The 72089-nt window shown below is 35.8% G+C and overlaps 2 protein-coding genes across 11 annotated transcripts; one reads left to right on the forward strand and one right to left on the reverse strand.

The window, feature by feature from the left end:
- Nucleotides 1-1558: 1558 nt before the first annotated feature.
- LOC107824972 (endoglucanase 12-like) lies at nt 1559-10295 on the forward strand. Its single transcript, XM_016651795.2, has 6 exons — nt 1559-1697; nt 2151-2579; nt 6719-7026; nt 7983-8580; nt 8981-9153; nt 9705-10295. The coding sequence occupies exons 2-6, from the start codon at nt 2156-2158 to the stop codon at nt 10104-10106; spliced, it is 1905 nt and encodes a 634-aa protein (XP_016507281.1). The 5' UTR covers nt 1559-1697; nt 2151-2155; the 3' UTR covers nt 10107-10295.
- Nucleotides 10296-11104: 809 nt separating this feature from the next.
- On the reverse strand, nt 11105-19261 carry LOC107824971 (beta-hexosaminidase 3-like). 10 transcript variants are annotated; one of them, XM_075224772.1, is made up of 16 exons: nt 18849-18903; nt 18262-18327; nt 17122-17453; nt 16413-16487; nt 16217-16252; nt 16007-16118; nt 15762-15832; nt 15207-15337; nt 15058-15123; nt 14852-14952; nt 14708-14767; nt 13496-13529; nt 12672-12770; nt 12539-12598; nt 12083-12333; nt 11105-11439 (listed from the first exon to the last, which is right to left on the reverse strand). In XM_075224772.1, the coding sequence occupies exons 3-16, from the start codon at nt 17449-17451 to the stop codon at nt 11273-11275; spliced, it is 1593 nt and encodes a 530-aa protein (XP_075080873.1). In that variant the 5' UTR covers nt 17452-17453; nt 18262-18327; nt 18849-18903; the 3' UTR covers nt 11105-11272. The 10 variants fall into 10 exon arrangements, with proteins under 10 accessions (XP_075080873.1, XP_016507280.1, XP_016507277.1 ...); XM_016651794.2 differs by lacking the exons at nt 18262-18327; nt 18849-18903 and adding an exon at nt 19226-19261 and having other exon boundaries at nt 17122-17460; XM_016651791.2 differs by lacking the exons at nt 18262-18327; nt 18849-18903 and adding an exon at nt 18995-19165 and having other exon boundaries at nt 17122-17460.
- Nucleotides 19262-72089: the final 52828 nt, after the last annotated feature.

The raw sequence follows: 72089 nt of genomic DNA on the forward strand, positions 1-72089 counted from the left end.
AATTTTCAAGCTGACATTTATTGACTATTTTATGCTCATTTTGATTCCAAACAAACTCTTGTTTTCTTTTTCTTTATTCAGTTCCTAAACAAACTCAAATATCCTTTAAAGGATTGCTATATTTTTTTCAACTTAAAGTATTGTTATTAAATATTCTCTCCGTTCAAGTTTACTTGTCTACTATTAACTTAGTATATCCCTTAAGAAATAATAAATAACTTGGTAAATTTACTATATCACCCATATTGGAGTATATGGGAAAAATACTCCTACTTAATAAAATGGGAAAAATAAGTATAAAATGATAAACTATTCATTAGTTTTTCAAACTGGACAAATAAAAGTGGATATCTATTTTTAGTATAATGGAAAAGTAAATTTATAGCATGTTTGGCCAAACTGCAAAAATCAGCTTAGTTTGAGAAGTGTTTTTTCTCAAAAATGCTTTTCTCAAAAGTACTTTTGGAGAGAAGCAGCTTATGTTTAACTAATTAATTTGAAAAGCACTTCTGAGCAGCAATTAGTATTTTAGAAAAGAAAATACTTTTGATCAAAAAAAAAGTTTTTGCCTCAAAAGAAGCTTGGTCAAACAGGCTATTACACAAAAAGAGTAAAAAAAAATGGTTAGGAAGCCAAATGCCTACTTAATATGCTGCACAAAACGATGAGAATATTGTCATTAATGCAAATGAATCCAATTGGTTTACAAATTCTTTCTCTTATTTAATGTTTATTGAAATTAGTTTTGAGTTTCAACTTTCAAAGAAAACTTCAAACTTCCCTAGTAAAAGCCTTCATTTTCGTGTATACTATTAGTCTACTACTCTAAATATATAAATACAATGATATATTTATATGGTAGCAGCTGGTTTTTCTTGGTTTCACTATCATATCCAGCTTTCAAAGTCATTTTCTCAAACCATCACAACTATATAATATCCAAGTAGTAATAGACAACAAAGTCAAATCATATACTATATAAATCTATTAATCGAATTCAATGACAATGTAAATAGCGCTTAATTTCTATTTTATTTTAAAACCAAATTTGTTCAAATTTTTCTTCAATTTTTAACTATCTAGATAATGGATGTTTTGTCTTATGACCTAATACCAGGTACCATCAAGTGTAGACGATTACATTCACAATCATAATTATTTTGACACGTGAAATCTACGGCTAAAGCTCAGGTAAAGGCATGCAAAGGTTATGAGGCCGAATTAGGATTTTAACTTTATGGATTATAAATTTTAGAACGATGACTTTAAATGTTAATAATTGGGTTTTAAATTTAATATATATATACATGAATTCTTAATATAAATATATTATTTAAGTAAAAGCTATTTACCGTAACTTGACTTCTAGCTTCGCCCTGCTACCACAAGTATAAAAAATAAAACTTAGATATTTATGAGGGATAAATTTGGAACCTTCCTAGATATGGACTACCCCACCCCACCCCTTTTTTATTTTATTTGTTAGTCAACTTTCTTTTCTTTCAGAACAAAAAAAAAAACTTTCTTTTTCTTGTTAAGAAAATAAATGTTTTTAAATGCTTTGGTTCTTCTTTTTTTTGGGTCATGAATAGTAGGCTTTATATTCAAACTTTGAGTAGAAGAAAGAACACGAGAGGGAAACCAAGGCTAGTGTTTCTTCTTTCAACCATTTGGCTTTGAACTCCGATTAAGCTTAGGTACATTTTCAATTTAATTAGCTTGCAAAATTTTCCAATTTTAGTCTCTTTAATCAAAATTCTCTTTTCCCACATTTATTAATTTATAAGTTCACGTAAACTCAATAATTTTTACTTTGACTATAGTATGTATTAAGCAATCCAATAAATATTTATATATTTTTAACTGTGAACTCACATATTGTTGAGATAAGAACTCATTCATCCCTGTTTTCACCAAAACTCTAAATTCATCCGTTCTCCATGCAGAAAAATTCATAATGTCTCCCCCCTTACTGAAAGAACATGAATTAGCGACGAATTTTTTATATAATTAAACAGAAAAATTCCTCACTAATCAGCTATTCAACAATGAATTAGTGATAGGCTATTAAGAAATTTTGCTAGCTAACAGCGATTTAGCCACAGATTAACCGACGAAATTCGCAGCTAATTTCAATTTTTCTCTTGTAGATACAATGCACTCAGCAAATCATTGGGGAGGATCATTAGAAATAGCGAACAACGGCGATTCAACGGCGGAGGAATACGATCGGAGTCGGAATTTGGATTGGGACAAAGCATCAATAAATCATCAACAACAACAACAGTATAATAACTACGATCAATATTCTCATCGGCATAATTTAGATGAAACGCAACAGAGTTGGTTATTAGGTCCGCCGGAGAAGAAGAAGAAGAAACACGTCGATTTAGGATGTATTGTTTGCAGCAGAAAAGCATTCAAATATACAATTTATGGAATTATTATCGCTTTTCTCGTCATCGCTCTGCCTACGATCATTGCCAAAACTTTGCCTAAGCATAAAACTCGGCCTTCTCCTCCTGATAATTACACTATTGCCCTTCACAAAGCTCTTCTCTTCTTCAACGCTCAAAAATGTACGTTTTCTCCTTCCCTTAAATTTCCCCTATTTGATTTTATGTTTTTATTTTTTGTTAATGAGAATGGAATTTTTAATGAAATTCGATTTTCTCACATGAAGTTATCCATTTAATCTTGATGGATCACAGTTCCGAGTTGCTTCAATTAATTAGGAAAAATGCCCAAATTTATGTGTTCACTATACTAAGCTAGCGTTTGGCCATAGATTCCCAAATTTGTTTTGAAAAATTTAATTGGGTGAAGTTTGGTGTGAACATGAAAATGTGTTTGGACATAGTTAACAAAACATATTTCTCAAATTTATTTTGGAAAAACATGAAACATGACTTATACACACAAGTTCTAAAAACTATCACAAATACCCAACAATACCATTATCAATAACATTCATTATATTATCACAAACCATAGTCCTGAATATAAATAAATTTGGCACAAAATTATCATTTTTATAATGAACTATATTATACACTATTAATATAGAATGTCTATATCATGCTTCCTTGTATTAGGACCTTTCCCAAAACTTGTGTAAAACTGTCATTTACTATATTAAGTATCTTAAGTTACTTTATGGTCATTCATAACTTTGTTGTTAGCAAAAGTAGGGTTTTTTTCTTGTTTTTGACTTTAATGGAGCTTCAGAATGGACTGTGTTGGATTTCACGTGTGAAAATACTTGAGGAAAAAGGTTCAGAATTTAAGTGTCTACCTTGACTATAGTTTCAAATTATCCTTCATTATACTTCGATTAGGATTCACACTAGAGCTTAGTTATGATTAAGAGTAAATACGAGACAATTTGCTAATAGTAAAAGGAATAAATAACCTAAAATATGTTGCATCTTAAATTAAAATATTCCTATAGTAAATAGGCATTTTCCTTATAGGTGATGTTTGAAAGTGATAGATATGGAAAACACAAAAAGGGTATAAAAGATGAGAAAGAAATAAAGTTAGTCGATTGGGAAAGTAATAATAAGCTAATATTGCTCCTCGCACGAAGCATGCAGCTGTTTGTTACTTGGAATCCATTGAAATATAGCAAAGGTCACGACTTTTGGTAGGCATCCAAATGGACTTGGTAAAACTTACGTTAGAAAATAGAAATACATAATTTTTTAAGTAAATTGGTCACTTATTGTGGACCAGAGGGAGTATCTATTTTATTTATGTGCTACAATCAAACCTCTTTATAACAGCCTCGTTTATTCCCATATTTTTTTGCTACGATAGTAAAGTGTTGTTATTGAAAACACATATTATACAATAATATAAAAATCGATTCCAAGAAAAATATGGCTTTTATAGTGAATGGTTGTTATATGAGGATGCTATTATAGAGAGGTCTGATTGTATCTCTATCTTCAAGAACAATTATTATTAAGAGTAAAATGGGACAAATACAATTTATTTCGTCTTGAACTTCTAAAATGATAAATAAAAAATTAATATTTTTAGAAAGCATGACAGATAATTTGAAACAAAGGGAGTATAAAATTAGTTTAATCTAATACTCCCCCGTCTCAAACTAGTTGTCTCAAATTATTTATGGTTTTAGAGGTTCATAACAATATTAATTATTTTTTCTCATTCTATCCTTAATAGTAGTAATTGTTCTTGAAGAATACTCCTCATTTATGGAGTAAAATATTCAATAAAGAGTTATTATATACTAAGACATAAATAAGAGTAAAATAATCCAAAACTCCTCACACTTATATTTTTTAAGGGGCACATAAAAGAAAAATATGACAAATAATTTGAGACGAATGAAGTATCGTCAATTAATCGTGATGTTCATTGCATTTTTAAAATTATGAAATCTGAATTTAATAACTTATGACTTTTGAATGTTTAAAATTATATATTTCGTATTAAAAATACTAGGTTAAGTTGAACTAATTTATTGTTCCAAGGTTCCATCTGAACAGGAGAAAAGTAGACACGGTTTTGAATTTGAAGTTGGAACATCTTAAGCACTTAAACAGCAAACTAAAACGTGGGTCCAGAAAAATCTAAGTTTGGTGGGGACACTTTTAATAATAGGATTTTGATTGGCTAGCAAATTTTCATTAATTAATTATTTAACAAAAGACTTCTATTCCCGTGTACGACTCGGCCTTAATGTGTCGTCACTGATGATCCTCAAACTCCAATAATAAATGTTATTTTTTCCTTTATTTCTCTCAATATTCCTTTTTTTAAATACATTTTGAAGATGCTGTAAGATTGGGAAAAAGAACAATTTAAGATAAATTAAATCAATTCTAAATAATATTTTACTATCATTTTGATTTCATACCTAATATTTTGAGGCGTTCTTCAACATGGAAAGAGATTAATTTGAGGATCAGTTCCTACCTAATGAATTATCCAACTAATTTAGGGAATGACATTTAAATTAGTATCAGTTAGTGGGGAGCCATTACTTTTGATTCTTTGAATTCGTCAATTATAGTTTATTTTGCTTTAATTACACCTGGAAAAAATGTATGTTTTGACTTTAGGAATTAGACGAACTATTTCCCCATATAACAGGAATCTTATTTCTTAATTAAATAGGCAGGTCAAATGCGATTTTTTTTTTTTTAAAAAAAAAAAAGATCGTTACCAACGTGCCAGTTTATCACACTGATTTCCTTCTTACACTTTCGTCTTCAAAGTCAATGTTTTCCGTCGAGGTTGATTGGAGATAGTTTTATTTGGATTTAACTTATATAAAATTTTATTTGGGTTTAATATATACAATTAAATTAATTTTTAGACTATCAATGTATTTTAATATATTGTAGCATATTATATGTCTTATTTTCTAGGTTACTAATCTCAATTATTTTGAACGATTATCAATAGGTATTTTCCCCCGGAAGGTTAAATTTATCTACCTAGTTTTAATCATCAATCTCTTATCACCAGTGAAAAGGAGCAACATGATCCTAGAGGATTAAAATGCGGTTTAAGATTGATGTTACAGCCCTTTCCGGTTTAGGCTTAGGGTGTGTTTGGTATGAAAGAAAATATTTTTCAATTTTTCATATTTGATTAGTTTAAATGCTTTGAAAAATATTTTCTTATGTTTGATTGGCTTAAATATTTTTCGGAAAAAGTTTTTTCCCAACCAACTAAACATGGGAAAATAAGTGACCAAACACGCCCTTAACTATCAAGAATTTTCTGCAAAGTTGTATTACACAAAAGAGAGTACTATAAGATTTGTTTCACTTCTCTTTTGATAGACCGGTTACTCTTTTTTCTCCAACTTTATCATTTCGTGCAATATATCGATTACCTATATATACTTTTTGATTTTCATGCTCTACATGTATTTGTTGCAACTATGCATGTATATTATGTATTGATTTAAGTTATATACATATACAACATCAAATATTTTACACTGTTTCCACGCAACAGTATGTGTTGCCGATGAGTAACAGTCCAACCCACTAGTAATATTGTTCGTTGTGAGTCTAGGCTCGCACGACTTTAAAACTCGTCGCTAGGGTGTAAGGCATATTTACTTATATACCCAACATCTCTCCCGTGTTTTGTCGATGTGAGATTCGGCTGGGTGTCACATCTAAGGCATGTTTACTTATATACCCAGTATCTCTCCCGTGTTTTGTTGATGTGGGATTCGTCTGGGGTGTCACATACACCCCTCTCCTCCTTAGGGACTCAACGTCCTCGTTGAGGTTTGCCCCACCACAGTTCAAAGTTGCCCGCGGAGTGGCTCTGATACCATAAATAACAGCTCAGCCCACTAGTGATATTGTTCGCTTTGGTTGTGGCTTTAAAACGCGTCACTAGGGTCTAAGGTTTGTATATTTATATACCCAGTATCTCTCTCGTATTTTGTCGATGTGGGATTCGCCTGCGGTGTCACACGTTGTGTGACCATGAGGCCACGGTCGAAACGGCCTCTTGCAAAAATGCAACATAAAACTGCATACAATAAAGCCAATGTTGTCCGACCCTTCCCGATCCCACGCATAGCGAGAGCTAGTGCATCGGGCTGCCTTTTTACCTTATAAATGACTTGACTGGTTATATATTTTTTATAGCATCAGTGCATGAAACTTACACTCGTTACATATTAATCTGAGAATTTGTTGGTCTTTGCATATTGCAGCTGGAAAATTGCCAAAAAGCAATGGGATCCCATGGAGAGGAGACTCAGGTTTAAAAGATGGATCAAAACTCACAGACGTTAAAGGAGGGCTGATTGGAGGGTACTATGATGCTGGAGATAACACAAAATTTCACTTTCCAATGTCATTTGCAATGACAATGTTGAGTTGGAGTGTCATTGAATATGAACACAAGTACAGAGCCATTGGAGAGTATGATCATGTCACAGATCTCATCAAATGGGGCACTGATTACTTGCTTCGTACTTTCAACTCCACTGCCACTAAAATTGACAAAATTTATAGCCAGGTAACTATAAATTTCGATTTTTTAAGCGTTGTGATTCTACTTTATATGCATGGAGTTCAGGAGTTGGTATGATTATTTCCTTGAAAATGTTTTCTCATGTTTGGTTGGACAAAGGAAAATATTTTTCCACAAAATAGTTTTTATTAAGGGTCGTTAATTGGCTTGGAGGGTGGTCATCCATACAGATGACCTGGGATCGATCTCCCCTCAATGCCTTCTGGGTTGAGCCAAGCCCTGTGCAATTTGCATCCCATATGTGGTTTGCAGGCTATTACACAATGGGGGTTTTACCCGGTGCGCACAGAGTGTTCACCCAAAGGGCGGAGGTTGTAGCAGCTGCGGGTTTTCCTGAAAGTTTCCAAAAAAAAAAAAAATAGTGGTTTCCCCTCAAAAGTGAGGGAAGTCATTTCCCCATATCGGTGTGGAGAAAGGGAAAGGCATAATATATAAACAAGCCCTCACACTTGGCTTCAGCTAGCAAGTATGCCCTCAAACTTTAGGTGTGCACAAGCAAGCACCTCAACTTGTATAAAGTTGAACACTAAACACAAATGCTGACATGGCATTGATGTGGCACATAAATTTTGGAGGTGTCTAAACGATTATTTTATAAGTTTAGATAATATTTTATAAGTTGGAGTGTTCAACTGACGGTGGAGCCAAGTTGAGGTGCCTACTTGTGCATACCTAAAGTTGGAGGGCGCACTTGCCAGCTGAGGCCTATTTATGTAAAATGTTCTTGCTACCACATACAAAAAAAAGTGTGTTAAGTTTTGTATTCAGTTAGATTCTATAGAGGTAACTGTAGCAGTATTCTTGAAGTCAAAAGATCATGTTATATTGAGTGGAATGACAGATAGGAAAATCAACTGAAGTGAAGTTTTAAGCTAAATGTATGACTTGGCATTACTGTTGGAACTCCATACTTAACTATGGTTCCAATGTTCCCTGATCAGGTTGGTGGTTCTCTAAATAATTCAAGAACACCAGATGATCACTACTGCTGGCAAAGGCCAGAAGACATGACTTACGAACGCCCTGTTCAAACAGCTAATTCGGGGCCTGATCTAGCCGGTGAAATGGCAGCAGCATTGGCTGCAGCCTCCATAGTATTCCGCGACAACACACAATATTCAAGAAAGCTCGTTAAAGGAGCAGAGACCCTGTTTGCTTTCGCCCGTGACTTTGGCAAACGGACTTCATATTGCCGCGGAAATCCTTACATTGAACCTTTCTACAACTCCACAAACTATTTCGACGAGTTCATGTGGGGATCAGCTTGGCTATATTATGCTACTGGCAATAAAACTTATATATCGTTGGCGACTAATCCTGGATTGTCCAAGAATTCCAAGGCGTTTTTCATGATCCCGGATTTAAGCGTGTTGAGCTGGGATAACAAATTGCCTGCAGCTATGTTGCTGTTAACTAGGATGAGGATATTCTTGAATCCAGGTTACCCTTATGAGGAAATGTTGAGTAGCTATCACAACGTCACTAGTCTTACCATGTGTTCCTACCTACAGAGGTACCAAGTCTTCAACTTCACCAAAGGTAAAATGCCTTAACTATTATCCTCTTCCAAGAACTTGTCATATATAATCCTAGTTAAGGAAAAATTGCTGCATTAGGTACAAGTTCAGCAAAAATTATTAATTGGTCCGGGATAGGCTTTTTCCTCATGCCGAGGGTCTACTAGAAACAGGCTCTCTACATTCACTGTAAGGGTAAGGTCTGCGTACTATCTACCGGGGGTAAGGTTTGCATACTATCTACCCTCCCCAGACCCCACTTGTGGGACTATACTAGGTTTGTTGTTGGTCCGGGATAGGCTTGTTCAATTATTCTACGAAGTGGTCTGACTCCTGATTTTCAGAGGCGGATCTATAATTTAAACTTGATAGGTTCAACCTTAAATGTTCTTAGCACTGAACACATCGTAACTTTTGTTTAGGTGGACTGATCCAGTTGAATCATGGCCGTGGACAATCGTTACAGTATGTGGCCAATGCAGCATTTTTGGCATCACTCTTTGTTGATTACATGAATGCCACTGGTGTTCCAGGATGGAACTGTGGCCCTACCTATATCTCCTTGGATGTTCTTCGCCGTTTTGCCACTTCCCAGGTTTGCACATCACTCGCCCTCTCAATATTCGATCAGATTCAGTAGAGCGCAAACAGTTAGAAATATACAACAAAAGCATTCATCACATGCAAAGTGGATCCAGAAGTTAAATTTTGTGGATTCAACCCTTAGAATTCTTGGAACTAAACTCATTGTAATTTTGACATTATGCTATCGAAATACTGCTTACATGGGCCATTAAAACTGCCAATGTTTTAACTTTTCGGCCACTAAAACTGCCACCATCGCAAAGGCGGATCTAGAATTTCTGGAATATGGGTGCACCACAAAAAAAAAGTAGAAAAATAGTATTAAGTGAAAATTGATCCTTATTCCTCAAGGTAAATTACTTAATATTCAACCAAGTGCACCATTCAATCTTTTTGGAGCATGGGTGCCAACGGATAGTATTAGACTAATTCTAAAAAATACATACATAAAATACATAGTTTGACGGTGAGACCATGAGTTCACGTACCCATGATTGGGGCTATAAACCCGCCCATGCCATCATGTACTAACATTTTGTCATTTTTGCTTTCATAAAACAGATGAATTATATTTTAGGTGACAATCCCTTGAAGATGAGCTATGTAGTAGGGTATGGAAACAAATTCCCAAGGCATGTACATCATAGGGGTGCATCAATACCCTCTGGTAAAACAAAGTACTCATGCACTGGAGGGTGGAAATGGAGAGACACCAGTAATCCCAATCCTCATAACATAACAGGAGCTATGGTAGGAGGACCTGATAAGTTTGATAGGTTCAAAGACGCGCGCAAAAATTTCAGCTATACAGAGCCAACACTAGCAGGAAATGCAGGACTAGTTGCTGCACTGGTTTCTTTAACCAGCAGTGGTGGCTATGGCGTTGACAAAAATACCATTTTCTCAGCTGTTCCACCTTTATATCCAATGAGCCCACCCCCACCTCCACCATGGAAACCATAAAGTGCAAATTTTGCCTTGAAAAACTGCAGCAACTTAAAATTTTCCTATTATTTGGATATCCCCATCACCATGTACAAAATTTCTGAGATTAAAGAGTTGTTGTAACTCTATTTATCTTGTGACATCAGCGGCGTAATAAAATTCTTGTATTAATTTCTTTTGTTAATTGTTTCAAGTACATGCATGGCATCATCAACTTATTTTTCAATAGAAGCGATTACATAACCATATAGAATGATTTGCTACCTATACCTAGATCACGGATAAATGGAAATTTTATTGATAAGACCTTTTCAATTGTAGCCAATATCTTATTACGAGTAATTCCAACAACTTCAGAAGAAAAGAGGCAGTTACCTATTACAAAGATGATGTGATTTGATTCTTTTTTAAAAAAAAATCATATTTATTCATTTCTCTTGGTCTTACGAGGAGAAAAACACGTGATTCGAGAATTTTTTTGAAGATATAATCTATGCGTTTTGAAGGTGAAGTTTGGAAATACAATCAGACCTCTCTATAACAGCATATGTAATAACACTTCACTATAAAAGCCAAGTTTTTCCGGAACCAATTTTCATGTTATGTTATAATATATGTCCTTCTACTATATGTCCTACTATGTATCCTCAATTAATGAAACCTCATATGCTATGTTTCGATTCTCGATTCTAGTATTAAGGGAAAGGTTAAGCCTAGAGGTTTTGTATTACGGGTCAATCCTACTCTGTCGTCCCTAGATGTAGTAGTCAATCAGCGGACCTTCATTAATTGGTTTCTGTTGGAGGGTCCTAAGACTTACCTTGTAATCTGAGGTCTGATTGAAATTAGGTTTACCTTTATCAAAATTTTCTTCTCGTTAAACTCAAATGTTACTTTTGTTAACTACTTTGAGATTACTTTTTTCTAAACTGAAAAGACCTAGGTTTAGTTTCAGTTTCATTGAAATTAGATTTGCCTTAGCATTTCTTGTGAGACAACAATTGAATGCCAGTGAATTCATAGATAAGGCGGATATTTCTTCTATATTTCTTGAAAGAATTACAACAGAGAGAGTTGCCTTACAATTGATATCGACAATTTCCAATGCATAAACACATATATGATTCTAACTTAGTATACTGGGACTGATAAATGAATGAGAGGAAGAATAACACTTCAGGTAATTATTGCTGATAGCAAGAACCTGGATCTTCTGGTGCAGCTCGCCCGCCTCCAGTTAATGGACCAGAAGCCACTCCTCTTTGATTCAATAGGCACCTAAAATGAGCCAGCCTGCGAGTAACTTGACTTGGATTCTTGGCAAGGTTGTCATAAGCAGTCCATAGCCTCTCTTTTGTGGCAGCAAGTTAACCAGCAATAACAAAGAAGAATTGTTACCACGAGAAAGACGATTGGATTTAACGTGTCAACTCAGAGACTATCCTCTTCTGGAGCAATATGTGTTAACGTGTCATAACTAATAGTCTAATACACATGAAACTATGACTACTGTTGCAAAAGTAGCAAGAAGAAGGACTAGTGAGAAAGCTTTAGTTCATCTTAAAAATCAGCACAAAATATCTGACGTGTGTGTTCCCCAACAGTGTTTGACGTATGCCATTGCTTCATATGTAGAAATTAGGAGGAGGACAAGACAGAATACACAGAAGTGGCTCCTCTGAAAAACCCAACGGCATTTGAAAGATGAAAAATACTTCTGATCAGACTAAAGGGACTTTTATGTTCTTTTTTTTTTCTGAAAACAAAAAAAATATATTTGGAGCACCCGATGAGATTCAAATTAGTATATTGAAGATTTGTTGCTCTTTGTAGAGGATGTTATTTTAGTCTAATTCAAATTCTCTAGCTTTTGGACCTTTTTTTTTTCTTGCTCCGGACCTTTTCATATCAAAGATACTTACTTTGTAAAACTAATAAAAAGGTAGAATCTAGATTTCAGGAAGACAGATTCAATAAGAGAGAGAGAAGACTACCTGCAGCTGCAGCTGCGCGAGGCCAAATGGTTGTTTCGATGTTTGATCCATCAATATGCTCACCCCACATACATACCTCACCCCCAATAACCAGCCGTTGTTGCTTGGGATTTGTAATATTAGTTAGTGGCTCATTTGAATAGAAATCCTGCCATGTGGTATCTATATGGTCCAAATACCACTTGTCCTGGTTGCTAACAATGCACCGCAATCCAGCTGCAGTTACTTGCTGAGCAACACTGCCCCCGAGCCTGCCCAGACATAATATGAGCACAAGGTTGTTAGTCCATCAATTGGTTCTAGGAGACGTTTTCCAACTGACTTGGTAATGCCTACTTCCTCACTTTCTCTATCACTTTAATTGATGGAGAAGAATAAAGGAGATGAAAAAGACAACTGAATATATATGAACTAATATGGAGCTTCCAGCTTATACAACACGACAAAAGAACGTACCAGTTGTGAACTATAGTTTTTGGGCTCAACTTATTTCCAAAGTTATTGAACGTCTCTTCCCTGCAAATTTGAAGATGAAGTTAAACCAGTTATTGTTAGAATTCCGAAAGCTCATAACAAAAGTTCTTCCTACCAGTTTATAATTTCATATCCATGAGATAAAGCTATCTTCTGCGCTCGCAAGACGAAGTATTCATAAGCAGTGGTTCCATTCAACTTGTTTTGCTTCAACCTGTCAAATAGAACATGGTCAGACAAACTTGTCAAATATAATATTGAGGAGAGAATTCTATATTATCTGAGAGTAGTGCAAAGATCATCTGGCTAAAGGCATTGGGGAAATCTCAATCATAGAATGATGAAGTAGGATAAAATACACAGAATCTAAGTGATTGAAGAAGCACAAATATGATGTTCACTATTCAGTCGGTTAGAAATTTGTGTTATTTCTACTCTATATGTAATATTCAGCCACTTAATTGAGTCTGGGTGTGCATCTTGCAATGATGTTCCGCGAAACTAATTGGCAAGTACTTCCAGTCACTGAAAGGTTTTGTAGATTAAGTAATCGATATGATTAAGAGAGTTGCAACACTTAACATGCCACCTAAATGAAAATGGCTTGATCTGAATTGTAGCTTAGAAGAGCTCATATAATGACATACCCATCGACCAGTGTTTTTGTCCACGGGAATAACAACTAAAATATAAAAAAAGAAATAATTGAATAAGAGTACTGACATAAAAAAAAAAAAGTGCAGTAAAAGGAATGAAAGCTTCAAATAATTGATTGACTTAGAAAATTTGTAAAAGATAGGCAATACTGACTGTACAACAATAAGAACAGAAAACCTAGTGAATTCCCATAAGTTGGGTCCGGGGAGGGTAGTGTGTACGCAGACGTTACCCCTATCCTGACAGTACAATATCAAAAATAAAATCGCAAAAAATATTTACCACTTTCTTATACGAGGAGTTAACGTCCAGCAACCTGCAGGAAACATTCAATTGCATGTTTCAGTTCCTTCAACTTGCTGAAAGTTAAGATCAGTAAACAGTACAAGCAAAAAAGGATTAGTACTCGACTAACAGCCTGTTTGGCCAAGCTCGAAAAATCAGCTTAGTTTGAGAAGTGTTTTTTTTTCAAAAGTGCTTTTTTCAAAAGTACTTTTGGTGAGAAGCAGTTCGTGTTTGGCTAATTAATTTGAAAAGCACTTCTAAGCAGCAATTAGTGTTTGGTCAAGCTTTTAAAAAGTGCTTCTAAGTGTATTTTTCTCAAAAGTGGCTACTTTTTTCTGCTTCTCCAAAGCTGCTTCAGCTTCTACTCGAGAGCACTTTTTTTTGTTCGAAAAGCTTGGCCAAACACTTCAACTTTGGAAGAAAAGAACTTTTTAAAAAAATTTCAGCTTGGAGAAGCTTGGCCAAACAAGCTATAAGAGAGATTGAAGACTAAAGTCAATGCCTGATACAAATACATGTGTTAGGGTAATATTTAGGTCTGAAAATTGATAAAGGGGCCTGCATACGTATTATTACTTTAATCACTTAGTAAAATTTTTGCAAGAAAAGATTCAAAGTTCCTGCGAGCGTCAGTCGAACACTAAAACCCTGTTTTCTATTGAGTATCCTTTCAAATAAAATGTTGAATGACTTATAGCCCGTTTGGCCAAGCTGCAAAAATCAGCTTATTTTGAGAAGTGCTTTTATTTAAAAGTGTTTTTCTCAAAAGTACTTTTGGTGAGAAGCAGTTTGTGTTTGGCTAATTAGTTTGAAAAGCACTTCTGAGCAGTAATTAGTGTTTGGCCAAGCTTTAAAAAACTGCTTCTAAGTGTATTTTTCTCAAAGGGCTTCTCAAAAAAGTGCTTTTGGAGAGAAGCTACTTTTTTATGCTTCTCCAAAACCGCTTCTGCTTCTCCTCAAAAGCACTTTTTTCCCTTCCGGAAGCTTGGCAAAAAAAAAGCACTTTTGGCCAAAAAAAAAGCTTGGCCAAACAGGCTATTAGACAGTAATTATTTTTGCAATAAACGATAAGCTTTTTTGAGCATTGATCAAAACTGCTTCATTCTCTATCTTGTTAATAATATTTCTTCAAACAAAAATGATAGACCATATCACGAAGAAATATGAATACAACCAAGTCAGGACAGTGGTCTGAACATGTTAACTTACTTGTATCCACTTCATCACCTCCTAGATGAACAAATCTGTACTTGAATATCTTGCTAAAATCTGAAACACAGAAAGTTTCCATATCATAAATTGTTTACTATTTTGACTCGTACAGGTCATGAAGTTATTTGCTGTGAGCATTACCTGAGAGAATTCCGTCTATTACTTTGAAAGTGAAATCATTGCTTATGTCAAGTGGCTGTTGACAATCTTTTGACGGCCATAAAGAAGGATAGCCATTACCCCTGAAATTGAACAATTGCTGGATCGATTAGATTGCAAGGGAAAAAAATTCTTGTTGAAATTTGATTCAACAACTAATCTCCAAATAGAATTTCATCACCCCATACCAAGATTGAGCATGTCCTGGAATGTCTAATTCAGCTAATACATTGATTCCACGTCTTCGTGCATATCTGCAACTCTTAAATGCTCAATGTTGTTTGCACATGAAAAGACAAGGGAAGAAGAATGAAGAAGCATGAAAGAAATATCGTGCCTCACAATCTCAGCAGCATCGGCTACAGTATACCGCTCTGAACTTGAGTAAGCACCATTCCACAGTTTCGGATATGAAGGTATCTCAAGTGGGAATGATTGTGTATCTACAATGTGCCAGTGCAGCACATTCTGTATAGAGCAAATTGTGGGGATCAGAATCTTGGTAATCAACAAGAAGTAAGATATATGCATGTCATCCCACGAACTGCTGCCAATAGGCATCGGAATGCTTCTAGTGACATCATCAAATTGTTAACATAATAAGGACTCGAATACCAACAAGAATAAGACATCACCCAAATTCTTCGCCTAAAAACCTCCCATAGTCCAACACGGAGTTAAGCAGGACACCTTATCCATATTACCGACTTTGACATCTTATCCATATTATTCACAGTTCTTGCAAGTTTCCCACGGTGAGGATGCAAAGAAATCCACTTTAAAATATAGATGTTTTCAGACAGGAAAATTTAAGTAGATTAGAAGTAAAAAATTATTAAAGAGGTCTAGAAAAGTAGTAACTGATTATTTAGTCGGAGAAATGTTACTATACCAGCTTTGCATAAGCCATCGAATCAATAACCTTCAATATCACAGGCAATGGCAGATAGTGACGGGAAGTGTCTGTAAGACGATGAAGGATATCAGCAAAGCTAAAATTCAGAAGAGAACTTGACAGAATATGACATGGTAAATTTATTACTTGGATAGTATTCGTTGTGTTAACAGTTAAACTAAAAAAGAAAGATGAAATAAGTAAAAGCAACGGTCCCTAAAATTATTAGAGAAACTTCTCACCAATTAAAAGCCCTCGATAAGAGAATCTTGGCCGATCAACTATGGTCCACGGAACTTGATGAACTTCAATTGTTCTGGTTGTAAAGTTAAAATGGCATACTTGACTAAATGTCTGTCGGGATGCCAAAACAAATATTAGAGAATCTAACTAAAGCAAAATATAATTGACTAACTACTAACAGCTGTTCAGCTTGGACAGAAGCATCAAACCTGCAAACCATGCAAAGCCCCATAAACTGTTTTTGCCTGCATTAAATAATGACTATCAGAAACTGCAGATTCTCCAGTGTGAAAAGCATAAAACAATTGGCAATACTGCTGTAGTGTTACAGGGATATGCATTTACAAAATATCTTGTAAAAGAGATGCATCATAGTATCAACAGAGAAAAGCTGATAATATATACCGTCAAATGTGCATAGGCTGGGTTTCCATGTGCTGGTATGGTCAAGTTGTAGGACTCATCAACACCATATTGTAGCTGCATCGCACAAGGTTTTATCAGTTGGTTTAGAAAATGCCATTCAAGGAAAGATGTGTAAAGATTGAATTGAGCAGAATGAAAGCACCTGAAATATTTAAAGTGTGCAGTAATTCATTTGACTGAGACAGTTTATTAGAATTCGAAGTCCTAATGTGCAATCTACCAAAAAAAATTCAGTAGTTTGCTCCAATAATAAATTAAAAAAAGTCATCATGTGTTATCCTCTGCAAAACTATTAATCCACAAGCCAGTCAAAATGTGCCACAAAATAGCGCAACTTAGAAACTTCACATATCGGAGGATTATTTTAGTGGAAAGTAAGAGTTCATAAATTTTTTAGTGAAACAACTGACATCTCAGAAGTGATGTGCATAACTATCCCATCATTTTCTTCTTCTTCTTCCTTTTCTTTTTTTGTGTGTGTGGTTTGGGGGGGGGGGGGTTGAAAAGTTGATTCAAATGGCAGAGTAACAAAGCTCATCCCACATACTACTTATTTTCCTTTGACAAAGATTCATTGAGTTGCAGAACTATTTACCATTTAAATGACCGTATAACGACAAAGTAACCAAGCTAAAAGCAAAGAACTAAAAGCTATGAGATCATTTTCTGAGCTCATCCGGGAGATTACCTCATCACTTGGAGAAAGGACAACCACTTGAATTGCCTTTAGCACCGGAGAGGGGCCAACATAAGAGAAGTTGGCATCAACGACATGAGATACCTTAACGACATCAAGTAACCTAGAAAAACCTTCCTTAAGAATTCCAGAGGCATCAGTATACTTGCTGCCTTCAGTCTTGAGCACAAAATCATTACTAAGTTGAAGAGTCCTATGTCCATAGCTAACCGATAGTGGCATCGGCCATATCCTCAAATTCTTAATATTAGCAGCTGCTGATATTACTAGAATCTGAACGATAACTGCAAATAATATGCTCTGCGCTCCTAACTTCCCCATCACTATACTCTAGCAATGGAAATCGAATGAACAAAATCAGACATTCAACTTTACAACAAAAATACATAAACTGGTAATATTAGCTCCAAGAAAAAGGAAACACATTTGAACCTGAGGCGCTTAGCTTAAAAGATAAACAAAAATTCTCATACTTTTAGAACCAGTTAGCATGAATTAAAGGTCATAGCATTGTATAAATAAACAATAAAATGCAAGAAGAAAAAATCATCAATGAATTAAAGCAAACCAACAGCACTCCCACCCCATATAAACGGAAAAAAGAAATAAACATCTATCAGGGAAATGCGATTATCAGCCCTTGTCTCATCCCCAATGGAAAAAAAAAAGTGTTAAATTGGTAAACAATCATTAAAATCTGCAGCATTAATTAGAAAGTGAAGCAAAAGAAGAAACTCATTCTTTCAAATCAAAGAAAAGAACAATCTTTACGCTTTCCCTTCACATATAATAAAAATCAAGCTGAAAATAACCCATTCTTTAAAAGAAAGAAAAGAACCAATCTTTATACTTCTTCTACTAATATACTTACAGATACTAAAATCTATCTATCATGGAAATGCAATTATCAGCCACTGTCCTACCCCAAATGGGGAAAAAAAAAAGGTGCCAAATTGGTAACAAAATCATCAAATAAAACAGCATTAATAAAAAAGTGAAGCAAAAAAATAAATAAAAGGTAACTCCATTCTTTCAAATCAAATAAAAGAACAATCTTTACACTTCCCCTTCAACAACAAACCCAGTGTAATCCCACAAGTAAGCTCTCGGGAGGGTGGTGTATACGCAGACCTTAGCTCTACTGGTGAAGGTAGAGAAGCTATTTCCGATAGACCTCGGCTCAAGAATACAATTCCCCTTCACATTTTGGTAAAAACAAAGCCTAAAATAAGTAACCAAATCTTTCAAGGCAAAGAAAAGAACCAATCTTTATACTTCTACTAACATGCTTACAGATTCTAAAACCAAACAGCGAAAAACCTATCAGAGAAATGCAATTATCAGCCCCTTGTCCCACCCCAATTGAGGGGGGGGGGGGGGGGCGGGAATGAAAAATTCTTTAAAATAATCAAAAACAGCAGCAGTAAAACAAAGGAAAGCAAGAAAAAAAACTCCATTCTTTCAAATCAAATATATATAATTAAAAAACAATCTTTACACTTCCCCTTCACATATAGTAAAAATCCAAAGAAAGTAACACATTCTTGCAAATCAAATAAAAGAACAATCTTTACACTTCCCCTTCACATATAGTAAAAAATCAACCTTAAAATAAGTAAACCATTCTTTCAGGAAAAATAAAACAACAACAACAACCCAGTATAATCCCACTTAGTGAGGTCTGGGGAGGGTAGTGTGTACGCAGACCTTACCCCTACCTAGGGTAGAGACTGTTTCCAAATAAACCCTCGGCATCCTTCCCTCCAAGAACTTCCCACCTTGCTCTACAAGAGACTGGAACTCACAAACTTGCTCAGGAAAAATAAAAGAACCAATATTTATACTTCTACTAACATATACTTACAGATAAACCAAACTCTATATCAAATGTGAATCTTCACAAAGTTTCAAAATAAAAAATCTTGGAATCCCAAGAGAGAAAAATCCTGGATTATGAATCAAATACAATCCAGGAACTAATGATGAAATATATAATTTTATTAAAGAATCAAAAGGGATAAGAAAAAGGTGACATTTATTAGTTGAACAACTTAAAGAGAACATGTGGGAAACAGATAGAGAAGGCTATTATTACCTAAGTAATCATATTCACATTCATGTCTAATCTTTCAACATTGGTTTTAAGTAATCTTGAAAAAAAAATTAATAGTAATATTATTATTATTATTATTTTTATATTATTATTAAACATGAAATTGTACCCATTGTCTTGTCAGGAAAAAGACATTGGTCCCCTTGTGATTCTCTGTTCTGCACAAGCCTTTTCTCTGTCTTTTTCTACATAAATAATTTAAATTCAATAAATTATTATTGTCGTGAAAGATAAAATAGGAAAAAAAATTATCCCGCTTTTATGAATTAACGTCTGTTCACGTGCTGGTTTATGATACAAGTATTGACGTAAAGAGTTAACGCCTTTTGGAGGAAAAAAAATGGAAAGAAACGTGCCTTGCACGTGATAATCATAATATTGGAAGATTGCCCGTTTGGCCGTAAAAAAATTTTTAATTTTTCGAAATCAGTGGGCGTTCGGATATAAGAATTGTAAAATTCCAAAAAAAAAGTGAAAATGGTATTTGAAAATTAGAGTTGTGTTTGGACATGAATATAATTTTGGGTTGTTTTTGAAATTTTGTGATTGATCTGAGTGAAAATTTTTGAAAAACGGCCTTTTAAAGTTTTTCAAATTTTGAAAAATTCCAAAATACATCTTCAAATGAAAATTGAAAATAAATAAATTTTATGAACAAACATCGATTTCGAAAACAAAGTGAAAATTTTTCCAAAAAAGGAAAAAATTTCTTATGTCCAAACGGGCTCTTAGTGTTTGGCCATAAAATTTTTAATTTTCACTTGAAATGGTCATAATTTTTTGAAAATTTGAAAAACTACAAAAGACTGTTTTTCAAAATTTTTACTTTTGATCACTCATAAAAATTCAAAAACAACCCAAAATTGTAGTCATGTCCAAACATAGCTCTAATTTTCAATTATCATTTTCACTTAAATTTTTTTTTTTTACTTTTTCGGAATTTACAATTCTTATGTCAAAACGCCCACTTAGATTCCATTTCACACAAACAAATTTGTAATTTGTGTAAGATTTTCATAATATATTGGAATTTGATGTTAAAATATATGAGGTATATTTGTGACATTATTTTTGTGTAAAATTTCTATGATTGGTGTAAGTGTTTAATTTTAAAATACATGAGGGCATATAGAATAATTAGTCTAATTAACCATTTAATCTATGTTGACGTTGTTCTTTAATTAAGTCATGCAAACTTTCAGCTTGTTTGGATGATTGTTACGTATCGTTTCATAATGTATCGTATCGTATTGTACTGTATTGTATCGTTTGACGAATACAATGTTTGGATGGATTGTGTCGTTTTGACGTCGTTTCATGGTATCACACACCAGTAATATGATGAATAAACTTGCAATATTATAAAGAAAAATTATGATACTGTATATAAAAAGGTAGGATAAATGATAAAATAAAATTATTTAATAATAATGAAGGGTGAGATTGAGAGAAAAGCACAAGAAAACGACGCGACCACACCAAATCGGTCTGCATAAAGTGGCACATTTCATCATTACGTGATGACGGTTTTAACGATACGATACAATAAAATTTAAGTAACAATCAAAACAAACATTGTATTTAAAGTAACAATACGATACGATACAATAAGTAACAACCATCCAAACAAGCTGTTACATGTAACTTGTAAGAGCAAGTTTTTACCCCAAAAAAACATGAATGAATTTGCGTAGGGATACCAAAACAAGCTCCAATTTTATAAAATATATACTCAGATTTTTTAATTTTTTTTTCCATTACAAAATAAATGAATTGAATTGATTTAGAGAAAGTTCCTTTGACCAATTGTAAGAAGAAATTATTTTGAGGAGGGGTTGTAAATTGGACATATTATGTTACAATTAATTGTTTACTGAATTCATATTTCACCAAACAAACATTAGCTCCAGGCTCTAGCAAAGATTAAACAGATTTGATTATGACCAATATTTTTTAGTTAATTTATTTTAACTACATACCAGGAATATTAGTGTTAGTCTTGTATTCTTTTATTGCTAGAGTTTTGTTGCTACATTTTTTTTTTTGCTTCGTTTTCATATTATTTTGTTGTTGTTATTGCTTGTTGCTACTGTTTTCTTTTCATCTTTCCTTGAGCCGGGGTCTATCGGAAACAACCTCTCTATCTTCTAGGTTGGGGTAAAATTTGCGTACATCTTATCCTCTCCAATCCCCACTTATGAGATTATACTGGATTTATTGCTGTTATTTTATTGTAAACCCATCCAAAAGTTGACACCTTGTAGATTTAGTAGTTGTTTAACAAAAAAATAATTTTCGTGGTCAAAGTAAATAATAGAATAATTCAGTTTCTAATAACCATCTTTGCTTCAATTTTCTTAATATAGATAGATAATAAATAATTGAAACAATATATTGTGAGAATAAGGAAGAAGAAATTTTATTGATAATCGAAACTTCCTTCCAAGAAGAGAGAACATAATTCTTCAAATATCAAAGAATAAAATATAAGTGATTGACAGTACAGTTTCGCGAATTGCTTGATGATCGTACAAAATATGGTAAGAGGGGTTTATATAAGGGTACAATATGTAACTGTTTTGCCCTACTTAATTCTCGCATGTTACTAATATTTATTACATTGATTGCATGTTACTTGGATAATTTATAACATATATGGTAATAATAGTCAATCGCGTACAATCATGGATTATGTCGATTTCTTTCCATATTCATGGCTATTAATGAGCCTTCCTTCTTCGTGTCTTTAATTATTCCTCCCACGCCTATTTCTTATTTTCCAACTCTCAGGTATAGTATCTTTGTAAGCGATCCCGTGGGGTTTTACTCATGTTTTCCCTAACCTTCATTCGTCTTTATCCCTTTGACTCCTATGCCACTTGTCAACATGCCATTAGTCCACATAGTGAGTCTATTTTTCTACCAATACAGTAATCTTTTACACACTTTGCTTATTTGACTCTTATTATTACCGGCAATATCTTTTTTGGTACTCGGTTAATTCGGTTTGTTATGGAAAATCCACTTTACAAGGTAAAACGCTCCCTATTAAAAGTGATTTTATTTTCATAGTTCAAATCATAGAAATCTATATATTCTATATATTATTAAAAGGAGAGGAAAAACCCTTATCTTTAAGTTAAGTGGTAGCCTAGAAAAAAGTCACATGTTAATAATTAGTTGTTGGTTATTATTTTTGAATTTAAATATCTATAAAATAATAAAATAAATATTTTATAATAAAAATTTTAAAAAAACTATCCATTCAAATTAGAAAGTAGTTTCAAGTTGGAGTTTTTAAATTATTTTAAACTAAAAAAGTAAAATTACAAAAAAAAATGCCAATTTAAAATATCTTTGTTTTTTTAAATAATTTTTTTCTTTTTAAAAATAAAAAGTTTATTTATTCAATAAATATTATTGAGAATAATAGAATAAAATATAAAATAAAAAAATATGTATCTTTTATTATATTATAAAAAAGAAGGTAGCATACAAAAATTTAAATAAAGTAATATGTTAATAAAAGTTTCTATTAACAATGCAATAATACTAAACATCTATCTATATATTATTAAAAGAAGAGGAAAAAACCATATCCTTACACCAAATGGCAGCCTAAAAAAGTCACGTGGCATAATTAGTTAATAATTAGTTATTTAGTTAATAATTACGTATTTGTTATTGTTTTTGAATTTAAATAACTATAAAATAATAAAATAAAATATTTTATAATAAAAAGCAAAAATTAAAAAAAATTGTCCATTCAAATTGGAAAGTAGTTTCAAGTTGGAGTTTTTAAATTATTTTAAAATAATAGGAGAGGAAAAAAGCCTCTCCTTAAGCCAACTGACAGCTTAGAAAAAAAGTCACATGGCATAAGTAGTTAATAATTAGTTATTTAATTAATAATTAGTTACTGGTTATTATTAAAAATTTAAATATCTATAAAATAATAAAATAAAATATTTTATATCCATTCAAATTGGAAAGTAGTTTCAAGTTGGAGTTTTAAATAATTTTAAAATAAAAAAGTAAAATACAAAAAATAAAAAAGTGCCAATTTAAAATTTCTTTGTTTTTTTAAATAATTTTTGTTTTCTTTTTATTTTTAAAAATAAAAAGTTCATTTTTTCAGAAAATATTATTGAGAATAATAGAATAAAATATAAAATAAAAAAAATATGTATCTTCTATTATATTATAAATACAAAGTAACATACAAAAATTTAAATAAAGTAATATGCTAATAAAAGTATCTATTGACAGTGCAACAATACTAAATATCTATATATTATTAAAAGGAGAAAAAAAATCCTCTCCTTAAGCCAAGTGGCGGCCTAGAAAAAAGCCACATGGAATAAGTAGTTAATAATTAGTTATTTAGTTAATAATAAGTTATTGATTATTGTTTTGAATTTAATATTATTAAAAGGAGAGAAAAAAGCCCTATCCTTAAGCCAAGTGGCAGCCTAGAAAAAAGTCACACGGAACAAATAGTTAATAATTAGTTATTTAGTTAATAATAAGTTATTGGTTATTGTTTTGAATTTAACATTATTAAAAAGAGAGGGAAAATCCCTCTCCTTAAGCCAAGTGAATGAAAAGAAATCTCCGATAAAGGGAAAGGCATCAAAAGCTTACAAGATGAACTTATCATGATATTTAGCTTCCCATCTACCCCTCGCCAAGTCACGCCAGCAGCGCGCGACATGGGAGGAAGTCGAAGCTAATTTTCGGACCCAGTCTTCGAGGTCGGTGACCGCATGAGGCATCCAAGAGACCGCTGCGAAATAGATGAAGGCATCATATAAAGAAGAAACGGAGTACAAAGGCTAACAAGTAAAAACGTCACTTACGTTCGGGGTTCCACTTCTCTGGGAACGGCATTTTCTCCTCTGGGATGATGTTGCAGGTCCTCACTCGCACGAACCAGCTCATCCAACCCCGATCTTTATCCTCGTCATTGCTCGCAAAAAAAGGCCTTGGTCGACCAGCGTTGGGGCTTGATCAACCCTCAAAAAAGCCGAGGTCGATATAATCGAATGAGATGGTTGAGGGTGAACTCCAGCCCCTTGGCCTTGCTGGAAAAGAAACTGAGCATGATCACTATGCGCCAGAACGAGGGGTAAATCTGGCCGAGGGTGACCTGGTACCTCTTGCAGAAATTGATGATGACTGGATCGATAGGACCCAGTATGAAGGGGTGAGTATAGAAACTTAGGAACCCCTCCACATGAGTGGTGATACTCTCCTCGGGAGCGAGGATCTGTACTACGACCTCGGCCCCCAGCCACAATCTCTCTTCATAGCAAATATATCTCGACACGTGCTCACATCGGCCAGGGATTGATGGGGGATTCTCGACTTTGAAGTCGTTCTTTGTAACACAAGGGCCGAGAACAATCTCGTGAAGGGCCGATTTCGCTGGCGCTTTACCACCGGCCGGCCTGCCGGGAAGATGAGGAGGAAGCTTTCTCCTTCTGAGGAACGGTTTTGGAGGTTTTCGCCATTGGTTCAGGTTGGAGGAAGGGGAAAGAGATGAAATTTGATATTTTTGGTACTAAAAGGGTTGAATTAACAGGTAGTGAAAAAGAGAGGATGAAGAGAGGAAGAGATCAAGAAAATTTGAAGATGGAAGCAAAGTTTTTGATTCAAATAGTGAACCTAAATCTATAGGAACACGGTGGCGGTTCGACGCTAGTGGTCGACCGTCACTGGCAAGAATTTAATATTTTGGAGAACCGAACTGACGGGACGTTTCGGTCACCATGAATGTCTATGTCACGGGGATGACATCATTTTCGGGGTCTCCAGGAAATCGATGTTCAAGTCGTTTCTTATCATTTCACTCTAAGAAATGAGGGGACTATCCGTATACGGTAAAAATCGGGGCTACCCGATTTCGTTCTTTGTTGGAGAAAGTGATACCATGTCGAAGGGCCAGGACGCCGAGCACGGGGTCGAAGCTCCTTTCCAATGTCGAGGTCGATATCATTTGTCAAGGTCGGAAGAAGGCATGCTTCGAGATGATACCATTATGATTCAGTAACGAAAAGAGCGAGATACCCGCAACGACCCAAGGATCACAGTGTAAATTCTGGAATGGATTGGTCTTCGGCGGTTAAATAGCTATCAAATATGATTTCCTACTGCAATTAGAAGTGTACCTTTTTTACGATTCCCTATTATATAAAGGGGATACTATTCATTTGTAAACCATTTTTTTGTTCACTGATAAGAAAATATACATGCATTATTCTCTTGCTATTTTACCTACTGTTCTTCAGAATTGTTTTATCATTTATTCCCATAATCATACCTCGAGACCATTACAGGTCGAGGTCGAGACTTAGTCTACACACTAGTTTGATCTACTTTACTCTTTAATTTATCTATTTAATCCCTTGTTTATCAATTGGCGTTGAATTAAATCACATATCCTTAAAACCACAATACAAGTTTAATTGTTACTCGAGTTTTAGGGTAAACAGTTTGGCGCCCACTGTGAGGCTAAGAATAATAGTGATTGTTTCAGTACTGATTCTGATAACACATGTTATGTTCACACTTGTTCTTGTCAAGTATTTTTGCTCTCAGTTTAAAGCATGTCAAACTTACAAAACGCACTCGTACATGGTGATGAGGGTCTTGGATCTCATGGAGAAAATGACAATGTAATTGCTCCAGGAGTCGGGGTGCCACCAGCTAATCTCGGAGGAGTACTGATCGCCGACCTAGTCGATATTAGTTTGCACATTGCTTTGAATGTAGATTTAGGCGCGGACCCCTAAGGGAGCGTGCTCATGGAAGGACGATCGGGTGGCCAAAGAACACAGGGCATAGGAGACGGGAGAGTTAGTATCTAGGTAATATTCGAGATGATGCAGGCTCAGCAGGTCGCTATTGTTCAGCTTCAAAGTCAACATAGACCTCCGAGTGTGGTCGAGCTGGAAATCACTCATCGTACCGAGCTAGTACCAAAAAGGTCAAATGGTAACGAACCAGGGACTGATCCTACAATTATGAAAATGCTAGAGGATCTCACAAAAATAATTGAGTCGGGGGAGAAGAAAATCGAAGATAATGATAAAAAGTAAAAACATACAACTCCCGAGTTGATCAGATACCGGGAGTTCTATCCCGATTTCAAATGGAACGCATGGAGTTGCCATCGGTCACAGATGATTGGGCCGTTCAAGCTTTCACCCAAGGGTTGAACTAGCGGAGTTCGATAGTATTATGATAGTTGAATAAAATTTGGTCGAGTATCTGACTGTAACTTGGGCAGATGTGCATAATCAATATCAATCGAAGATCAGGGTCGAGGATGACCAATTAGGAGCCCTTTCTGGTTCAGTACATCCAAACAAGTTGGCAGTTAAAACCCCGAGGGACATCGACAGGGAACCAAGGTCGAATAGGGAACGATATCAACTATATACCGCAGATCGAAGGAATAATGGCTCGGGACGCAATCCCTCCCGAAATGATTGAAGAAACAACCGATGACAAAATTCTCGGGGACTTATGAGCAAAAGTGGTTTTGATAAGCATGCCGATCCCGTAGAGGCACCCCGGTTATCGGAATATAACTTTAGTGTCAATGCATCAGGCATTGTATCGGCAATCGGAAGGATCAAAGATACTAGATGGCCCAAACCAATACAAACTGATCCTTCCCAAAGAAACCCAAATTTGATGTGCAAGTATCATGGCACACATGGTCACAAGACCGAGGATTGAAGGAAATTAAGGGAAGAGGTAGCCCGTCTATTCAATGAGGGCCACCTTCGATAGTTCCTTAGCGACGGAGCCAAGAATCATTTCAGAGACGCCAACAGGAAAAATGAACGGGAGGGACCACAACATGTCATTCATATGATTGTCGGAGAGGTCAATATTCCACAAGGGCCCGTGTTCAAGCATACTAAGCTATCAATTACAAGGGAGAAGGGGACCCGGGATTATGTGCCTGAGGACTCCTTATCGTTCAACAACGAAGAAGCAAAAGGCATTTCTCAACCATACAACGATGCTCTGGTAATTTCAATCTTATTAAATAAAGTTCAAGTTAAGCGTATTTTAGTGTATCTAGGTAGCTCGGAGAATATCATCCGATCGAGGGTCGTGGTGCAACTCGGCCTACAAGATCAAATTGTGCCCGCAACTCTAGTCTTAAACGGCTTCAACATGGCCAGTGAAACGACTAAAGAAGAGATTACTCTACCGGTGAACGTGGCTGGAACCATTCAAGATACCAAGTTCCATGTAATCAAGGGCGACATGAGGTACAATGCCCTACTCGGATGGCCTTGGATCCACAATATGAGGGCAGTCCCTTCGACTCTCCACCAAATAATAAAATTCCCAACGTCGGACGGTGTAAAAATAGTATACGGGAAGCAGCATACTGCAAAGGAAATATTTGCGGTCGATGAGGTAACGCCGACATATCAACGGAAAGGTTGGGCATCAAAGGTAAACAAGAAACCAAATAGCAATCACAACCGCCAGCCTCGACCGGATCGGGAAAGCATGAGATAGAAGAAGAGGAGGAGGATTTTCTAATCCCTCGAACCTTTATTGTTCCCTAAGACTCCGACGCCACCAAATCAACAGTCGAAGAGCTGGAAAAGGTTCTATTGATCAAGTACCTTCCCGAGCGAAAGACATGACATGGATCCCATCAGAGATAATAACACATCGGCTAAGCCTTGACCCTAGGTTCAAACCGGTGAAATAAGAAGGCCCCAGTCCGAAGTAAAGCACGCATTCATAAAGGACGATGTAACTAAACTTCTCAAAATAGGGTTCATTCGGGAGGCGAAATACCCCGAATGGTTAGCCAATGTAGTCGTAGTCCCTAAAAAGGGAACAAACTTAGAATGTGCGTAGATTACAAGGATTTGAACAAGGCATGCCCTAAAGATTCTTTTCCACTGCCTAACATCGATCACATGATCGATGCCACGGCCGGCCACGAGATCCTTACCTTTCTCAACACCTATTCCGAGTACAATCAAATTCAGATGAACCCGAAAGACCAGGAAAAGACCTCATTTATCACCAAGTATGGAACATATTGTTATAATGAGGCCGAGTACGAGGCTATTATTGCAGGTCTCGAGCTAGCTAAAAGCTTGGGGGCAGAAGTCATTGAAGCCAAGTGTGACTCTTTATTGATGGTGAACCAAGTAAACAAAAGCTTCGAAGTTCGAGATGATAGAATGCAAAGGTATTTGGACAAGCTACAGGTAACTTTGCACCGCTTCAAAGAGTGGACTTTAGACCATGTACCTCGAGAACAAAACAGTGAGGCCGATGCACTTGCAAATTTGGGATCATCGGTCGAGGAAGACGAGATCTGCCCGGGGACTATCGTCCAACTATCGAGATCTGTGATCGAGGAGGGTCATGCTGAAATAAACTCTACAAGCTTGACCTGGGATTGGAGGAATAAATATATCGAATATTTGAAGAACGGAAAGCTCCCATCGGGCCCTAAAGAGTCGAGGGCCCTACGAACCAAAGTTGCTCGATTCACACTGGATGAAGATGGAACATTATACAGAAAGACATTCGATGGACAGTTAGCAGTATGTTTAGGGCCAGGGGAAACCAATTATGTTTTACGAGAGGTCCATGAAGGAATATGTGGGAACTACTCTGGAACTGAATCTTTGATTCACAAAATTATTAGAGCAGGGTACTATTGGGATAGCATGGAAAAAGACACTAAGGAGTTTGTTCGAAAATGTGATAAATGTCAAAGATTTGCACCAATGATCCATCAGCCCGGAGAGAAACTTCATTTAGTCCTATCCCCATGGCCATTCATGAAATGGGGGAAGGATATCGTCAGTCCTCTGCCAACGGCCCCATGTAAAACTAAATTCATTTTGTTTATGACTGACTACTTTTCTAAATGGGTGAAAGCATAGGCCTTCGAGAAGGTCAGAGAAAAAGAAGTTATAGACTTCATTTGGGATCACATCATGTGTCGATTCGAGATACCTGCCGAAATCAAATGCGACAATGGAAAGCAATTCATCGGTAGCAAGGTAACGGAGTTCCTCGAAGAACATAAAATAAAAAGGATATTATCGATGCCGTATCACCCAAGCGGAAACGGACAGTCTAAATTGACAAACAAGACTATCATTCAAAACTTAAAGAAAAGGTTGAACGACGCTAAGGGGAAATGGAGAGAAGTTCTACCCGAAGTCCTTTGGGCGTATCGAACGACATCGAAGTCCAGCACGGGGGCAACCCTATTCTTCTTAGCATATGGCTCTGAGGCCTTAATTTCCAGTCGAGGTTGGGGAACCTAGTGTTATATTTCGACATGCAATAGAGGAATCAAATCATGAGGCTATGAATACTAGCATCGAACTATTGGATGAAAAACAAGAAGTTGCACTTTTTCGGATGGCTGCACAGAAGTAAAGAATCGAGAGATATTATAATAGAAGAGTCAACCTTCGCCACTTTGGAATCGGAGACTTAGTTATAAGGAAATTCACCATCAATACTCGAGACCCAAACGAAGGGAAACTAGGCCCAAATTGAGAAGGACCATATCAGGTCCTCGGTATCATCGAAAAAGGATCTTACAAACTTGACACAATGGAGGGCGAAAATTGCCAAACAATTGGAATGTATCACTACTCAAATGATATTATTGCTGAGGTATGGCTCTCTCCCTTTTCCATTTGTATTTAATACTAACTTATTGCAGGTGTTCGATCGAAGACGTCGAGAAAACTCTTCAACATGAAGACCTTAGGTTTTAAAGCGCGCGTTGCACTTTTTTCCCTTAAATCGGTTTTTATCCCAAAATGGGTTTTTTCGGCGAGGTTTTTAACGAGGCAATAACCATGTGCTACTGGAGGAAAATTCAATAGTATCCAAGGCTTCTTTTCAATCAACCTCGAATACTGTAGGGCATCACCCTCGGAGGTTATTATAATTTTGAGTAAAATACTTCATGTCAAAGGGTCTCGATAGGGAAAATTTGTAATGGGCCAAACGGTCAATGAACCGTGTCCATATAGATTAATCAGGCCCCGATGGCAAAACATGCACGCATGTATAAGTTATTAAAAGAAGCATTCTTTCTATATCAAATATTTTGTGTCTCAAAATAAATTTGATACTCTACGAGCTCCATACTTATGATTTTGTGAGAAATGACTCAAGGTCCAAGCGCAAATATACCTCGAACACTCGGGGACTGTCATCGACAATCAACATATTCGAGTTATCTAAACTCGAATTCATAAGACCTCAAGAGACGCCCCTTGATCTATAGGCCAGGGCCATCTTTCTCGGGGACTAACACCTCAAACAAGTTCGAAGTGTTATTGGGAAATAAGTCCAAGAGGCATACCCAAAGGCTACGGCCAAATTAATGCGGCTCAGAGACGTTTGAATCCTGGAATCACAATAGGCCTTCAAATTCTTTGAAAAAACTGTTAAAAAAGGCTACCCTCAATAGATAATAAATAGGGCTTCGATAAAATCAGCCCTCGAAAAACTTTAAGAGGTATCAAATTACCTTAACACAAACGTGCTAAGGCACGAAAAGAAGAAGGGTTTTCAATCGACATCGAACCCTCAAAAAACCCAATGGGTAAAAAATACATGTTAAGGCATAAAGAAATTTTCACTAAGTATTTTAAAGCCAAAAGAGGGGAATAGTACCATCTTTCAGAGGCCATATCGGCCCGATCTAAAGAGCCTAAGGGCCAATACACTTAGAGTTCGAGATCTTGTTCTCACTCTATCCAAACCCAAGGGTTCGACTATCCCGAGCCCAAATAAACAATAACTTGATTATGGCTCGGGGACTCACCGTTATTCAACACAAACCCTTAAGGGTCTATGCCTCAAGTTCGAACCTTATTCGAACTCGACTATGGTGACTTCGAGGAAGCCACCAGAGATCAATGTCTCGAACACACAGTTCAACGTATAAGATTGTGCTAACAATATTACAAGGCAAAAAACATATTTATAAAGATCGAGAAGGCATTCAAGAGAAACTTTCTTTTATATATTTGAAAAAAATATATATGTACAAGAGATCGACATAGGTCTTACAAAAAGAAAAAGAAAAAATCCTAACTATGCTCGGGGCTGGTCTCTCTCTCAGGAGCAGCTTCTCCTTTCAGCCCTTCATCATTGTCAGACCCACCTTGGCTGCCTTCATCATCATCATCGCCGTCAGAGGAGACAAGAAATCTGGCATCAGTTTCAAGCGCCTTAGCTTGAGCTATCTCTTCAGAGAGGTCATAACCTCAAGCGTGGATTTCCTTGAGGGTCTCCCTCCGGGATTGGAACTTGGCCAAATCATTGCTTCATTGCTCTCGATCGGAAGCCACCCTTAGCTGTGTTTGAGCAGCCTCAAGATCGGCCAAGTATATGACTATGGATTTGTCAGCCGCGATCTTCGTCTCCCCGACCTCTACCTTGGCCTCGACAAGCTTGTCGATCCTTTTGGCTTGGGCCGAACTTTTCTCTTTAGCGCCCCAAAGTTGGGCCTCGGCCGATGATAGTTTGGCCAAAACAGCCTCTTTCTCCACAGCAAGGCGGTCCATGTTCTCCTTCCACAGATCGCAGTCAGCTTTGATTTGATCGACCTCCCTTCGGAGCAGCTCGATCTTCTCCAATTTTTGCTGCAACTGAGATACTGAAGTGTTAGCCTCCACAGTTGGGTCAAGTAGACTGTACTCTTTTAAAATGATAGTTACCTGCTTGTCTAGCTCAGCCTCATCCTTACGAGCCTTGTCCAAGTCTGTCCGAAAGTCCCTGAGCTCCTCCTCCTTTTGACCACAAAGGAGCTTCAAAGTGTTCCTCTCCTCCGAGGTCTTCTGGAGCTCAACCTCATATTGACTTAGGTCGGCCCTAAACTTGGTGAAAGCCTACACAGAAAGAAGGATACAAGTTAGGACAAAAGGAGAAGAAGGAAAAGAAAATTGCAACAATGGGAATTAATACTTACTTGAGATAAAAAGCGTTGGGCCTCTTCGAAAAAGGTGGATGTGTCGTTGAGATCAGCGATGTCATCAACCCCGGTAAAGAAATCCCGAAAAGGATCCTCTTCACTGGGGACTCCGCGTATGTCAGGCATATGCAGAGCCCGAGCCTCCCTTATGGCCTCATTATAATAAGTCAGTAAATAGGAAGAGTGACCTATTGTCATGGCACCGAGCAAATCACTTGAGGTGCTCTGTTCAGCCTTGGAGATCTTGGAACTGGCCCCCTCCGGCGTGCTTGTTGATGGTCGAGGAACAATCTTAACCTCTAGCGATTCAGGGGTTTTGCCCGAATCTTTCTTCAAAGTCTCCTCATCACGAGGTAGAGTCTCCAGCTCGGAGGGCTTGGCAGCGTCAACCGGCTTACTGGCTCTAACTACCAGCACTGAATCGTCACCCTCGTCTTATTCTTATTCTTCACCCAGTTGGTGGACCGATTCTATATCCACAAGAATGAGATTTTCCTAGAGATGGTAATGGGGCGGGTGGGGCGATTGCGAGGCGGGTTGAACCTTAACCCACAAAGATTTCAACCCGCTTTGCATAATAAGTTTTTATATTTTCAACCTGCCTCATCCCGCCCCGCATAAACCCGCCCCCACCTACCCATATAGCAATTTTTTTCTTTTTTTAGTGAGGAGTAATTTGATGGCAAATCTTTTCTAACTTGAGACATCATTCATCTCCATTCTTTAGATATTTTTTTTAAAAAAAAATTCAGCTTCAGACAGTGAAATGCTTATTAATATACTCACTTTTTCCCTTCTCGGCATTTATTTTTGCTTTGTATATAAAATATAGTAGTATTTACTTAGAGAGAGACTTTTATATGCCCTGTTATTACTATTTCTTTCATTGTTGTTTTTCTTTCACGGAATGATTTTAGTTTTGGCTCCGAAATTTATGATCCTTTAATTTATTTAGCAAAACTACAGGCTTCAGACCCTTATATTAATAATATAAATAATAAGAATACTCCAAAACAAAATGAAACTAATAATTATCCAATACATATTTATTTTGCAAAACTTTTTTTTTCTCTCAAAAGTACACTGGGGAAATTATATATTTAAGATTCTAGATTATTGTCATAAGATTTGTAGTAATAATTAGTAACCACGTACCAATAATTGTTTGTTCAAGAATTAAATGTGTAGAAGATTAAAATTTCAGTTGCAAATCCTTAACTTAGCTACTTATTTTGATCCAATACGCAGACCGCAACAAACCCGCAACTAAACCCGCACCCGCCCCGCAACCGCTTTAAACACTTTTTAAAAATCTGAACCCGCCCCACACCCGCATAACCTTAAAGTTGCCATGTCCTGCAAAAGCTCAAACCCGCCCCGCCCTGTTGCCATCCTTAGATTTCCCCTGCGTCTTTGAGGTGGAGCCTTTTTAGCTTGGGGGTCCTCGGGCTCCAAGACCCTCTTCCTCTTATTATCTTTCCCCGATTTTGAAATCAGGGACTCGGTCTCTTCCCCAAGCGTAGGCGGCCTCATTTCAGAGACATCTCCAATGCCTGCATGAAAGAGAATCAAGAGTAAATGAAGATAAATCTCCGATAAAAGGGAAGGCATCAAAAGCTTACAAGATGAACTTACCATGATGTTTAGCTTCCCATCTACCCCTCGCCAAGTCACGCCAGCAGCGTTAGGCATGAGAGGAAGTCGAAGCTAATTTTTGGACCCAATCTTCAAGGTCGGTGACCGCATGAGGCATCCAAGAGACCGCTGCAAAATAGATGAAGGTATCACATAAAGCAGAAATAGAGTACAAAGGCTAATAGGTAAAAACGTCACTTACGTTCGGGGTTCCACTTCACTAGGAACATCATTTTCTTCTCTGGGATGATGTCGCAGGCCCTCACTCGCATGAATCGGCTCATCCAACCCCAATCTTTATCCTCATCATTGCTCGTAAAAAAGGCCTTGGTCGACCAGCATTGGAGCTTGATCAACCCTTGGAAAAGCCGAGGTCGATATAATCGAATGAGATGGTTGAGGGTGAACTCCAGCCCCTTGGCTTTGCTGGAAAAGAAACAGAGCATGATCACTATGCGCCAAAACGAGGGGTGAATCTGGCCGAGGGTGACCTGGTACCTCTGCAGAAATCGATGATGACTGGATTGATGGGACCCAGTGTGAAGGGGTAAGTATAGACACTTAGGAACCCCTTCACATGAGTGGTGATACTCTCCTCGGGATGAGGGATCTGTACCATGACCTCGACCCCCCAGCCACAATCTCTCTTTATAGCCTCGAGGTGTTTCTACTTATCGAGAAAATATATCTCGACACGTGCTCACATCAGCCAGGGATCAATGAGGGATTCTTGACTTTGAAGTCGTTCTTTGTAACATAGGGGCCGAGAACAATCTTGTGAAGGGCAGATTCCGCCGGCGCTTTACCGTCGACCGGCCGGCTAGGAAGAAGGGGAGGAAGCTTTCTCCTTTTGAGGAACGGTTTTGGAGGTTTTCGCTATTGGTTCAGGTTGGAGGAAGGGGAAAGAGGTGAAGTTTGATATTTTTGGTGCTAAAAGGGTTGAATCAAGAGGTTGTGAAAAAGAGAAGATGAAGAAAGGAAGAGATCAAGAAAATTTGAAGGCGGAAGCAAAGTTTTTGATTCAAATAGTGAACCTATATTTATAGGCACACGGTGGCGGTTCGGCGTCGCAAGTGGTCGACCGTCACTGGCAAGCATTTAATGTTTTGGAGAATCAAACCGATGAGACGTTTCGGTCACCCCGAACGTCTACGTCACGAGGATGACATGAAAAATCGATGTTCAAGTCATTCCTTATCATTTCACTCTAAGAAATGAGTGGACTATCTGTATACGGTGGAAATCGAGGCTACCAGATTTCGTTCTTCGGTGGAGAAAGTGATACCACGTCGGAGGGCCAGGACACTAAGCTCGGGGTCGAAGCTCCTTTCCAATGTCGAGGTCGATATCATTCTTCGAGGTCAGAAAGGCATGCTTCGAGATGATACAGTTATGATTCAGAAACGGAAAGAGCGAGATACCCACAACGGCCCGAGGATCACGATGTAAATTCCGGAATGGATTGGTCTTCGGCGGTTAAACAACTATCAAATATGATTTTCTACTGTAATTAGAAGTGTACCTTATTTAGGATTCCCCTATTATATAAAGGGGGATCCTATTCATTTGTAAACCATTTTTTTTGTTCACTGATAAGAAAATATACATGCATTATTCTCTTGCTATTTTACCTACTATTCTTCAGAATTGTTTTATCATTTATTCCCATAATCATACCTCGAGTCCGTTATAGGTCGAGGTCGAGATTTAGTCTACACGCTGGTTTGATCTACTTTACTCTTTAATTTGTCTATTTAATCTCTTGTTTATCAATTGGCGTTGAATTAAATTACATATCCTTAAAACCACAATACAAGTTTAATTGTTACTCGAGTTTTAAGGTAAACAGTGTTATTATTATAAATATAATATATGTTTTAATTATTATTTATATTTTATTATATCGTATCGTTTAATCTGTCACTACGTAATAACAAAAAGTGACATTTTATGTAACGATGGATTTAGTATGATGGCGTTATTATTTTATTTTTTTCTCCCTTCTTGCCTTCCTTATAATTAAATAATCATATTTTATCCTATACGTGCTCTATTTTTTATCTGATAATTCTAATTCATATTCTATTTCTAATAATGTTGCAAATTAATTATTTATATTGTTGGTGCGTGAAATCATGAAACGATGACAAACGATACAATCTATTTAAACGTTGTATTCATCAAATAATACAATATAGCAAAGTACATCTAGGGGCACACACCCTAGTGGGAGCGGTGTCGGATTATATAATATTGGAAATATATAAAGTTTTCAGAGAGTGACCACATGCCAAGAAGTGTTGCTTAGTCCTTTGGTGAGACGTGTGATTTTTGAGTGGGAGGTTACGTGTTCGATTCTTAGCAGTTGTATTGCGTTTATTTCCGTTTTTAGAGCTCAAAGCCTTCTAATATATATTATGAGTTGAATTCGTGAAATTATTTAGAGGTATTTTAAGTAATAATTTTATTTATAATTCAACTTTAGTTTCAATGGGCATATATTTTCCTAAAGATCTAAGCTTTCAAAAATAAGTTTAACATTTCAAAGTTCATCAAACTAGAAAGAAGGGATCAATGAGGTGAAACCATGTCTATACTGTGAATGAGTTATTTTAAGTTCATTGAAACTTATTTAGTTTTGGTGGTTGTATGATGCATTATCTAAAAAAAAATATATTTAGCACTATAATGAAGTTTCATGAAAAAATTTCAAAAAGTGAAAATTCGTCGAGGAAATTTATAGTGGTGTAGGTATATTGTGTTATTATTATAATTTGAATCTTTATTTTTTAATATGGAGTTGTTATTATATTTGTTCAATTGTTTACTTCTTTAAATATCGACACCGTTTGCAAAAATAATTGTGTACGCCCCTGAGTACAACACAATACAATATATTATGAAACGACATGCAACAACCATCCCGACAAGTTGTTAATAGGACTGGGTAGTAAAAACATCATATTCACTATGCATGTTGGCTTCTATAGCAATGAGAGGTGGGATAGGAAAAAGACTTAGTTGCATTCGATATTTATGTTAATTTAATTTATCTTTCTGTAAATTATTATTCGAAATTATGGTTAACTAAAAATTCATTACTCAAATGATAACTCAACTATTAAAAATTATATAGTAAAATTATTTTTTCTAGAGAACGAGGAAGACACTATTACTTGCTATAAATAGGGGTGGATGTTTGGGCAGTTCAGATTAGATATGAGAATTTTGGTTTGGATTTTCGATTTTCGAATTGAAGAAATGATAATCCAAATAAGTTCGAATTGGATCGGATTTTTTAAGTTCGATTTTGGATTAATCGTAATTTTCGATTTTGAGCGTAAAGTTGAGATGTTTCTACTTTTACAAAAATGAATATCCAAATAAAGTACTCATGTTAAATTGCCTGAAAAGTTTCTCATTCTTGCTGCAATCATTCAAATAAAGTATTCAAGTAATGAAATTATTATTTTTAAAAATACATCAGAGACATTAATACGGCCGATAAGAAGTAACAACAACAACAACAACAACCCAGTGTAATCCCACAAGTGGGGTCTGGGGAGGGTAATATGTACGCAGACCTTACCTCTACCCCGAGGGGCAGAGAGGCTGTTTCCAGCCGATAAGAAGTTACCTCTACCCCGATAAGAAGTAACAATAGTAAAATAATGTCCAAATAGAAAGTATTCTGACAGCAACTTAGTAATTATTGAATATATGAGATAATATCTAATGGGTAGGGTATTGAACTAATTATTATTGTCATATGGATAATGAATTAAATATAAAGTATAAAAAATTTGAATTTTTGGATATCCAATAATCCGAAATATCAAATTCAATATCCAATCCGAAATCCAAAAATTTTAAAAATTAAATCCAAAATCCAATCCATAATCCGAAAATCCAAATCAAAAATTTGAATTTCGGTTTGGATCTCTGATTAGCCCAAACTATATATGCCCACCCCTAGTTATAAAATAATGAGGAGCCCTAAGTTTTTGTAAATTGAAAAATCAAGCTGTTGCGGGTTGGATTTTATTTTTACTTTTGGTATGACCTAAGTCCTTGTGGACTGATATAAAATGCCAAATCAATTTTTGGTAGCCGAAAGTTGGAAAAATTCTGCCAAGTGATTTTGGGTGTGATATGGGTATTAAAAAATGAATTTTCTAAACAAAGAAAAAAATGATTTTACTACATAATATTCAACTTTCGAGTGATCACTAAGCGACGAACTCAGTTAACTGATGCACAATCTCAGCTCGTCTTTATCACCAATTGTTATAAATTAATATATAGGGGAGGCATGTTATAAATTAATATAAACGAAGGGAAAATGAAATTTTGAATTTCTCTCCTATACGGAGTGACTTTGTCCATATTTGTGGAGGAAAAGATGTTTGTTATGTTTATATACAAATGCATTTCTTCTATCATTTAAAGAGTTAAGAAGAAGGTAAGCCTCACATTGTCGTTGCTCGGCTTCGCGTTGCAAGTTGGCTATAAATAGCTGGCCTTCCCCTCGGATTTTCCTTACGAAAATTCTGAGAGAATTTTTTCAAAGTGTGATTTGATACCGATCTTTCAATTCGTTGGTCATTGGGGTTTAAAGTATCACTATACCAGTAAAGTTGTCTGTTTTATATTTGGAGGAAATAATCCTTAAGGAAATACTATGAATTCAGTGAGCTCAAATATAATTCTGCTTCTTCTCCATTTCTATTTTATTTGTTTAAATTTTCAAAATTTATTTTACGAATACAAAAAGCTAATATGACAGCGCAATGCATAAAGTATCACGTGTTCAAGGTAGATCAGGAGAAGAGTCACACCTCAAAAGATGTGATGTAGACAATGTATTTTAATGCAAATATTGATAACTTTCTTTACGACTTGAACCCTTGAACTATAAATTAGTATATTATATTGAATGCGAATATTTTTTTTCCTAGAATAAAATCAGGAGCGCTCCATGCATGCATCCACTATGCATGTTGGCTTCCCTATCCATTTCTTTTGTTGGTTTGTTTTCTTTTTTGTCATTTAATGTAAATTAGTGGTTCATCCTTTATGAGTTATCCATTACTTTTTCATCATTTAACTAAATTCTACAATCTATAATTGATCCAAAGAATGAGACCAAACAATACAATCAAATTATTACGTGTAATCCATGTGCCAATGAGAATAATGCCAAGTTAATAGAGCCAAAATCCCATTGATAGCAACCTCTTAAGAATGGAGGTGCACTTTTCTTTTATTGATTGAAATAATTTTTGTAAAACAGAAATAAAAAATGAATTTTTTAAAGAAGATTCATCGGAATATATATATATATATATCAATTAGGTGCTTATAACATTAGATATATATTCAAGATTTGTTATCAAGTGAAATTTGTTTTAGAAGCTGCAAATCATTCGTACTCTGGAGAATATAAGGGATTAAAGATTTCTCGTACTGTCAGATTCATTCTCTTTAATTTTTGGATTTAAATAGGTAAGAATTTAAACTCTTAGTTTTTTATTCTCCTCTCTTTTCTACATATTTTGTTAATATGCCTAAAATGATGCATGCCTCTAGCATACCTAGAGCTTTTTATTTTTTTTTAACAACAGCAAAAGCATGCAATCCGGTATTCAGGTTCGACCGAACCTAATAGCTTTGGTCTAATCTTGTGTTTGTTTTAAGAAATTTATTAAATATGTATAAATTATCAATTTAAAACCCAGTAATTTGAACGGACTATAATTTCGAATTCATAAATTTTAAATCCTGGATCCATCTATGCACGCAATCATTTTTCTAATTCTTTTGATATAGTACTAAATATACCAAGAATCATTTTTCAAATTTATAAGAACAAAGAGGGCCGTACTCTCCATTTTTGTTTCATTATTTGAAGCTCGTCACTGTTGGGTTATCTATAGCTTTAAACTTTAGTAACTACGGTCGATTTTGATTTAGTCTCATGGATTTATATTCGGGAAACTGTTATTTAGGGATTAATCAGTATTTATTTTGTCCTTAAAAATTTAAAGTAATTTTTTTAATTTTAGGACATTTACGTCTCAAGAATTTGGATACAATGCCTGCAAGTAGCTAGTGCTATCTAGTAATTTTGTTCCTTTTCCTACAGTAAAAAAGGACAAATGGTGCGTTAAGCACTCATTATGCGTAAAGTTCGAGAAAGGGTCGGACCGCAAGGGTCGATTGTGTCACGCCCTAAAACTATGTGATCGGCACCCGGTATTCTATCCGATCCGAGTGAACCATCCCATAGATTAATACGCATGTATTGGGAAAAATTGAGTTTATATATATTGAAGTGATTGAAAGATGACGTGTCATGACACGAAGGCTGGTCAAAGAATGATGATTAGCAAAGAGGCACGAGTCGCAATAGATACGAGCAGAGACACGAGCAGATATTCAAAAGACTCGACGCTCGTACCTATTTAAATTCAAAAATTAAGGAGAATGAATCTGACAGCACAAGAGAGTACAAATACAGTATTTAATAAGCATTAAATACTGAAAACATTAGAGAATATGTATTGAATTACAATGATTACCATTGTAACGTAGCATTAAATGCTTTTAATTGTTATTATGACAAAGGCAAAATGTATGCCTTAGAAATAACTATAAAAGGAGAAGACTGATCATTTGTAAACACACGAAATATCATTGAAATATACTGATTTATTTTGTTTTCTTCTTGTTCATCTTCTTGTTAGCAAAATCAATTTTCTTTATTCATTTTTTGATTATCAGTAACCCGAGTTCTTCTAAAATAAAGCTTTGACCAAAATTTCACTTTTTGGTTAAACAAATTGGTTCCTTTACCAGGAATCTGATAATCTATTCTTTCTTAGACTAACCTTTTTTGTTGCATCAACCATGTCAAACATTAATGACAACACCCAAGGAAACTAGGGAAACTATCAACTCTAGGGGAATCCACAGGATGATCGCACCCCGATCCCTTCTCCACAAAGCTCCCCTCGGCGGTCTCGAGAAGGCACTCCTGATGGATCTCATTCAAATGCAAATGCTCAATTTGAAAACGATGAAGCTATCAATGAAGCTTTGCAAAAGCTAATCGCTCAACAGGTCAATAAAGCTCTTGAGGCCTTTGTCAGCCAGTTACTTGTTGCACCACCAACACCAACTCCAAATAACAACACTTTGGAGAACCCTCGTTCTAGGCTTGCTAATTCAGGCGTGGTGGAATCTCTAGCGAGTCACGAGATGGAGAACCAGGTAACTTAGTCAATTCTGATTTACAAAATTTAGTATTAACATTGCAGAAACATATCAAGGAGCAAAGTGACCGCATAGAGCAAATACCTGGAGTACCGCCTATAATCAAAGGGATAGATATGGATAAATATTCACAACAACCTTGGAAGCCAAGTGCTGCTCCCCTCCCAATTCCAAAGAAATTCAAAATGCCCGATATTCCAAAATACGATGGAACAACTGATCCAGGAGACCACGTGACTGCATTCACAACAGGCGTAAAAGGCAATGACTTGACCAAACAAGAAATTGAATCAGTATTGGTCAAAAATTCGGCGTAACACTCACTAAGGGAGCATTAACATGGTATTCTCTTTTACCCGATAATTCCATAAATTCTTTTGCTGATCTTGCAAATTCATTTATCAAAGCACATTCGGGAGCTCAAAAAGTCGAAAAAAGAATGGAAGATATTTTCAAAATCAAGCAAGGGGACTTAGATTTGCTTAGAGAGTTCGTGGATAGGTTCCAGCGTGAAAGAATGATGTTACCGCGTGTACCAGACAATTGGGCAGCTATAGCCTTCACTAGTAATTTGAATGAAAAAAGCTCAAAAGGTACAAGGCGACTCAAGGAAAGTCTTCGTGAATTCCCAACAACAATGTGGAATGAAGTTTACAACAGGTATAGCACGAAGCTAAGGATAGAAGAAGATATTATCTCACGACTTCAAAAAGAGGAAAAGGTGAGTTCGAGACGGGCAGAAACCAAAAAAAGGTCCGGTAAAAATAGATACGAACCATATAGGGGGCCAACGGGAAAAGATTCACGATCAAAACAGGACAATTCAAGGTACGATCATAGATCGAGGAATAGAGAGTCGGGCTCATCATCAAGATTTGGGAATGATCGAAACACGCGAGAGTTGCGGGATGATGATAGAAACTTGAAGGCAAGATTTGGCGGTTATAATTTTAATGTAAGCACTTCCGAGCTCGTAGTTGTTTTAAGAAGCATGGGTGACAAGGTGCGGTGGCCAAAAGAGATGAGATCAAATCCAAATAGGCGCAATCCTGATCACTGGTGCGAATTTCACAACGATCATGGTCATAAAACGGTAGACTGTAGGTTGCTACAAGGTGAAGTTGATCATCTATTAAAGAAAGAGTATCTCACCGAATTATTCAGCGAGAAAGGTAAGCAAGCATACATGAAAAATAGGCAGGAGCCCCCTAAACCACCTTCTCCCAAAAGGATCGTTAATGTTATAAGCGGAGGTGAAGAAATCAATGGTGTGACGTACACATCAGCCAATAAAGTTTCAAAGGTCATAATTACCCATAGGAAGCGGGTTCGACATGTCTTAGAGGAAGAAAGTATTTCATTTGATGATGCAGATGTGGATGACGTATTAACTCCATATAACGATGCACTGGTAATATCTCTACTTGTACATGATACTAGTATGAAACGAGTTTTGATTGATCCAAGTAGTTCCGTGAACATTATTCTGCTAAGAGTACTACACGAGATGCGAGCTGAAGATAAATTAGTACCAAAGGCGCATACTTTGTCTGGATTCGACAATTCCAGCATTGTGACGAAAGGGGAGGTAATACTTACTACATTCGCAGAAGGAGTTGTCAAAGATACAAAGTTTCAGGTGGTAGAGATGGAGATGGCTTACAATATGATTCTTGGGAGACCATGGATCCATGAGATGGATGTTGTTCCGTCTACCTTACATCAAGTTATTAAATTTCCATCACCATGGGGAATATGTCAAATCCGTGGGGATCAACAGATATCCAGGAGCATCAATTCCGTAGTAGATTCAAGTACGAGAAACGAAGAAAAATAGCAGTTACAGAATCTAGTTGAGGATACCACAACACAAGCCTCAACTAAACAAGGGCGAACAGATGTGGACTCAAGGCCCGATTCCATTCAGGAACCAAAGAAAAACGAAAATATCAAAACAACGATTGAAGAATTGGAGGCTGTAGAGTTATTTACACAATGGCCTGAAAGGAAAGTCTACATAGGGGCCAATCTATGCCAAGACATGAAAGGTAAGTTGATTGAATTTTTGAAAACTAACGTGGATTGTTTTGCTTGGTCCCATTCTGATATGACAGGAATACCACCGGAGGTAATGACTCACAAATTAAATAAAGACCCATCATATCCACCTGTCAAACAAAAGAAGAGAAAGCAAAGAACTTTCAAAAATCAGGTGATTCAAGATGAGGTCCAAAAATTACTAAAAATTGGGTCTATCCGCGAGGTAAAATATCCTAATTGGTTAGTCAATACTGTTGTGGTACCGAAAAAGAATGGTAAATGGCGAGTTTGTGTAGATTACACAGACCTTAACAAAGTTTGTCCTAAAGATTCTTTTTCATTACCATATATAGATCAACTAATTGATGCTACTACATGTCACGAGTTATTAAGCTTTTTAGATGCGTATTCAGGATAAAACTAGATCAAAATTGTTTCTATAGATGAAGAAAAAATTTCATTTATAACAGACAGGGGGACTTACTGTTATAAAGTAATGCCTTTTGGTCTCAAAAATGTTGGTGCAACATATCAAAGACTAGTGACCAAAATGTTTCAAGAACATTTGGGAAAAACTATGGAGGTCTATATAGACGATATGCTCGCTAAAACTCAACATTCAGGGAATCATATATCACACTTGTCTGATACGTTTCAGATCTTGCGAAAATTCAATATGAAATTAAATCCCGAGAAATGTGCATTCGGTGTTGCATCAGGTAAGTTTTTGGGTTTTCTTGTTTCTAACCGTGGTATTGAAGTAAATCCCGCATAGATTAAAGTCATTGAAGAAATCCCAGACATGCTTACAAGTAAAAAAGAAGTGCAGAGGTTGACAGGAAGAATTGCAGCCTTGGGGAGATTTATTTCCAAATCATTAGAAAAGTGCTTTAAATTCTTTTCAGCTCTTAAAAAGCAAGATCAGTTCGAATGGACTGAGGAATGTCAACAGGCACTCAAAAATTTGAAGATATACCTATCAAATCCGTCGTTGCTCGCAAAACCCAAGGTTGGGGAAAGATTGCTCATATGTCTTGCTGTTTCTGAAGTAGCGGTAAGTGCTGTGTTAGTTCGTAAAGATCAAGGTAAACAATCTCCAATTTATTATGTCAGCAAATCATTATTAGATGCGGAGACGCGGTATCCTCAATTAGAAAAGCTCGCACTTGCACTAATCATGGCATCTAAAAAACTAAGGTCTTATTTTCAATGTCACCCTATTGCTGTAATAATTGCTTATCCATTACGGAATATATTACACAAGCATGAGTTATCAGGTAGGTTAGCCAAATGGGCTACAGAATTAAGCGAATATGACATCACATACCAGCCTGTAACCGCGATAAAATCTCAGGTATTAGCAGATTTTGTGGCTAATTTTAGCCAAGGAATGCAATTAGAAGCAAAAAAAGAATTACAGGTGTTCAACGGATCTAATCCAGGAATTTGGACCTTATTTACTGATGGTTCATCTAATGTGAAGGGAGCATGCTTAGGAATTGTTTTGGTACCACCTACGGGTGAAACCATTCGACAAGCCATTAAATGTCATTCTATAACTAACAATGAGGCAGAGTATGAAGCTGTGATTGTAGGTTTAGAACTGGCACGGGAACTCGGCATTAATCACATTATAATCAAAAGCGATTCACAGCTTGTAGTAAACCAAATGCTGGGGACATATACTGCCAGGGAAGCACAAATGCAACAGTATTTAGAGAAGGTACGGGATTTGATTAGGCAATTTCAAACCTGGAAGGTCACGCAGATACCAAGAGATGAAAATGTCGAGGCAGATGCCCTAGCCAATCTCGCATATGTGGCAGACGTGGCAAGCAATGAAAATGCTTTCATTTGTTTCATTCAGTCCTCGATCCAGACAAAAATAAGGTAAATTTTAATGACTTAACCTGGGATTGGAGGAACGAGATTGTTGCTTTTTTGCAATATGGTACCATCCCTGAAGACAAGAAAAAAGCTTATGCGCTTCGAAAAAAGACTGCTCGATATTGTTTAAAGCAAGGCAATCTTTATCGAAAAATATTCGGTGTCCCTTAGCAAGATGCCTCGGGCCTTCTCAGACGGAATATGTAATGAGAGAAATACACGTGGGGCAATGTGGGAATCAAGCCGGAGGAAGATCACTAGTAAGAACCATGATTAGGGCAGGTTATTATTGGTCTAAAATGGAAGAAGAAGAGAAAAATTTCGTGACTAAATGTGATAAATGCCAAAGGTATGGTAATAACATGCATAGACCTGCGGAATTTCTACATCCGGTCATTGCACTATGGCCTTTTATGAAATGGGGGATGGATATCGTGAGTCCGCTACCACAAGCAAAAGGACAGGTAAAATTCTTGCTCGTTCTCACTGACTACTTTACTAAATGGGTAGAAGCCGGAGCATTTAAACAGGTACGAGAAAAAGAAGTCAGAGATTTCATTTGGCGAAATATCATATGTCGATTCGGTATGAAGGAAATCGTGTGTGATAGTGGCCCGCAATTTATAGGCGCACAAATCATAGAGTTTTTTACCTTATCATCCGGTGGGTAACAGACAAGCTGAGTCGACAAACAAAGTCATTATCAATAATTTAAAGAAGCGTTTGGAGGAATCCAAAGGTAATTGGCCATAATTGCTACCTGGTGTTTTATGGGCATACCACATGACAACAAAAACAAGTACGGAAGAAACACCATTCTCATTGTATGGAGCTGAAGCCTTAATTCTAGTTGAGATAGGAGAGCCAAGCACGAAGTTTACACAAATGTCAGAAGAATCCAATGACGAAGAAATGTGCATAAACCTTGATATACTTGAAGGAAAAAGATAAGTTGCATTAATAAGAATAGCAGCACAAAAGCAGGTCATGGAACGATACTACAATCGAAAAGTGTGCCTAAGATACTTCAAGATTGGGGACTTCGTGCTCAAAAAAGTTTTTCAATCTACGAAGGCGGCCAATGCGGGAAAATTAAGTCCAACCTGGGAAGGACCCTACAGGATTCATGGTATCGTAGGGAAAGGAGCATACGAGCTGGAAACAATGGATGGAAAGATACTACCTTCACATTGGAATGTTGTTCACCTGAAGAGATACTATTTCTAAGGAATACTCACGGTCAGGTATCCATATTTTAAAATTTTTATTTTTGAATTGTTAAAATTTATTAACGATTTTAGATAATAGGCAAAATGTTAGGCCGTACTAAATAATGAATCACGACCTGCAAGGCATGTGGAATAAATTAAAATTTCCGGTCTAGGGTTACAACTATTCTGATAGAAATTCAGACGGGTTAAGCAGTCTTCATCTATAATCGCACCTCCGAGTCCCGTGTGTTTTTCCTTTTCAGGGAAAGGACCAAATGAGAGGAACAGTCAAGTGCTCGAGACTTCATACTTCAAAGCTCAAACACTTGGGGGACTATATAATATACGTAGACATATGTATAAAGAAGGCAAAGAAGATTGGAAAATAATCAAAGTTCAAGCCTGAGAAGTTTACTCATTGAATGAGTTAAGTGAAAGTTCAAGCCTGAGAAGTTTACTCATTGAATGAGTCAAGTGCAGAGCAAAGTCACGAGCTAAGGCCAAAGAAAAACCTTATCATAGTTAGGGTAAAGTCAATGTACTGAAACGGGTTATAAGTAAAAACCTTGTGTTCATTTTATACTGAAACGGGTTATAAGTACAAACCTTGTGTTCATTTTCTTTTTTGAAATCTGTTATAAGGAAAACAGTTACGAGAAAGTTATAGAAGTAATTTAAATACATGCAAAGTGTTATTTAAAACTTGACAAAGTTCAAATAAAAACTTGTCGAAGTTATTCCAAAAAACCCGTGTATTCCTATTTCTTTTATCGTACATTAACACCATTATGAAGTTGAGACGTCTTCTTCATTAAGTGTCGAATATAAAAGGGTCCTCTTTTATAAAATTCATGATTAATTCAAGTATTCATGACGTTAAAAAAAAGCATTTTTGAAAAATAAAAATGCAAGTTATTCAGTAAGTCCTTAAAAATAAAGGCAAGAATAAACAAAACAGAAGTTCGAACAACAACGAAAACTTCTTAATATTAAAAAGTATAGACTAAGTATTAACTTAGTCATAATCCAAAAGGTGTTTATTCAAAGCACCTCATGAAAGATCTGGGGACTTAACATTTTCAACAAACCCTTAAAAAAGACCAAGGGTTACAACCACAAACCACCAAAAAGGAAAAAAAAACAAAGAAAGTCAAACATCATAAACTTTTCACTGAGAAGCTGAAGGAACTGAAGCAAGATCATCAACAACAGCAGGCTCAACTTGACTTGAAGGAGTGGGGATACCCGTATCATCTTCAACATTTACAGAAGCTTCAGCCATGGAAGAAGAAAAATTTTGGTTCTGCTGAGTCTTCTCAATAGTCTCTTTGATCTTGGCTAACTCAGATTCCAAGTTGAAATTCTCCTGGCTAACTTCAACAAGGGTATCATGGAGAGAATTTAAAAATGCCCAACTCACTTCAATGGCAGTTTTATCTTTAAGAATCTCGTAATCTCTTTCCCAGTCAGCAATTTCATTTCTTATCTTCTCATTTTCAGTTAAGGCAGATTCAAAAGAAGTTTGAAGAGAAGCGTGGGAATTTTCTAAGGAGCAAACTTTATCAGAAGATACCCGGAGGTCTTCTTGAGTTTGAGTCAGAGTCTGCATGAGTTCACCAGCATATGCTTCATTCTTATCTAAGAGAGCCTTCAACTCTCTGATCTCTTCACTTGCCTTGGAGAGTTGCTCAGAAAAAGAGGTTTCGAGACGATTCTTTTCTTTACCTGCTTGATTTGATGAAGCCTTTTCAACCACCAACTCTAAAGTCAAAGCCCTTACCTACTGCTCTAAGGTACATTTACTTTCTTCTAATATTTCCATGTTGATTTGAAGACTTTCAAACTGTTCCTTCATATTATCCTCCTCCACTTGGTAGTCACGCGCTAATTGCTCTAAGAGGGAAACCCTCTTCATCATCTCTATGCCAATTAGATTGACCTAAAAAATATGGGGGGACGGGGGAAGATGAGAACACTGAAAATAGAAAAAAGGTAAAGTAAAGTTTGAAAAAAGGGATACCTTTAAAGAAGCATGCACTATATCATTCATCAAAGTCAAGAAACTGTGGCCATCAAGTTTAGCTCTTTCAACTGGACCAATCAATGGCTTCAACCACACGTCAGCTTGACCTGATTTCCTCAAAAGGTTGTCGTCAGCAGGAACTTCATTGGTAACTTGCCTCATGGCTTCACTTCTACTTGAGGAACCAACCTCAGTGTAATGAACAGTTGAAGGAGAAGTAGTCGAATGAGGAACTGTAGAAGCAGTCAAAATAGCTTGGGAACAGTAACAGCCATGACTGGTAAAGGAGGTATCACATAAACGGGAGTAGAAAAAGAAGCAAGGGGTGCTTCATCAGAAATCGGATCTAAATTTTCACTTCCAAACCCGCAGCAAAAATGTTGCTCAATTGAATCATGAGTAGCAGCGGGAACAACATCATCGGGAATCATTACCGGGTCTTCAACAGACTCGGTAAGAGGAATAGAACGAGGGGAAGAGGCTTCATCATCAAAAATGATTCGTCTACGAGCTCGTGGCCTTTTTACCAAAGAACCCCCATCTTCTTCTTCTTCTTCAGAATCTTGGTGAACAGCAGCTTTTCTTTTTGATGAAGAGCCCAAAATTATCTCTTGGGCCCTTTCCAAAGAAATTCGAGAAGCTACGACTGTCTCAGCACTATTACCTCGAACGGCAAATCCTGATAAAAAGAAGGATTAAAATAAGATCTAGAAAAAGTAATAAAAAAACTCTTACCATGAGTTTTCACTTTCCAACCAAACCATTGGGAGAGAGCTTTCCAAGATCTACCCTCCATTGGGGCTGTATACAATAATTTTCCTACCCAACCACGGAAATTAGGAATTTCATCAACAATTCCCATGGTTGCTGGAAAAGAAAGGGAAAACTATGATAATGATCATCAAAATTTAAGAAAAAAGGTACGAGAAAGTTATTAAAAAGAAAACTCACGTGCAAAATTCCATTTCTCAGGAAAGGGAACATTTTCATTACCCACTAAACCAACAGTGGGGTCAGCAACAAACCTGACGTACCAGCCATGGTCTCTGTCATCTTCTGGATCGACCAGAACTCTTTTGCTCCTTGCTACTAAAGTAAAAACACCTTGGCAAAAGAGTCTGGGAGAGTAAAGGTGAATTAAATGGGCAAAAATGAAAGGCATACCGTCCATGTTAGTCAAATGCCTTAAACAGGCAATATCCCTCCACACTATGGGACCAATTTGACCTAAACAGACGTCGAAAAAATGACAGAATTCAAGGATAACATGGTCAATAGCAGGTTTGCAACCTAATGTGAAAGGGTATGTATAAGCAAAAGAAAACCCAATTAAATAGGAGGTGATCCTTTGATTCATATTGGGAGTTATAATAGGGAAGTCATGACTCCAATGACAGTCTTTACGAACTAAAAAAATCAAACCTTTAGTGATCTGAGTTGGATAGATATCAGCACGATCCAAAGAGGACACTTGGTTTCTAAGGGATTCATGTAACGACCCAACCGGTCGTTTTGAATAAGTACAACCTCATTTACCAATAAACTGCTAAATTCATGCTTCACAGTTCTTATGTAACTTGCCGGGGAAAATTGGTTCTGGTTCGGAAAGGTTTTGAAAGGAATTGAGACACTTAGTCTCCAGTAAGAGAGAGCTTAAGTTGAATTAAAGTGACCAGAAGGTGAATATGAGTAAATGAATCCGAATTAGATTTTTGATGATTCCAATAGTTTCGTATGGTGATTTCGGACTTAGGCACATGTTCGGATTTGGATTTGGAAGTCTGAGGATAATTTGGTGCATTTTGGCAAAAATTGGAAAATAGAAGATTTTTGGAAAGTCTGACAGAGGGTTGACTTTTTGATATCGGGGTCGGAATCTAGTTCTAAAAATTTTCATAGCTTCTTTATGTCATTTATGACTTGTGTGCAAAATTTGAGGTCAATCGGACTTGATTTGATAGGTTTCGGCATCGAATATAGAAGTTGGAAGTTCTTAGTTTCATTAAGCTTGAATTGGGGTGTGATTCACGGTTTTAGCATTTTTTGATGTGATTTGAGGTTTCAATTAAGTCCGTATGATGTTTTGAGACTTGTTGGTATGTTCGGACGGGGTTTCGAGGGGCTTGGGTGTATTTTGGATCATTGGTGGAGAGACTAGTAAAGTTAAGAAATTTGAGAGTTTGACCTTGGTCAATATCGGATTAAGACGACCTCTTTTCAGTGTTTTGAGTGCGCGATCTGGTCCGTAACGTATTTTATTATTGGAATTCATATATGGTTTGTGTCCGGGAGGTTCCGGATGAGTTTCGGGGTGGTTTCGGATCATTTCGGAGAAGTTTGGGTTTTGCTGGTTTCTCGTGCGGCACTGTTCATTCGCAATTACGAACCTTTTTATGGAAATTGTGAAAATACTGTTCACTCGCAAATGCGAAGTTTTAATGGAAATTGCGAAAAAACATTGTTCATTCGCAAATGCGAAGTTTTTGTCCGCAAATGCGAACCTGGGCAGAAACTTAAGGATTGAAAATCTGTCATTTCTTCATTTTCGATTCGGTTTTTTTGGAGCTTGGTTTTTGGGCAATTTTGAGGGTTTCTTCACGACTTCGACTGGGATTTGAAGCTTCGGACGAATTCGCTAGGCAAATGCTTGTTGGAATTTTAAATTGGTTGCAAAGCGAGGTAAGTGTTTGGTCTAACCTTAACTTGAGGGATTAGGAGTTGTGTCCTATTTGTTATGTGTTATTTGTTGAGTACGACGTATAGGCATGGTGACGAGTATCTATACGTTGGTGTCAAGCATGCCCGTGAGTCTTATACTTTGATTATTTTGACTCCGTTTCGTATTGTATATGCTCTAAATGATAATTTCTATTGAGGAATATGACTTGTGGAAGTATTATGGTTAATTGAACATGGTACAACATTGGCTCAAGTTGAGATTGAACTGTTGAACATTGTAGAACATTGACTCAAGTTGTGAATTGAGTTGTGAAGTAAACGTGAAAGAAGAAAGGAGAGAGAGAATCATGATATTATCTCCCTTGCCGGGATGTTATTGTTTTGATGTTGTTTCCCTTGTCGGGATTTGATTGTTGTACTATTGTTTTCTTGCCGGGATTTTATTGCGATTTCATTTATTTCTTTGCCCTTATTTCTTGTGATTGGTGTTTGGGTGAGGAAGAGTGTTAAAGCACGAAGGGTGATGCTGTTATGATTTTGTGAGGAAGAGTGTAAAGCACGAAGGGTGATGTCGTGCCGCACGATGTACAATTCTGTGCCGATTATATTGATTTTATGGTGAGGACGAGATTAAAAGCACGAAGGGTGATGCCGTGCACTTGTCCTTGATTTTTCCTGATTCTAATTGAGTTATGTTATCCTTTACGTTTATTTACTAATTTTTTGTTGTTACTTGATTTTATTTCGATGTTATAGATTCCCTTACCCTATTTGCCTTGTGTTTGTTGTTTGAGTGAAGAAGAGTGTAAAACACGAAGGGTGATACTGTGTATTGTTTTGGTGAGAGAGTGTTAAAGCACGAAGGGTGATGTCACGCACTTTCTGTTTGTTGTGTTTACTTGTTATTAGCAATTCAAGTGTATTAACTGTTTAGACCCCTTTACTGTTGTGATCCTTTGTGTTGGAATCCAGAGTGTTTACAATACCTCGCCTTATATATATATATTTTATATGTTCAATACTTCAAATTTCAACAATTGTTACATTTTTAACTCAATTAATTTCTCAACTAAATTTTCCTTAAACCATTTGAGGTTGTACTTTATTTAAAAAGGAATTTCTGCTATGTTTTGATTTATTGATTTCTCGTATTAAAAGTAATGATTCATTCGATATTGTACCTAAATTGAAAAGTGTATTTTCTTTATCAAATGATTTCTAAAAGTAACTTCATCTTTTCTTGTTGATTTCCTAATTGGGTTAGAAGTTGTACTCTACGTTATGCTAAGTATGTGAGGCTCCTTGAACATTCTTAATTGTATTGAGTTATGGAACCTATGAACTGAATAACATGAGAATATTGTTGTGCAATGTGAGATAGAAATATGTGGGCATGAGGTGCCGTGAAAATATGAAAGTGGACTGAGACATATATTATTTATGATTATGAAATGAGGAGTCACAAGGTGACCTTTACTAGAAAGAATTATATTCGAAAGATGCTTATTTGAAAGATATTTATTTGAAAGAAATATATTCGAAATATATTTATTGAAAAGCATATTATCTTAGAGATTATTACTTGAAGGATTTATAGGCGAAAGATTTATATATGAAGGACTCGATTAATTGATTGTACTTGTATCTATTATTTGTTGAGAAACATTTATGGTGTTCTTGTTGCCTGCTATTTATATCACTGGTTGATCATTGTTGTCATCATTGTTATCTGCTTCCTAGTATTTTTGTATGTTATATTGCACATGTTTATTTGGTAGTTTGGTCCTAGCCTCGTCATTACTTCGCCGAGGTTAGGCTAGGCACTTACCAGTACATGGGGTCGGTTGTGTTGATACTACACTCTGCACTCTTTTGTGCAGATCCCAGTGCTGTAGACTTCGGACCACATTGAGATTGCTATCTCTTATTCATCAGGCGACCCGAGGTAGTCCTACAGGCATCCGCAGGCCTTGGCGTCTTTTTCTATCTACTATTCATGTTTATTTCATGTATTTTCGGAGATAGTGTTGTATTTATTTCTTTCAAATCTTTATTTGTAGTACTCCTAGACAGTCTGTGAAGTTGTGACACCAGTCTTGGGTAGATTTATTATGGATTAATATTAGAAGTATTATTAAAACTTTACAATGCAGCCTTCCGCTTATTCAATTCTGTTGTTATCTAATTGTTGGCTCTTAACTGTTATCGGATTAAAAATGAAAACAAAGTAGATAGTTTAGTTGGTTGGCTTGCCTAGCTTTCACTAGTAGGCGCCATCACGACTCCCGAGGGCGGAAAATCCGGGTCGTGACAAGTTGGTATCAGAGCCCTAGGTTACATAAGTCTCACATTTCACAGACAAGTTTAGTAGAGTTTTGCGGATCGGTACGAAGACATCTGTACTTATCTTCGAGAGGCTACATAACTAATAGGATAACCTCACTTCTTTCATTCCTTATCGTGCGGCGTTTATTCAACTTTAAGCATATAACTTATGTTGTTTTACATCCACTCGTGTAAGAAATTGCGCACTTAGTAATAACTATGCGCCAACGGTCAGTGGTACCATAGAGGGGTTATAAGGGAGCCAAGATTGCTCAATCATTGTTCCCACGTGTTGCCAAGATTGAAGATGCGGAAGTATTGAGAGATCACCCAGTGAATCATGTAGGGGAGCAATGGGCCCCGGCGTTTGGTTGACTTATATGAGCTGTGAAGGTTAACGTTGTGGATTATCGGATGTTGTGACCTATGGCTTCATGCCAAGTGAGGGGAGTCCACTATCAACGATCAAATTGCAGGGTCATGTATTATACCAATTTTGGCATGAGATGTATTTATGTGGTATTTGAAGGTTTTCCAAAACTTGTATATGATCAAGAGCTGAGATTTGAATGGGATGATGATAAGACTTGAGATATTCCCGCGTCCTTAATAATTCTACATTTCAGTATCAGCGGGGTCATGGAAACATATTCAGTATACTCGTAATGCTTAAGTTAATCATAACACTCGTGTGGGGCAGTCATCTTTTAATGTACCAGTGGCATGGAATTTCCTGCAATGATTATTTATGTTATCCGGTATAGACTCAGTATGAGCAGTCGAACTGCGGATGAGTTGTTTTGAAAATGGTGATACTAGGAACATCCTGAGAAATTGGCATAGACTTGGGAGAAATCTGTTCCATCAGAGCACGCGTGCCATGTACTCCATTACAGTTACTACTCTACTTACATTACCAGTTAGGGATGGAGGACAAGCGGCTAGATAGCGCCTAAGAGGTGGAGGCCCGACCCATCGATATATTTGCTATAGTATAGCTGAGGTCGCTACACCAGATGGTGTCGTTACAAGTACGATCTCGAGTTATTATAAAGTAACAATTTCCTTAACTTGATTCGGTTCTGAGTATCGAGGCAAGTCCTCCTAATATGCTCTACTCATGAGTGAGCTTCGTAATCTTAAATTTACTTATGTGAATACTCTTGTTGGGAGATTATACGGAGATAGCTATGTCTATCATTATGTGTTAGTCACTAAAAATAGTTGTAATATGGGTTTTGATGTGATTTCAGGAAAAATTGATTTAGATTGCAAATTTTATTCCCTATCGGTGTGAGGGTTCTTTATATGTTGTGATTTTGTTTAACGAAAATTATTTAGAATAAGAAAGAAAGGAAATGGAAAATTTCAGTTGGCACAATGTGCATATTACTTGTGTACGGAGTTGAGGACGAGATCCTTGTACTTTTACATGATGTGAAATATTTAAACCGGTCTACAAGCTGCGGTGAATGTTATATAAGGACGAGGTCCTTGTGGTGAAAAGTTTATGTGTTTAAATTCTCCCTTTGTGAAATTAAAATTTGTAATATAGTACTTATAGGGAGACATGCCTATGAGGCTTATTTGAAAATTCTTGTATGAATATCTCTGTGCATAATTTGCCAAATTGTATTGTAATTATTGAGTTTTAGCCTACAAGGTGAGTGCCCAGGTGGCGTTAATTTTGAATCGTTAATTTGGGTAAGTAATTATGAGGTCTTCATGCTACATTGTTAGTAAAGTGAAAGCTTGAAACAAGAATTTGTTAACATGAAGTTAATTGGCAATTTTTAATCGATTATGTACCACTATTAAAACCAGAGATGTGGTTAAGGTCATACATATGATGTGTTTCATGTCGAAATATCTTTGTGATAATGTCACACTTGTAATGCGGAGATTGGTGTTATTGATAAATACATTGTGGTGATTTGTTGAGTTGTGGATGTGTTGTTAGGAGTTATTTTGGTGTTACTCTGGCAGGTGGATAGGCCCAATTACAGGGGAGACTCTGCCGAAATTTCTAAAAATTTTGGGAGTTAGAAAAATTTGGGATATTGAGATGTGCAAAGAAAGATATAAGTTACATTATGTGTTTGAAGACGGACTCTACTTCTCATTTGAGGACGAATGACCCTAAGTGGGGGAGAATATAACACCTCGTATTTGATGGGTGCATAGGCACGAGTTGCTATAGCCAGTTGATACTAATATCGCGTGTTGACGTGAAAATCGGACCTTTCTGAAAATAATTGGAGTGTAAGAAATTTGGTCTTAAAGTTTACAAATATGGATAAAGGAGATAATCTCAACGATATTGTCGGAATTATTTTGAATGCAGTAATATGTGATCAACCACGAGTATATGTGTAAAAGTAGAAACATCAAGTTTGAAACCTCAGACTAATCTTAGTACGTTCGAGGACGAATGTTTGTTTAAGAGGTGGAGAATGTAACGACCCGACCGATCATTTTAAATAAGTACAACCTCGTTTCCCCATAAACTGCTAAATTCATGCTTCACGGTTCTTATGTAATTTGCCGGGGAAAATTGGTTCTGGTTCGGAAAGGTTTTGAAAGGAATTGAGATACTTAGTCTCCGGTAAGAGAGAGCTTAAGTTGAATTAAAGTGACCGGAAGGTGAAATATGAGTAAATGAATCCGGATTAGATTTTTGATTATTCCAATAGATTCGTATGATGATTTCGGACTTAGGCACATGTTCAAATTTGGATTTGGAGGTCTGTAGGATAATTTGGCGCATTTTGGCAAAAATGGAAAATAGAAGATTTTTGAAAAGTTTGGCCAAGGGTTGACTTTTTGATATTGGGGTAGGAATCTATTTCTGAAAATTTTCATAGCTTCGTTATGTCATTTATGATTTGTGTGCAAAATTTGAGGTTAATCGGACTTGATTTTATAGATTTCGGCATAGAATATAGAAGTTGGAAAGTTCTTAGTTTCCTTAAGCTTGAATTGGAGTGTGATTCACGGTTTTAGCATTGTTTGATGTGATTTGAGGTTTCAATTAAGTCCGTATGATGTTTTGAGACTTGTTGGCATGTTCGGAGGGGGTTCCGAGGAGCTTGGGTGTATTTTGGATCATTGGTGGACTAGTAAAGTTAAGAAATTTGAGAGTTTACCTTAGTCAAAATCGGATTAATACAACCTCTTTTCAGTGTTTTGAGTGCGCGAGCAGGTCCGTAACGTGTTTTATGATTGAAATTCATCTATGGTTTGTGTTCGGGAGGTTCCGGATGAGTTTCGGGGTGGTTTCAGATCATTTCGGAGAAGTTTGGGTTTTACTGGTTTCTGGTGTGGCACTGTTCATTCGCAATTGCGAACCTTTTTATGGAAATTGCGAAAATACATTTCACTCATAAATGCGAAGTTTTTATGGAAATTGTAAAAATACTGTTCATTCGCAAATGCGAAGTTTTAATAGAAATTGCTAAAAACACTGTTCATTCCCAAATGCGAAGTTTTTGTCCGCAAATGCGAACGTGGGCAGAAACTTAAGGATTGAAAATCTGTCATTTCTTTATTTTCGATTGGGTTTTTTAAGAGCTCGGGTTTTGGGCGATTTTGAGGGTTTCTTCACAACTTCGACTGGGATTTGAAGCTTCGGATGAATTCGCGAGGCAAAGGCTTGTTGGAATTTTGAATTGGTTGCAAAGCGAGATAAGTGTTTGGTCTAACCTTAGCTTGAGGGATTAGGAGTTGTGTCATATTTGTTATGTATTATTTGTTGAGTACGATGTATAGGCATGGTGACGAGTATCTATATGTTGGTGTCAAGCATGTCCGTAAGTCTTATACTTTGATTAATGTGACTCTGTTTCGTATTGTATATGCTCTATATGATAATTTCTATTGAGGAATATGACTTGTGGAAGTATTATGGTTAATTAAACATGGTACAACATTGGCTCAAGTTGAGAATTAAATTGTTGAACATTGTAGAACATTGACTCAAGTTGTGAATTGAGTTGTGAAGTAAATGTGAAAGAAGAAAGGAGAGAGAGAATCATGATATTATCTCCCTTGCCGGGATGTTATTGTTTTGATATTGTTTCCCTTGCCGGGATTTGATTGTTGTACTATTGTTCCCTTGCTGGGATTTTATTGCGATTTCATTTATTTTCTTGCCCTTATTTCTTGTGATTGTTGTTTGGGTGAGGAATAGTGTTAAAGCACGAAGGGTGATGCCGTGTATGATTTTGTGAGGAAGAGTGTAAAGCACCAAGGGTGATGCCGTGTCGCACGATGTACAATTCCGTGCCGATTATATTAATTTTATGGTGAGGATGAGAGTAAAAGCACGAAGGCTGATGACGTGCAGTTTATATTGATTCTTATGGTGAGGACGAAAGTAAAAGCACGAAGGGTAATGTCGTGTACTTGTCCTTGATTTTTCCTGATTCTAATTGAGTTATGTTGTCTTTTACGTTTATTTACTAATTTTCTGTTGTTGCTTGATTTTATTTCGATGTTATAGATTCCCTTACCCTATTTGCCTTGTGTTTGTTTCTTGGGTGAGGAAGAGTGTAAAACACGAAGGGTGATGCCGTGTATTATTTTGGTGAGAGAGTGTTAAAGCAGAAGGGTGATGTCGTGTATTGTTTTGGTGAGAGAGTGTTAAAGCACGAAGGATGATGCCGTGCACTTTCTGTTTGTTGTGTTTACTTGTTATTAGCAATTCAAGTGTATTAACTGTTTATACTCCTTTACTATTGTGATCCTTTGTGTTGGAATCCATAGTGTTTACAATACCTCGCCTTATATATATATATATATATATATATATATATATATATATATATATATATATATGTTCAATACTTCAAATTTCAACAATTATTACATTTTTAACTCAATTGATTTCTCAACTAAATTTTCCTTAAACCATTTGAGGTTGTACTTTACTTAAAAATGAATTTCTACTATGTTTTGATTTATTGATTTCTCGTATTAAAGGTAATGATTCATTTGATGTTGTACTTTAACTGAAAAGGGTATTTTCTTTATCAAATGATTTCTAAAAACAACTTCATCTTTTCTTGTTGATTTCCTAATTGGGTTGGAAGTTGTACTCTACTTTATGCTAAGTAAATGAGGCTCCTTGAACATTCTTAATTATATTGGATTATGGAACCTATGAACTGAATAACATGAGAATATTGTTGTGCAATGTGAGACAGAAATATGTGGGCACGAGGTGCCTGAAAATATGAAAGTGGGCTGAGACCTATATTATTTATGATTATGAAATGAGGAGTCACAAGGTGCCTTTTACTCGAAAGAATTATATTCGAAAGATGCTTATTGGAAAAAGATATTTATTTGAAGCAAATATATTCGAAATATATTTATTGAAAAGCATATTATCTTAGAGATTATTACTTGAAGGATTTATAGGCGAAAGAATTATATTTGAAAGATTTGATTAACTGATTGCACTTGTATCTATTATTTGTTGAGAAACATTTATGGTGTTCTTGTTGCCTGCTATTTATATCACTGGTTGATCATTGTTGTCATCATTGTTATTTGCTTCCTATTATTTTTGTACGCTATATTGCACATGTTTATTTGGTAGTCTGGTCCTAGCCTCGTCATTACTTCGCCGAGGTTAGGCTAGGCACTTACCAGCACATGGGGTCCGTTGTGCTGATACTACACTATGCTCTCTTTTGTGCAGATCCCAGTACTGTAGACTTCGAACCACAGTGAGATTGCTATCTCTTGTTCATCAGGCGACCTGAGGTAGTCCTGCAGGCGTCCGCAAGCCTTGATGTCTCCTTCTATCTACTATTCCTGTTTCTTTCATGTATTTTCGGAGACAGTGTTGTATTTATTTCTTTCAGACCTTTATTTGTAGTACTCCTAGACAGTCTGTGAAGTTATGACACCAGTCTTGGGTAGATTTGTTATGGATTGGTATTAGCAGTATTATTAAAACTTTACAATGCAGCCTTCCGCTTATTCAATTCTGTTGTTATCTAATTGTTGGCTCTAAACTGTTATCGGATTAAAAATGGAAACAAGGTAGATAGTTCAGTTGGTTGGCTTGCCTAGCTTTCGCTAGTAGGCGTCATCACGACTCCCGAGGGCAGAAAATCCGGGTCGTGACAATTCTCTATCATTGTAGAAAGATAGTTCCGCATGAACTATTTTCTCTACTGAAGGTTCACGAAGAGGTTCAGATGGTTCCTTACCTCTAGAAGAAGATCTTTGAGACAAAGAACCTCTGGTTCTAGAAGAAGGACTGGAACTAGATGAAGGAAGAGAAGAACCATGTATAGATGAAGACCCTAAATTACGTAGTCTACCTCCTCTTCTGCTCCTACTAGAGGCAAGAGGAAAGTTATCAACTATGTGGATTCTTCTAGGGTTAGGGTTTGATGAAGACATGATAGTACGAGGAAGAAGTAAACAAGAATTGAATATTCAGAGAACTTTATGTGGGAAAGACAAAGGTGAAAACTATATTTATACTAAGAAGTAACCGTCAAAGGAAAATGTGCAATGATGGAAAGGTCATAATGAGAACTGTCGCTTCGTAATTGGTGAAGCTGTAAAAGAGCCTTAAAAAGCGCTGCAAAGTCGCAGAACCAATAAAAATATGCCACGTGTAATAAGTATTAAATGGAAGTGACAATTGAAGCATCGATTCCATAATAGCATTAATGGCGGCAAGTTTTCCCGCTTTAATAAAATCCATTTCCCAAATATTCAATTGATGAATAAATGGCAAGTGAGAGGACTATCTGTATTGGGAAAAATTGAGTTTATATATATTGAAGTGATTGAAAGATGATGTGTCATGATACGAAGGCTGGTCAAAGAATGATTATTAGCAAAGAGGCACGAGTCACAACAGATACGAGCAGATATTCAAAAGACTCGACACTCGTACCTATTTAAATCCAAAAATTAAGGAGAATGAATCTGACAACACAAGAGAGTACAAATACAGTATTTAATAAGCATTAAATACTGAAAACGTTAGAGAATCTGTATTGAATTACAATGATTACCATTGCAATGTAGCATTAAATGCCTTTAATTGTTATTATGACAAAGGCAAAACGTATGCCTTAGAAACAACTATAAAAAGGAGAAGACTGATCATTTGTAAACACACGAAATATCATCGAAATATACTGATTTACTTTGTTTTCTTCTGTTCATCTTATTGTTAGCAAAATCAATTTCCTTTATTCATTTTTTTATTATCAGTAACCCAGTTCTTCTAAAATAAAGTTTTGACCAAAATTCCACTTTTTGGTTAAACAACACATCTATATGCTTAATAGGAGGATGCGATATGCTCTTTAATTTCAATCAGTTTAAGATATACGCAAAACATGAATAATGTCTTTAAGTAAATATTTTCCTTTGAAGGCAAAGCTTCATAAAGATAAAAGAAAATTTCGTTCATGCACGCCATGTAAGTAACCATAGGATTACAACCCAAAATGAATACTATTGTTGTCTATGGAATCACTACGACATGACCTGGAATAGTCAGCCAAGGCATAACCCGGTGGCTCAAACGGATATTAATATAATAAAGTCCTCCACAAATACAAGCGTGGAGTCTCACCAAATAACGTCAATGGGAAATGTAGAGCTGCCCTATCCACGCGGTCCAAGTTGCTCAGGTCCAGTCCCTGAAAATAGAAAATGAAAATGTGGCCGAAAAGCCTAAGCTTCACATGTCCCAAAAAAAAAAATAGAATGATATTTAAAAATACATAAGATATGCAATAATAATTGATATCAAGAAAGAAGTATTCATATCAATTAACAATTTAAAAAGTACAATAAAATAATATGGTAAAACATATTTCAAAGTCTTCCTTTATCATTGATCTTTGCAAAATCATGTTAGATTTTCATTTACCGGGAGCACTATACCATCACCAACACGAAAGAAGATCAACTAGGATATGTACCTAGCGGCAAGTATCATATACCCTATTTGCTCGGGTCGTCTCAGCGTTGTGCCGCACGAATCGACTCAGTCATGCTAATAAAGTAGCACAATAGTACCCCTAATGGGAAGTACTCTGTCGTAGTCCCCAACTGTAAGGTAGGTTCTACGCCTACACCGGCACGTGTAGTTTCATGACCTAATGAGGAAAAATGTCCAAGGTCAATCTCGGTGAATTTAAGTAACTCCCAAAACCTTTACATTTATCAATGATGATATTTATAGCCAAATCAACTATTTGAGAATAGCTATATCCAAGATATTTTACAACTCATGTATTTTCATTTCAAAATACTACAAGTGTTATTCCTTATTTATTTAGTTTTTTTTTTCTTTAATTAAGATACAACTTTTCAGGAAAATAATATTCATATCACTTAAATCTTTTATGATGCAAGAATGGTAAAATCCCAACTCACTCGTCTCCACAAGCTAGGACTCGCATTTTGAAACTCAGTTTAATCGTGTTTCAATATGAGTTTGGAGAAAAGTTATGAGGGTAGTAAGTTTCAACGTACCTCAAATTGCTTCCAACCTTATCACAAATGATCCAATAACGCCAATGAGTCACGATCTACATATACGAACTCACATAATTCAAGAACGAATCACAACGATATCTACTAAACCAACTAAGTGCTTAACACTTAAATTTAATCTTGTAAGTTTAACAAAAACCTCATTTGATTATTTGAATGACAGTCCTTGAGTTTTAACTCCAACTTATTCATTAAGATTGTTATGGAATCTAGTCATTCCACTATAAACTCAAAATAACATCGTTCAAACAACACTCATCACTATTCATCATTCTTACCAACCAACTTTTCAATTTCAAGACTAGCTTCTAGGGTTTTATGAATAGATGTTTAAATACAAATCTAACTTCATAAATATGCTCTACTACACCCGTGGAGTATGGTACATAAGATTGGAGTGAAGAAATTACCTCTCTGTCAAACCCTAAAAGTTTCAAGTTTTGAGTTTCTTGAAATGTCCTTGAGATTATCTTCAAAAATCTATGAATCTCACGATGTTGAAGGGTTAAGAGATGTAATAAATGAACCAAATTTATCAAAGAAAGGCATTTAATTCTTACCTTGAAGATGTATTAATGGTAAATAGTTGCTCCTTCTCTCTAATCCCCAAAACCAAGTCAAATATAATATAATCTCTCCCTTTACAAAATGCCTACCAAAACTTCAGCTGTGGATTCTAAATTTCGGGTGCTGAGTTGCACGCCTTCACTAGGTTCTAATTTATTCCATCACAGAAGCAACATTTTGGTTTTCAACTTTAATCATTCTATTTCTCACTTGCTTTTGTCTTTCATAATTACTTTCATTATTTCTTTATCCTTGTTATTTAATTAATTTCATTGTCTCTCACTTGTCTCTTTGTTGGCCAACCACTTTTCCTAGTTTTCTAAATCCTTTCCATTGCCATTTGAAGACTAGGATTTTAAATCCTTGTTTTTCCTTATTAAATTCCGACTCTTCAAGTTGGTTACATACCATTGAATTCTCAAAATTTCAGCACTTATGAATAGAAACTTGAAATGCTCCAAATGCATTTGATGACCTTGTAACAATTTTACCAATTGCACAAAAGCCCCCTTCTTTTCCCTCTATAGGGCGCATATATAATTATCAGCATATAGATTTTAGACTATTTCCCACTACAGTTCTGGTAAATGAAAGAAAACCTCAAATTGTGAATTCACATCATTAATTCATTATACATAATACAATATATCGAGAAATGAAATCACTATAGTTGAAACTTGAAAGCTTCGGTAGTAGTAGTCTCTCCGTCTTATATTAACAGTTGTAGTTATTAAAAATATTTGTCTCAAATTATTTATCATTTTAGAAGTTCAAGATAAAATTAATTATTTTTTTTCTTTTTTACCCTTAGTAATAATTGTTCTTGTAGATGAAGATAATAATAAATAGAATAAATATTCAATAAAGAGAAATTATATCTTAAGACATAAATAAAGATAGAATAGTTCAATTTATTTTAAGGGATTAGTTAGTAGATCCTTTTCCCAAATAGATTTTGTCATAATTTATGCATACCCTCTTTCCTGAAGTTGCACGAGAATTTAGGGTGAAGTTCAAAGTAAAGTTACTCAACTTTTTGGATAGGCATTGAATACTTTAAAGCTCAAAACTATAATAATATTGATCTTCAAAGTAACTCTTTCTTTGTTTTCTATCCCCCCTAATCACATTTTATTTAAATTTGCGCAGTTTAAAATTCATTAAAAGAGGAAGTTGCTCCGTATGAGTTTTTCATTCCCCATACTCAAATTCGAAATATTTTATTTATTAACTTATTATAACATTAACTATTAAGCAAATCTTTTCGTGTCTTTATTCGTAATTTGATATTTAAACTATTTTTAAAAAAATTTGATCAAACACAAATTGTTGTTCAAGAGTAATTTTCAAATTGATTAGCCAAACATAAATTATTTTTCTCCAAAAGTACTTTTTCGATAAGCACTTTTGAAAAAAAGCAATTCTCAAAATAAGCTGATTTTTTCAAATGTGCTATTACATATAAGAGAATATTGAGAATGATTGAGGAAAATAAATAACCAAACTAGTATTACTACCTGATGTTCGGCCAAAAATGCATATATTTACCCATTGTTGCCTCATATTCTAGTACTTTTAATCGTCATTTGAGTATTAATTATATTATTTTATGCTTAATATTATATTTTAACTGTATAGGGATAATACGGTGTGAAGATCAAAAGATTTGAAACAAAATTGAATAAAACGCGGGAAAAAAAATTAAAAAAAATAATAATAAGACAATGAGGGGACACCCTTTGGTGTTTGTCCCCGGGAGGTGGAGGACAAGAAAAAGGATCTCTAATTGAATTGCTAATGCAATCGATGAAAGTAACGAAAAAGGAATTGAAGGCAAGAATTGAAAAACGCTACTGCCTCCTGCGCTACGGTCAGCGCTCGGCGCTGGTCAGGGCGCCAATGACGTGATTTTTCCTATTTCATCTCGGACAAGATTATTTCGGCCCTATACGATCCCAATTCGTATATAAGGGGTTTCAAACCTAATTTGGAAGGGATCGAACATACTTTGAAAAGGAATTTATGTGGAGGAACACAAATCATACTTGGAGGAGGCTTCTAACTACTTTTTCTTCTCTTTTCTCTTCCTTTAATTTTATAGTTTATTAGTTCTAGAGTTTTGGGTGTTACATGAAAGTTGTAGTTTGAAGCTTGAATTGTTCATATTATTTTATCATATTGGTTTATTTATTCAATCTTGCGCTTAATTATTTGATTGCTTGATCACCAATTGAATACTATCTACGAATCTTGGATTGAACTCGGGAGAGGGAGTTCTAGATTGCATATAAGATTAAGTAGAGCAAGATCTTGAACTCGAGCATCGGGGGGGAACGGATTTGCGGTTAGGAGAGGAATATACCTAATCGTCTTGCTTGGTTATTATACAGGAATTATTAATGCATTCTTGTTAATTCTAATTCCATAGGAATATAGGCGTTAGATTAGCTTGAATAGGCAAGTTGTACTTTGGGAGGAGGCTACGAGCAATATTAACCTTGTCAACCAATAAACCAGATAAATTAATTAGACGATTTAAGTGGAAAACTCAACGGGATTGTTAGCTAACCCATAGCTCTAGAATATTCACTCACATTGAATTCATCTCTATAATTCGCTAACTTGTTTTCTTTGATCTCTTATTATTACTTTAGATTAGTTTTAGTTAAATATTCATACTTTAGAATTCTCTTGAATAGATTAATTGTTTGGGTTTAATTTAGTTGATAGTTAATCACAAGTCCCAAAGGGTACGATATCTGGACTTACAATTATTACTTGTCGACCACGTATACTTACGTGTGCGTTTGGGAGCAACAAGTTTTTGGCGTCGTTGCCGGGGACTTAGAAATTAACTAGTCTACTAGGTTAGATTTTTACTTTTTGTCTATTCAAGTTTCTTTTTATTTTTATCTTAGTTTAAGATTTTATTATCTTTGTTGACATGGCTTTTTGGAATGAGAACTGGTTGAATATTGGTTATTCTTATTATGATGATCCTTGTCCATATTGTGGAGGACCTTACTGGTGGAAAAATTGTGGAGGACCACACTTAGGGCAAAATTGTGCATCTCAATCTGATATGTGGAATTTTTGTAATGTGTGTGGTTGTCAAGGTGGCCATTGGGATGGTTGTCCTAATTCTTATTATCCTTCTCAGAGTTCTTATTATAATGTTTCTAATAATGTTTATGAGTTTGATAGGAGCAATGAAGTGGAGGATATGGAAATTGTGGCTCGTATTATGGACATGATGAGGCAAGTAGCGGAGCAACAGGACATGATAATGAGGTAAGTAGCCGAGCAACAAGTGCAACAATCATGAGAATGAAGGCCGAGGCAGAGGAAGTGGCTGAAGAGAGCGAGTTTTCGGCAGAAGATAATTTAGAAGAAGCAGATGTAGTGAGACAATCTTGGCTAGAGGAACAAGCTCAACTGATAAAATCTCATGAGTTTCTCCGTGATGGTCTTTCAAATATGACAGAACATCTGATTGACGAAAGAACTGAGCTCAGACAAGAGATAGACCAATTTGACTTAGATATCTATGACCTGCATGATCAATTGAATAAAAAGGTTGAGGCGTCTGATGCCCCACAACCAATTTTTGTGGATACTGGCCAGCTTGTGGAGCGGAAAGAGGAACTTCAACTATTCGACCAAAATATTATTAATGATGCCAAGGTTGACGAAGAGTGAAAAATTAAGGATGTCAAAAATAATGCAATTTTGGAGTTGGAGCGTATTGGACCTCATTCTAAACACTTTTCACCATTGTGTTTGGTTGGTGACATGGGAATTGATCCAGTCGAGCATATGAAGAAGTCAATGGATGAGGAACAAAGTGTTTATATTCTAAAATTTGTCATATCAAGGAGACAAAACGATATTCCTCACTTAAGGGCCAAGAAGTGCAAGATGTGATATTTATTGCTTGGTTCCTTTATTTTCACAGCACCGCCCCATGAACGTGATAGAAAAATTGATGCAAAATTGGGGGCGCAATTCATATCCTCAAAGTGGAAGGAAAAATGCTGAAAGTTATGGCGTCGTGTCGCGACGTTAAATCAAGTGCTTGTTGGGAGGCAACCTAATTCTATTTTTTTTTATTTTTCTTTTATTTATTTTATATTTTATTGTGTTATTTTTTTTTGTAGTGTTGTTTTTGTATTTTGTAGGAGTACGAACATGGAGTCAAAGCCAATAGGTATGTGCAAAAGTGAGCAGGTGGTTGAAACTAAGTGTGAGGTACCCGCACAAGGGATCATACGTGGGAGAAGTCTGAGTATCCCGTGAACTGCTGATGTTTCGGCCTTTGGCCTACCAGGGAGTCTCTTTTACCCTATTGTTATTTTCAGTGTGCATTGAGGACATTGTACAATTTTAAGTGTGGGGTGAGGAGATTGTCTGGGTGATTTTCTGTGGTATTTTAGCTTAGTTGTAGTACTCGTTCTTAGTGTAGTAGTTTTTGCCAAAAATAAAAATGAAGAAAAAAATAGAAAATCAGGACTTTTCCTGATGATGGATTTTGTGGACAACTTTCTTGAGGGATTAAGATCCAATAAAAAAATACAAAAAGATTTTTTTTCCTTTTTCTTTTCTAGTTAGTTTTAGTTAGGTAATAATCCCCGTTGGTTTTTCTTTTTGCATCGGTTCTTTTCCAGGGGATATAACTTGAACCGGGTAAACTTTTTTATTTTTAGGATTAGATTTTTTTAGGAGTAGAAAAAGAGGGAGAAGAAAAAAAAAGTTTTGTGACTTGTTTGATACTAGCATATTTAGACCTGAGCTTGAGTAGTACTTTCCTCTGAGTGCTTGAGTAATGAATAAAATTACAAACTTTCTGACACCTAAGCTCAGGGTTGTGACTTTGTATATAGCTTATTCTTATTTTGTTGTTCGCTATGACCCTGTCTGTCTTAGAGTAGAATTGATCCATCTTGATTGATACTTGTGCCATGTGGGGTGAGGATTTCTTACGTATATTCCATGTTTTGCATCTTATTCTAGAACTTGCCCTGCATGTTATTGAAGCAAAATAAAAGTGTTGCTCTATTTAAAAGATGATAATAGGCTTTCTTTGATATGTCTTGTGAAGTTTAGTCATTTCAGATATTGTACCACTAGTTAGCCCTTTGAGCCTGTAGCCTTTTGTTTGGAAGCCGTATTTTTTTCCTTGATCCTTTTGTTGAATCCCTAGTTTTTGCACCCTACTTCCTTGAGCATTGTTGCTTAGACCGTAATATTAATTGATAATTTGAAGAATGAGATGGTTAAGTAAAAAATGGTGATCAATGATGGCTGAAAGGTGATGAAAAAGTCTTCTTGAAAAAAATGTGACATGAAAAAGAAAAGAAAAAAAGGGGAATGAAAAAAAAAATTGAAATGTTCTTGATATGAGGGAAATACTTGTGAAATAATAGATGAAGAGAGGACTGAAAAATAAAGTGAAGAGTAAAAAATAATGGGTGATGAAGTCTAAAAGTGCAAAGTGCTTAGGGAAGTGTAAGTCACTATTATATAGTTCTCCTCCCATAGCCAATATTACAACCCGTTAAAAGTCCTATTTGATTCTATTCGAGCATACTTAATTAGTAGAGATGTACATAATGGGCAAGCCTATGGGCCTTTGTGCATACATGTGAATTCTTTGTGAGTGAGAGAGTTGTTCTTTGATGCTAAGTCCTTAAATATATTCATTCTTTGAGTTGAGAGTATGTGCTATTTATTCTTGTGAGGGCACTTGTTTCATGATAGATAGATGATGTTATTAGCTTCTTTGACAGAGTAGGTGAGCGAGCTTAGATTTCGTAAGTCTGAGTCCGTCTCTAAGGTTAGGAGGTTAAAAGTTTATTGTTTGTTTGTAACTTGTATATCTTGCACGATGATGAGGAAATGTATATATAATGGTTTGAGTTGTTATAGGGCCTAATTGCTAGTATCTACCGAAGTTGTGGTGTTTCTAGGCTTGATTTGTTGAGAGTGGTTTTAATGTTTACTCGAAGACGAGTAAGAGTCTAAGTGTGGGATGTTGATATTCGGCCAAAAATGCATATATTTACCCATTGTTGCCTCATATTTTAGTACTTTTAATCGTCATTTGAGTATTAATTATATTATTTTGTGCTTAATATTATATTTTAATTGTGTAGGGATAATACGGTATAAAGACCAAGAGATTTAGAATAAAATTAAATAAAACGCGAAAAAATAAAAAAAAAATAATAAAAAGACAATAAGGGGACACCTTTGGTGTTTGTCCCCCAAGTGGAGGACAAGAAAAATGATCTCTAATTGAATTGCTAATGCAATTGATGAAAGTAACGAAAAAGGAATTGAAGGCAAGAATTGAAAAACGCTAGTGCCTCCAGCGCCACGGTTAGCGCGCGGGGCTGGTCAGGGCGTCAATGACGTAATTTTTCCTATTTCATTTGGAATAATATTATTTCGGCCCTATACTGTCCCAATTCATATAAGTGATTTTAAACCTAATTTGGAGGGGATCGAACATATTTTGAAAATAAATTTATGTGGAGGAACACAAACCACACTTGGAGGAGGCTTCTAACTAGTTTTTCTTCTCTTCTCTTCCTTTATTTTTATAATTTATTAGTTCTAGAGTTTTGGGTGCTAAATGAACGTTTTAGTTTGAAGCTTGAATTGCTCTTATTATTTTATCATATTGGTTTATTTATTCAATCTTGCGCTTAATTATTTGATTCCTTGATCACCAATTGAATACTATCTACAAATTTTGGATTGAACTCGGGAGAGAAAATTCTAGATTGCATATAAGGTTGAGTAGAGCAAGATCTTAACTCTAGGGGGGGGATTGGGGGGGCAGATTTGCGGTTAGGATAGGAATATACCTAATCGCCTTGCTTGGTTATTATACATGAATTATTAATGCGTTCTTGTTAATTCTAATTCCATAGGAATATAGGCGTTAGATTAGCTTGAATAGGCGAGTTGTACTTCGGGAGGAGGCTACGAGCAATATTAACCTTGTCAACCAATAAACCAGATAAATTAATTAGACGATTTAAGTGAAAAACTCAACGAGATTGTAAGCTAACCCATAGCTCTAGAATATTCACTCACATTGAATTCGTCTCTATAATTCGCCAACTTGTTTTTTTTGATCTCTTAATTTGTTACTTTAGATTAGTTTTAGCTAAATATTCATACTTTAGAATTCGTTTGAATAGATAAATTATTTGGGTTTAATTTAGTTGATAGTTAATCACAAGTCCTTGTGGGTACGATATCTGGACTTACAATCCTATATTACTAGTCGACCACGTATACTTACGTGTGCGTTTGGGAGCAACACTACCTATTAAATTTGTTAGCAAATTTATTGACATTCGATTTTCATATAAATTCAATATCAATGAATAAATGACAGTTATTTTTGTATAAATTACTATTTCAAAATTATAATTAATTGATATACAATCTTACCTTATTTATTTATCAATAATTATAATAAACTATTACTTTTAGTTTAATATAAGTACATTGTGGAACTACACTCGGCATGTTGTTGTTGTTATAGTTTAATATAATATCAAATATGAATAAAAAAATTCAAGAATAAATCAGGAGCTCTATGCATATAATGCATCCAATATTCATAATGCATGTTGGCTTCTTTTTCCATTTCGTTTGTTTGTTTGTTTTTCTTTTTTTGTCATTTTATGAGAATTATTAGTTTCATGACTTCATCCATAATGGATCGACGAGTGTCTTTTAATTTTATTCACTACCTTTTCAGTCCACTCAATTCTATAACCTATATAATTGATCTAAAGAATGAGATCAAAAAATACAAATCAAAATATATATTACTATTAGTCCATGTGTAGAGGCGCGTGGGGTTAGTATTTAAAATTTATGAGTTCTGAATTTGTCGCAGAACTCATATATCCTTTTAGTTACTGGGTTCGTAGTTAAATGTTTATACATATTTAATAGATTTTTTAATATAAATAAAATTTATGCAAAAGTTATTGGGTTCGTCCGAACCCGTATGTCCTTCTCAAGCTCCGCCCCTCTGATGTGCCAATGAGAATGCCGAGTTAATAGTATCTCAGAGAGAATATAAAATAAATCGTGTGATAGCAGGTTAATTATTATTTTTATTATTTTACTATTTACCAATTAATATTTATTAAAAATTTACTATTAACTACGTAATAAAATAGCTCAACTATATAAATACTTTTAATATTATTAGTGCGTATGTATTAGTAAAAATTAGACTCGTCATGTGGGTCTATTAAATGGCGACACGTGTCAATAAAGTTTGAAGAAAAGTGAAGAATGACATGTAAAGATGAAATGTGAAACACTCCCGGGACCGAACATACTCATACCGTGTCTGTTAGCCCGGGAACTGATCATCATGAAATAGTCCAGATCAGGCGCGGGAAAATATCTCATAATTACAAATGAAGAAGGAATAAATTAATCCCGGATTATATGGGATTTACCATCATTACATCATCAGTTACAAATCAATTATTAATAAATGCAATAAATGATTGTAACGGTCAAAACAAGGCAACAAGCACGAGATTGACTCATTAATTATGGAATTAACTCATCAGTTACGGAATTCCAGCATTTATACAGCTGTTACAAGTCTTCCAAAAGTAATGGATGGATTGAATAAATGCTCATAATGGATCCATAATTCAAGGAAACTAGTTACTTAGATTTAGCTCTATAAATAGACATACTTTTACCACTATCAGGGAAATCTAATTTTCTTATCTACAATTCTATACATTGTAATTTATAGCTTATTGCTCTCAAGTTAGCCATAATTCGGCCCTTCAAGCTCTGTTCGGCTTATTATCCTATCAAGGATCATTCAATAAGAATTCTTTCTTCTCTGCTTTATTTTTATTATATTATTTGTCATTGAATTTATTTCCCACTTCTCTATCACGTTGTATTAACGAAATTTTATATCTTTCGGATTGAATCTATTGCTTGTGGCCCGTCATATAAAATTATTGCTTTGACCTTGAAAACTATTTTTTGGGTTAAACAGTTTGGTTCCGTTATCGGGAACTTAAGCAAATTTGCTATTCATCCAAAGATAGTAACAATTTTTGTTAATATTCGCTTGTTTTCAGTTTAAACTTTCATCATGACCGAAATTTACCAATCAACACAGTTGAGGACAACCAAATTGGAGATGACATACCATGCAAAATAAAAAGGGAAGAATAGCCATGATAATGATATGTAAGTAACAAGCAGAGAAAAATAGAGAATGTACATCGATATATTGGTACCACAACTATCTGTACCAGAACTGATTATAACGGATCAGTACGAAACAGTTCCGGAACAGGAGGTTCAGATACACCAGGTAATTTTAATTTGCAAAATTTAGTTATAACCTTACAGAAACAGATCAAGGAACAGAACGAGCGGATAGAACACCTCCGGGGATTCCTATCTATCCTGCGAGAATGATATGCATAACCGTTGCAACACCGAAATTTAAATAGAAGAAGACACGGTAAGTCGAATCGACACTAATAAGTGTCCAAAAACAGGTTCGAAAACCAAACCGAGGTGATTCCGGATATGATTGAAGGAGTCAGAAGAATAACGTCGAACCTTCCCGGAACTGAG

The sequence above is a fragment of the Nicotiana tabacum genome, chromosome 11 (genome assembly GCF_000715075.1).
Source record: "Nicotiana tabacum cultivar K326 chromosome 11, ASM71507v2, whole genome shotgun sequence".
Classification (NCBI taxonomy): Eukaryota; Viridiplantae; Streptophyta; class Magnoliopsida; order Solanales; family Solanaceae; genus Nicotiana; species Nicotiana tabacum.

Excerpts from the sequence above, each read along its gene's own strand:
- LOC107824971 (XM_016651789.2), bottom strand. The coding sequence starts at position 18,885 with ATGCCGAGGGTTTATTTGGAAACAGTCTCTACCCTAGGTAGGGGTAAG. Across the intron at positions 15,833-16,006 it reads TTATCGAGGGCTTTTAATTG|ACACTTCCCGTCACTATCTG; the intron begins GTGAGAAGTTTC and ends ATCGTCTTACAG. Across the intron at positions 14,953-15,057 it reads CCAGGACATGCTCAATCTTG|GGGTAATGGCTATCCTTCTT; the intron begins GTATGGGGTGAT and ends GTTCAATTTCAG.
- LOC107824972 (XM_016651795.2), top strand. The coding sequence starts at position 2,156 with ATGCACTCAGCAAATCATTGGGGAGGATCATTAGAAATAGCGAACAAC. Across the intron at positions 2,580-6,718 it reads CTTCTTCAACGCTCAAAAAT|CTGGAAAATTGCCAAAAAGC; the intron begins GTACGTTTTCTC and ends TGCATATTGCAG. Across the intron at positions 8,581-8,980 it reads AGTCTTCAACTTCACCAAAG|GTGGACTGATCCAGTTGAAT; the intron begins GTAAAATGCCTT and ends ACTTTTGTTTAG.